Source organism: Erigeron canadensis, chromosome 1, assembly GCF_010389155.1.
Source record: "Erigeron canadensis isolate Cc75 chromosome 1, C_canadensis_v1, whole genome shotgun sequence".
Lineage (NCBI taxonomy): Eukaryota > Viridiplantae > Streptophyta > Magnoliopsida > Asterales > Asteraceae > Erigeron > Erigeron canadensis.
The window spans coordinates 20332090-20403425 of NC_057761.1; the positions used below are offsets into that span (position 1 = coordinate 20332090).

The 71336-nt window shown below is 34.2% G+C and overlaps 10 protein-coding genes and 3 pseudogenes across 12 annotated transcripts; 2 read left to right on the forward strand and 11 right to left on the reverse strand.

Moving 5' to 3' along the window:
- Window positions 1–4964: 4964 nt before the first annotated feature.
- On the reverse strand, window positions 4965–5500 carry LOC122601939 (auxin-responsive protein SAUR21-like). The gene has a single exon (XM_043774670.1). The coding sequence runs from the start codon at window positions 5405–5407 to the stop codon at window positions 5123–5125; it is 285 nt and encodes a 94-aa protein (XP_043630605.1). The 5' UTR covers window positions 5408–5500; the 3' UTR covers window positions 4965–5122.
- Window positions 5501–7761: 2261 nt separating this feature from the next.
- Window positions 7762–9145, forward strand: LOC122601916. Of its 2 annotated transcripts, none has more exons than XR_006324125.1 (2): window positions 7762–8040; window positions 8404–9145. XR_006324125.1 is itself a non-coding variant. In XM_043774650.1 (2 exons), exons 1-2 carry the CDS (start codon window positions 7868–7870, stop codon window positions 8887–8889), a joined length of 675 nt encoding a protein of 224 aa, XP_043630585.1. In that variant the 5' UTR covers window positions 7762–7867; the 3' UTR covers window positions 8890–9145. The 2 variants fall into 2 exon arrangements, 1 of the variants encoding a protein (XP_043630585.1); XM_043774650.1 differs by having other exon boundaries at window positions 8388–9145.
- Window positions 9146–11789: 2644 nt separating this feature from the next.
- Window positions 11790–12424, reverse strand: LOC122601929 (annotated as a pseudogene).
- A 793-nt stretch (window positions 12425–13217) lies between these two features.
- LOC122585397 (auxin-responsive protein SAUR21-like) lies at window positions 13218–13767 on the reverse strand. Its single transcript, XM_043757530.1, has one exon. It carries the CDS (start codon window positions 13663–13665, stop codon window positions 13369–13371), a length of 297 nt encoding a protein of 98 aa, XP_043613465.1. The 5' UTR covers window positions 13666–13767; the 3' UTR covers window positions 13218–13368.
- Window positions 13768–15070: 1303 nt separating this feature from the next.
- On the reverse strand, window positions 15071–15615 carry LOC122585398 (auxin-responsive protein SAUR21-like). The gene has a single exon (XM_043757531.1). It carries the CDS (start codon window positions 15517–15519, stop codon window positions 15232–15234), a length of 288 nt encoding a protein of 95 aa, XP_043613466.1. The 5' UTR covers window positions 15520–15615; the 3' UTR covers window positions 15071–15231.
- A 2429-nt stretch (window positions 15616–18044) lies between these two features.
- LOC122586510 lies at window positions 18045–22990 on the reverse strand (annotated as a pseudogene).
- A 136-nt stretch (window positions 22991–23126) lies between these two features.
- On the reverse strand, window positions 23127–26016 carry LOC122586518. The gene is made up of 4 exons (XM_043758505.1): window positions 25515–26016; window positions 24843–25413; window positions 24065–24462; window positions 23127–23965 (listed from the first exon to the last, which is right to left on the reverse strand). Exons 1-4 carry the CDS (start codon window positions 26014–26016, stop codon window positions 23127–23129), a joined length of 2310 nt encoding a protein of 769 aa, XP_043614440.1.
- Window positions 26017–31971: 5955 nt separating this feature from the next.
- LOC122586527 lies at window positions 31972–34649 on the reverse strand. The gene is made up of 8 exons (XM_043758516.1): window positions 34629–34649; window positions 34254–34527; window positions 34082–34140; window positions 33145–33198; window positions 32835–33052; window positions 32411–32711; window positions 32224–32304; window positions 31972–32121 (listed from the first exon to the last, which is right to left on the reverse strand). The coding sequence occupies exons 1-8, from the start codon at window positions 34647–34649 to the stop codon at window positions 31972–31974; spliced, it is 1158 nt and encodes a 385-aa protein (XP_043614451.1).
- A 1887-nt stretch (window positions 34650–36536) lies between these two features.
- LOC122585395 (bHLH transcription factor RHL1-like) lies at window positions 36537–39708 on the forward strand. Its single transcript, XM_043757529.1, has 6 exons — window positions 36537–36961; window positions 37074–37313; window positions 37465–37530; window positions 38583–38648; window positions 38763–38825; window positions 39212–39708. The coding sequence occupies exons 1-6, from the start codon at window positions 36674–36676 to the stop codon at window positions 39515–39517; spliced, it is 1029 nt and encodes a 342-aa protein (XP_043613464.1). The 5' UTR covers window positions 36537–36673; the 3' UTR covers window positions 39518–39708.
- Window positions 39709–43010: 3302 nt separating this feature from the next.
- Window positions 43011–47658, reverse strand: LOC122585396 (annotated as a pseudogene).
- Window positions 43011–51100, reverse strand: LOC122585394 (nuclear intron maturase 4, mitochondrial). 2 transcript variants are annotated; one of them, XM_043757528.1, is made up of 4 exons: window positions 50900–51100; window positions 48406–50722; window positions 47581–47728; window positions 43011–43497 (listed from the first exon to the last, which is right to left on the reverse strand). In XM_043757528.1, the coding sequence occupies exons 1-2, from the start codon at window positions 50985–50987 to the stop codon at window positions 48423–48425; spliced, it is 2388 nt and encodes a 795-aa protein (XP_043613463.1). In that variant the 5' UTR covers window positions 50988–51100; the 3' UTR covers window positions 43011–43497; window positions 47581–47728; window positions 48406–48422. The 2 variants fall into 2 exon arrangements, with proteins under 2 accessions (XP_043613463.1, XP_043613462.1); XM_043757527.1 differs by having other exon boundaries at window positions 47581–47737.
- LOC122585399 (auxin-responsive protein SAUR21-like) lies at window positions 44853–45439 on the reverse strand. The gene has a single exon (XM_043757532.1). It carries the CDS (start codon window positions 45310–45312, stop codon window positions 45025–45027), a length of 288 nt encoding a protein of 95 aa, XP_043613467.1. The 5' UTR covers window positions 45313–45439; the 3' UTR covers window positions 44853–45024.
- A 3565-nt stretch (window positions 51101–54665) lies between the features above and the next one.
- Window positions 54666–56711, reverse strand: LOC122586545 (alpha-1,3-arabinosyltransferase XAT3-like). Its single transcript, XM_043758536.1, has 2 exons — window positions 56423–56711; window positions 54666–55795 (listed from the first exon to the last, which is right to left on the reverse strand). The coding sequence occupies exons 1-2, from the start codon at window positions 56709–56711 to the stop codon at window positions 54666–54668; spliced, it is 1419 nt and encodes a 472-aa protein (XP_043614471.1).
- Window positions 56712–71336: the final 14625 nt, after the last annotated feature.

Here is a 71336-nt window from a genome sequence, read left to right on the forward strand (position 1 = left end):
CTTTGAAGCTATGGAGACACTACTTATATGGCACTAAGTGTACATTGTACACTGATCATAAAAGTTTGCACTATGTGTTCACTCAAAAGGATATGAATGTAAGACAACGAAGATGGATGGAACTCCTGAAAGATTATGATTGTGAGATAAAGTATCATCCTGGTAAAGCTAATGTGGTGGCAGATGCGTTGAGCCGAAAAGTGAAGAATTTTTCTTGTAGATTGATGAGTATGGTTGTCCAAGCTAAGTCTGGGTTACTTGAACGAATCAAGGAAGCCCAAGCTAAAGCTCTACTGAAAGAAAATGTTGATAAAGAAAGTATCGGCAAGAAGAAGCAACTTGCTATGGAAATGAATAGCCGTGGATTTCAGACCTATAAAGGCCGGATTGGGTACCATTGCTTGATGGTAACCGTGAGTTGATTCTTGAAGAAGCTCATAGGTCAAGATATTCAGTTCATCCCGGTGTTACAAAGATGTATGCAGATTTGAAGCCTCTTTATTGTTGGCCGAATATTAAGGGAGAAGTTGCACATTTTGTTGAAAGATGTTTGACTTGTGCTCGTGTTAAAGCTGATCACAAGAAGCCATATGGAATGTTGCAGCAGTTAGAGATTCCGGAATGGAAATGGGATCATATTACTATGGATTTTGTGACCAAGTTACCTAGAACACCAAAAGGAAATGATATGGTATGGGTTATTGTGGATAGGTTGACGAAGAGTGCTCATTTCTTAGCAACACGGCAAGATGTACCATTGACCAAGATGGCGAAGATGTACATAGATGAAATCGTTTCAAAGCATGGTGTTCCTTTCTCTATAATGTCGGATCGTGACACGAGGTATATATCTAGCTTTTGGAAGAGTCTCCAACGAGAGTTGGGTACTAGAGTTAACTTGAGCACTGCTTATCACCCTCAAACTGAGTACTAGAGTTAACTTGAGCACAGCTTATCACCCTCAAACTGATGGGCAAAGTGAAAGAACTATTCAAACCTTGGAGGATATGTTAAGGGCTTGTGTTTTGGAGTATGGTGGTGCATGGGATGATCATTTGTGTTTGATTGAGTTTACTTATAATAATAGCTATCATGCAAGTATAGGTATGCCACCGTTTGAAATGCTCTATGGAAGAAGATGTCGGACTCCAAGTTGTTGGTTGGAGCCCGGTGAAAAGCAGTTTACCGGACCTGAAATCATTCAAATCACAGCTGAGAAAGTCAATATTGCTAAAGAAGCCCTTCGTGTAGCAAGAGAACGTCAGAAAACTTATGCTGACAAGAAAAGAAGACCGGTTGAGTTTAAAGTTGGTGACATGGTGATGCTGAAAGTTTCTCCATGGAAAGGTGTCATACGTTTTGGAAAGAAAGGAAAGCTAAGTCCACGTTTCATTGGACCATTCAAGATATTGAAGCGTATTAAAGATCTAGCTTATCAGTTGGAATTACCTCCAGAGTTGGATGGAATTCACAACACATTTTATGTTTCTTATTTGAGGAAATGCTTGGCGGAAGAGTCTAGTGTTATTCCTATTGAAGATGTGAGTATTGATCCCAAAAAGAGAATGGTTGATGAACCGATAGCGATACTTGGAAAGAAGCAAAAGAAACTTCGCCGGAAGGTGATTGACCTTGTGTTGATCAAATGGAAGCATAACCATGGTGAAAGTTTAACTTAGGAGACCGAGTCCGTGATGAAGGAGAAATATCCTCATTTTAACATTTCTGATGAGATTCCGGGGACGGAATCCTTTTAAGGGAGAGGTAATTGTAACATCCCAAACTTTTCAAGTTTGACTATTTGACTAGACCGTTAGTTAACGTTAGTTTCCGTCAAGTTTACGATTGGATAATGTGATTAAATGCTTATGTGTGTTAATATGGTATATTTATTTTATTGGTGTTAATTTATAGAATTAAGAAGTCGATTGGATGATAATATGTCAAGTTGTTATATTATTATCTAAGTTGGAGGGGCTGTGTGAAAGTTAGTAAACCTATCCTTATTATATATATTGATCCTAGGCCTAAAATTTCATTCTTCGTATTATAGTCGAAACTTGAAAAGAAGAAAAAAACCTAAATAGTTGTTATCCTCCATTCAGCCGAAAACATATATATATACATATTAATAATAAATAAAGGTAGATTTGTGGTGGGATCTCTGAGTACATCGAAACAAGTCATAGCTATAGGTGATTGATTTTTTTAGCAACAACAGAGGTAAGAGATTCGTCGTCTTTTGTAACTCTTAAATTCGTAATATAATATTATATTATAAGTCTTGTGTTCTTTAAAATTTGTGGTGATAGACTGTTGAAAGACAAAAGTTATTACTAATAGTTTTCATGGTGGAGTCGAACTAAATTTAAGAGATTTAGGTTCTTTATGTAAATCCTAGACACAATAGATATAAACAGTTAAAATAAAAGGATGTTTGTTATTTATTGGGACTAGTCGTCCAATATGACAGAGAAAAAGGTAGGAAATTATTTTTGCAATAGAAAAGTTCATTGTTTGCAAGTTGCAACTATTTTGGTCAAAAGCTATATGTACTTAGTGTCAAGTAAACTAAAAAAAAATAAAAACAAAAGCTTCTTTCCTCCTTTGGTGATGTCGACCAAACCATGGAAACAAACAAATTATTTTGTTTGTTGTAATAAGAAAATTATATATAAAATAACTATTAATATATGTTGAAATTCTTCTAGCTTTTTACTATGGCAGTAAACAAATTATATATTTTAATAGTTAAGATATTTGACATAGTTTTGATTTGGTCGAATTAAAAAAGGGGAGCATAACAATACGTTTTTTTTTTTAATTTAAACAATATGCGTAAACTAGACATGTTAACTAGCGCAAATTATGATAACGTCTTAATATCATGTACACTATATAGGTATTTGGACATTGACGGATTAACGAGTTGTATTACATATTTATCCTACTCGAGGTAAGATAACATCTTTCGTCACCTGATGGCACAACAAAACATAGTTTTTATAAGTTAAACCCCCCAAATATAATTGCATGTTTTTATGATTATGAGATTATATGGGAGGTTCTCATGGGATATGTATAATTACCATTGATGATTAATGGTAAGTTATGTAAATTTTAACGGTATGAAGATATGCATGTGATATGAAATGATTTAATGCTATGATTATATGAATGTTTGCCATGTCACGTGCACGTTTAAGGGCCCTAAAGTAAAGATGATTTTATGTGATTAGTTTAGGTGAAAGTTAGCCTAAACTAATATAATCAATAAGTCTCGAGCATATATAAAGTCTTGTGTTAAGCTTAACCCGTGCAAGTTCCTCGGAGCTAGGGCGTACGTGGTCACGTGGTTTAGGAATCATGATACCTCCTGTGGCATAGTTATGTTTGAGTATTCCAGGTGGAGTAACTAACCACCAATGCGTAAAGGTATAAACGGTTTATTCAGTTGGATAGACATTGTCTTTCCTTAACGACGCCGATGGACCACCTTATGGTTTACCCATCATGTCGGGTGTGAGGACTCCATGTATGGTCTATGACCGCCTACACACAACCCCACATCCCTATGTAAGTGGCATAAGTCACTTAGCCTATGTCTAGGCAAAGATATAAAGTAATGAAAGAAAGATATGAAAGAAAAGTTAGGCACATTAGGTATATGATGATCCTATTGTGTTATATGCTATGTATATGATAATAACTCTTATGACATGTTTTGTTAATATATTATGAAATGGCAAATGTTTTCAAATCATGTTATCTTACTTAGCTAATTTATTAGCTAACACTTGTTCTTTTGAAAATGTTGTGCCTTCAGGATAAGCAAGCTTGAGCTAGGAAAAGATTAGCTCGGTGAGATGGGTAGAAGTAATAAAGAAGATTGGCATTAGATATTGAATGCTTAGACTTCACCTTTTAGCCATTGTTTGGCTACTTTATTTTTGATTTATGATGCATGTAATAATGATGGCATTTATGTTGATGTCATGACTTGGATTTTACTTTTATTGTTTTGATGATGTGCATTAGTAACACCATTTATGAAAGGTACCATCCGTTATGGATGGGGCAATTTTTAAAGTGATCTTTTCCGCTACATTTTAAACGCCGTTTGACAAAGTTTTTTAAAATCCAGGTTTTTAAATGACGGGTGTTACAAAAATATATGAAAAAATAAATAGAACAAAAAAAAAAACAATCTCACATGGCGATGTCACATAACATGGTTTTACCTTAAGGTTGGAGAACATAGTTTTTATTTATAGGGCATTGTGTCTTACCACCTAATAGCATTCTGACCCACTTTCTTGAAATGACCCGCTTTGATCCTTAACTGTTTTGACTCGTTACCCAAACCCGCCCAACCACCCATTTTCCCAGGCCAAATGAAAACAGATGGCTTATGATTCCGCCTTTTTCTGTTAATCTACACATATATAAACGTTAAATTAATGATCTCGAAAAGGGACACTGTTATCCAAGGTACAGTTCCATAATGTCAAACAAGCATGAATTAGATCAAATAAATTAAGCTTAAATGTGGTAAACTAACTTGCAAAATATCACTTGGTTTGGGGAGTTATAATCTTTGGAACTGCAAAACGATGCAGTCTAATTGATTTTTGTTATCCTGGGTTCAGTTCTATCACCAGAAAAGACCCTGGGTCTCACTATGTCGTTACCGGTTACAAATGCAAGTTTCCAATAAGAAATGGAACGGCCGAATCCAATGAAATGTTGTTGATGGATCGACTCAATACTTTGAGGGGCTTAACTAACAGCCCTATATTTTGTTTCATGCATTATTCATCGAAACATCAAAAAATGGTTATCTTTGATTGGCTTTAATTAGTTTATAACTTTATATCCTTCTGCAGATTGACTTATTAAAATATATCTGCTGCAAAATGATCGATTCAGAGTAGACGATAATGATAAGATGTACACTAATAACATTTGTTGAAGGAGAGTGTTTTCATATCATGAATAATTGCTACTTTGCATTTCATATAAAAGACATCTGTGATTTCTATCTACTAATCTACAAAACATACTGGTTTTGGTAACTAAACTAGTGATATACAGACTATGCTACAAAAAAAATGTCAGAAATTTATAAGCGATAAGCAACATCAATGAATATGTCTTCATTACATGGAATTGTGAGGCCACCCATCGGATGCTCGTATCCAAACTCTTCCTCAAATTGGCGTAGTAATTCTTGAAATGAGGGTTGGCTTAACAGTGTAACAGAAACTATAAATCGCTTCTTGTCTTCTACTCCAACGTAAACAGCAAGATAGCCTTTTGGGATATCCGTTAATGTGCTTCTTTCATTTGAAAATGATCTTCGGAGAACTTTTTTCGCTTTAATTAGCCGAGGCATAAGGATGGCCATTCTTCTACCAGTTGATCAAGGAAGAAAAGAGTGTGGTTGGAGTTTTTGATGATAAAAGATGTTGAAGATTTGGTGATTACTCTTATTTGCTTGTTGTATATATAGTCTTCTTGAGGCTACAATTATAAACTAGATTCTAAGAGAGGCATTTAATGACATATGGTGTCACAACTCACAAGTCACAAGATAAAAAAAATTGCAAGCACACATGGTTTGTCATCCAACTTCCAAGAAATAAAAAGCTAAATTGCTAATGTGGGGTGCAGTCTAAACGGGCGAAGACAGAGATGAAAACATTTTTGACAAGAACTGCGAAAGAAAGTACCTGGTGAAGAATAGTATATCACATGGTTTTGTCTTGAGTTTTGAGACCAAACTTTGTGTTTGTGGGACATTTGGGTTACTATGTTAAATCACTATATGCTATAAATGTTAACAGAATATTAAATCCTGGTTAGCTTTTCCCCGAATCGGAGGATAAAGCCAAATAACTCGAATCGACTCGTGTATCGGTGGGCTATCGAGACATTTAGTTTTAAATTGCATTTTCTCTCTAATAAAACGCGGATAATTACTTATTTTGTCAAACACATTTTTTCATTATCTATGATATGTAAACGCAATAATTAGATAATTAACTCAAAACACAACCCCAAACACCTTCTTATTTAAATATGAATTTTATTAATTTTATATGTTAATAAATTTGTTTAGCTTTTATGACGCTTGTTAATTTGTTTAGGTTTTGTTAACAAATTTTATTAATAAATTTGTTAATTTTACTTGTTTGTTAGAGTTTTTTTCTTAACGTGAATTTGGGATCAAAGTTTTAACAATATGTGATTTTAAAAAGATATGTTAATTATTCTTATATTTTTAATGATGAATTATTAGGGGGTTTTTTCGTGTAATTTAGTAATAGAAATAGATTAGTTTGTCATTATAAATTATAAATTTATATTAATAGATAGTTATTTTTATAGCGTTGAATTATTTTGGGTTTTGAGATTCCAGGTTTCATTCCATACTTGCGTCTAATTTAGGACTAAAAGGTCATTTTCTATCATTTAGATTGATAATGCAACCTCTCTACCTTGGTAGATATAAGGCTGTCTACATTTCAAGTTGAGACTCTCAACCCCCTCCACATACCGTCAAAGTATAGAGACTCAAAGCCCATAGAAAACCGAATTAGATGAATACTTACTTTTCTAACATTATTATAATAATAAAGAAAAGAGATATAGTTCTTAAATAAATATGGTAAGAATAGTTGGTACATAGTTGTTAAACTCTTGCGAGTCACGAGTCAACTTTTACGAGTTCAGCCGATTTACACCAAAAACAAGTCGACTCATTGGGTGACTCATTTTTTTCTAAACTGGTACGAGTCTTTGTGTGAACTTGGACGGAGTCACGAGTCGCAAACTTATAATTATTGTAGTTTGATACTATTGGTATATATTGTATTTATTGCTATATTATTTTGTGTATTATCTATGTAGTTTTGATCCTTTTATTGCGAGTACAGAGATAAATTGTAAGTTTATGACTCAAAACTATTGAATATGTACTATCTTGATAAATCTATTAAGATAATGAACTTATAATTTGTTTTTAAAGACGTCACATGTATACAATTATACTATATTATGTCATTATGTGATATTTAAAAATGTCCTTACTCTTACAAGTCAAATCATATTTCAAGTTACAGGTCAAAAAATCATGTTTTCAAGTCGAGTAAAAAATCCACATTATATGAGTTGGTGATACAAAATTAAAGTTCAAAGACATTAGGTGATTAAAAAAAAAACAAGAGAGAGTAAAAACGCATATAACAAACTATATGGGCGCTTTGTAAAAAATTAAATAAGTATATCTATATCTATACTCCTTATATAAACAAACTACCCCTCTTCATATTAAACACTCTACCTTTAAATTCTTTATTTTACCCTTTTAATTTACATTACCACCAAACACTTTAATCCTGAAATATCAAAAATACCCTTAAGAAAACCTTACGCCCAATTTGTCTCCTTTCCCTTCCCTCGAAGCTGCTCACATATTATACAAAAAACACACCCATACATCCCCCAGAACAAAACACACACATACATCCCCTCAGAACGGCCTCCCTTTAAAACAAACATAGTCATCGCCCCCCATAACTGCCGTTGTCTCCGCCATCTAAAACACACATAGCCATAGGTACGGTGATCCGGTAACCGCGCGGGTACCGTTAATTAACCAACGTTTTTTTCTTATGCTCTGCCGCATCGCGCGGGTACTAAGGCTAGTCTAGATATATCCACACCACCTGATTAAAAACATTAGGCTGAAAACCTGGCTTCCAAATTTTACCCCGGGATCCCGATGGACCCGATTCCACCCCCTCTCCCATGTTAAAATTTTTCCAAGAATATATTTTAAAAACCCTAATAAAAGTTAATAAAAATGTCAGATAACATTCCATTTGAATTGCAAGGTGAAATAATCAAATGGGTTGATGTAAAATCATTGCTTAAATTCAGGTCGGTTTCAAAAGAATGGAAGTCACTCATCGACAGCCCCGAGTTCGCCGCTGATTACTGCGTCCACCAATCGCCGCCCCACCGTTTGCTAATAAGGTACATTGATGAAATTCCCAAATACCAGTATGTTTCCGTTTGCTAATAGTTGGTTGCTCACGCGGCTTATTTTGCTTTTATTGTTATAAAGTAGACAGAGACAATGATTTTATGGCTGTTGTTTGGAATCCTTGTATTCGAAAATGTATTGATGTTCCTGTCCCTAATGTTGTGTCCGAAACTATTTTAGGTTTCGGGGTTAGCTCTCAAACTAAGATTGTTAAGATTAATAATTTTAAAAGTTTTGGAATTGACACTTCACTTCCGCGAGTCGAGGTTTTTACTTTAAGCTCGAGGACTCGGAAAAGTGTATCAAGAAATAATCTGCCTTGTCGTGATTCTATTAGGTTTCTTTGGTCTCAGGCTGCTCTTGACGGTGTTATTTATTGGCATGCTTTTGAGATGATTAAGGTAGATAATGGTACATTTCGGCATCACAATCTGATTATGTCGTTTGACTTGAATAGTGAGGGGTTCGAAGAAGTGTGCCTTCCAGATAATTTAGCACGCCTATATAAGGAAAGGTTATCTATCCATAAGCGAATGGAGTCTCTTGTAGTTCTTGAAATCATTAAAACTGGAACATCTTATGGTGTATGGATGATGGAGCAAGGTGTTACTAAATCGTTTACAAAACTGTTCAATGTTACGACATGGGATTCGCATTTTTTTAAAGTACATGGATTTTTGAAGAATGGTGAACCTGTAGTTTCCCATGGATATGGATCTGTTACACTTTTTGCTTATGACCCTTACTCAGAAAAATTCAAGGATCTAGTGATTATTGGACGCTGTGTTAGCTTATCTGTGAACTCCTACATGGAAACTCTTCTTTTGATTGATCAATGAAATTTTTTAGTGTTTATTTGGGCATAAATGTCAGGCCATGCTAGTGGTTGCATTTCAAAGTGTGGAGCTTTGGGGTGGGCGCACAAGGTATGGAAATAGAAGTGGAATTAAACCATAGATTAGTTGAAGTTAATGAAGAGTTTAATGCTTTTCGTAATTTATATGGATAGATTATGTTTGTTAGTAGTGGGATTAATGTGTCTAATCTTTATTTTGTTGAATCTGAAGGATAAAAATAGTAAACTTTTTTTACTTATATATGCTTTGATGGTAATATGTATTACTACTTCCTGGCTGGTTATTGTTATGTGATGCAAAATGGTTTGCTATCTGTTAAGGAGAGTTTAACCTGAAAAGCATAATTAGTCATTAACATAATGAGATAATGTTTGGTAGCAATAAAATGATTTATGTGAACATGCTGGTTATATAAGCTTGTAAAGTGCTTACCACATTATTATTTCATTAAAAAAATAAGGTCTTGAGTCAATTGAGAGTGATTCTCCCTTACAGGTTTTCTAGGACTTCTCCCTTGTAAGGATCCTCGGACTTAGGAAGAATGTTTATAGTGGTATTGGACCTATAATGTGTATATAGGACCGATTATACTTGTTACACATGATTGTAAATCTTGGATGAACCTGCTTATTCCTCTGCAGGTGCTCTTACCTTGGAGGTCGGTCAAGGCGAGTTAGGCAAAATCCAAGTAGGAAAACAATCAGTGAAGTAAACTTAAAAAAGAAAAGCGGTCAAGATCCTTGAAAATTGCTCAAGATTGCTAAAATATTGCTAGATCTCTTACACAAACTACCACTATTTTTTGAAAATATTTCATAATTTTTTTTATGTTTATACATATAATTTCAGATTATATTATTTAATATAGAAAGTTCTAATTTTACTTTAGTACCCCCTACCCCAACCCCCACCCCCACCCCGCCGAGTGTTCCCCGAGTCACCAAGTACCTCTTATCTCGGACCCCGACCGAGGAGAGTCCGAGTTCCCCAACCATGGCTATTCGTATTGAAATTCAACTTTTATTTTCAGATTTTTGGAAAAGGAATATTGGTCTTTGTGATTTGTGATTTGGGAACACATGTAAACATCTCTCTTGCTCGTTTAGTATCCATTGATGGGTCATGCTTCAGGGCTAAAAGATTAAAATTCACTTTATCATGTCTAATGTTGTTCTATGAAAGTATGTTATACACCATATGTCGTATTGCAAATTTGCAATATGTTATAATTGCAATCAGGTCATGTTCTAATTTACATAGTTGGACATGTTTGTAGTACAACTTTGTTTGTGCCTATTATCTCTTTATAGCCTCCATTTATTGATCATGTTGTTTTATATTTACTACATTTATATGCAATGATAACGAGCCATCAAAAAATGGTCTTCAGTTTGTTTCTCCCCTCAAAGTTCCTTAGGACTTTTCCCCGTTCATTAAACTGGATTGGGATATCGGAACGCTCAGTAGCTAACATGTCTTGTTGTGCCTGTACACTTGTAGAGTTTGTTGCATGGTCTGCTCTCCGGAATCCTTGAATTAGGTTGTGCCTGTTTATCAAACTATTCTTGGTCTTGGGTTTTATCGGCCATCTATAACACTAAGCTTGTCTATCGCCAATATCTTAGGAACTGGTGTTTGAAATAGTTTACTAAGCTACTCATCAATAACCTATCAGATTAAGCAGTATGGATGCCTGAATGGTAGTATATAGGAAGTGTGGTGAAAGTACAAGGACAATAGTATTTTATTTTATGGCTATTTGCATTGTGAACTTGTTCATTATGCATCTGATTTCATACACCCAAGGTGGAGACCGAGAATGGGTTGGTTATCCATATCGTGAATCGTGATGCTTATTTTGGACCTGTTTCGCCATGGAACATTCTTGAAATTCATCTTTGCTTTTGAGATTAGTTGAAAGCGAAGATTGGTCTCTCTTATCTGTGAATTCCTATATGGAAACAACGCTTCCACTCGATTGGCCAGTTATTAGTAGTCTTTTGAAAATAATTGAGGATAGGATAGGAAACAAAATAACTTCATGGCTAAAGCAATGTTCAAAAGAGGTCATGAGTTATTCGTACCTAATGTGAATATCATGTATGAGAAGTTGTATCTGCAAATTTTAGATAAAATCATAACAAGTTTTTTATTCTTTGACCGTTGGTGTTTTTAGCAGTGAGAAGATAATTTTTCTGCTTAGGACGCGTTTGGTTCACGGAATGTTTTTGGATGGAATGAAATCTATTGAAGGAATTGGAATCTGATGGAATGGAATTTGTTGAAATGTTTTTTATTTTTTGAAGATTTAAGGGAGAGACGGAATGAGATTCCTTCCCCCATCCTCATGGAATGGAGATTCCATCAAATGAGGGAATGTTGACATTCCAAAGAAATGATATTCCTTCATCATTGAGCAACCAAACACACTAAGGAATGAAATTCAATTCTAATTCCATCAAATTCCATCAGAATCTGCGAACCAAATTCCATAGTCTTGTAAATTCTTTTTTGCGTATTTGGTTGCTCAGGTAGTTTAGCATCATGGCACATTATCCAATCGTAAGTTTAAATGTGTATCCAAACATCCCCAATTGTTTGTTAATAGTATGATTTGGATTATGCAATTAATCATTAATCATGATCCAGGAGTTCCATTGTTTGGATGCAGATCATTTTGGTCTGTGATTGAGTCTCGCGTAAGTTTATTAAGACTCGAGTAGCCGTGTGATCACCTTGACAATAGTTATAATACTAATAATCATACTGAAATGAATTTGTCCAATTACTATTACTATCGTCATATATATTTTTTGATTATACTGAAATGAATTTGATTTAAGTACATGAAAAAATATTAATGTATGCTTATAAACACTAGGTTTTGGATAGTTATTACTTTGCATTTATATAAAAGTCAACAACTGTCCTTTCTATCTACAAACCATGAATGGATTTACTAATTAAACTAATGCTATACAAATTATTCTACGAAAAATACATCACGTATCTATGCTTATAATAAAATGTTAGCAACATTAACGAATGTCTCTTCACCACATGGAATTGTGAGGCCACCCATTGGATGCTCGTACCCAAACTCTTCCTCAAACTGCAATAGTAATTCTTGAAATGAGGGTTGGCTTAACAAAGAAATGGGAACTATATATCACTTCTTGTCTTCCTTTCCAACGTAAACAACAAGATTCCCTTTTGGGGTGTTTGCTAATGTACTTCTTTCATTTGAAATTGTTCTTCGGAGAATTTTCTTTGCTTTGACGAGCCGAGGCATAAGAATGGCCATTCCTTTAGAAGTTGATCAAAGGATAGGAGATCTTGATGATGAAAGATGTTGCGGAGGATTTAGCTAGGTTGTTTTTGTTGCTGCCTTTTAAATTTGATTGTTGTATATGTAGTCTTCTTGAGGCTACAATTTTGAAGTAGTAAGAGAAGCATTTGCAAGAAATAACAACCTTACTGTCATGAACCCAAAAGTCATTAATAATGTGGAGGAGAATCTTAACTGGCAAAGGCAATAGATGAAAATATATGACAAGAATTGTGAAAACAAGTACATGATGAAGGGTAGTAATCTCACATTGTTTTGTCTTGACATTTGAGACCGAACCTTGTGTTTGTGGGACAATAGGTCTAGTATTATTGCTCTCTAATTCTTTGGCTTATTATTAGAGCGGTTCCAAATGGGGATTACCACAATTTTTTTTAACTAAATACGATGATATATAAAAAATAAATTTCTAAGGTTAAAAACATTATTAGTCACAATAATGAATTAAAAAAATCAAAAGAGGAAGCTCTGATAGAATAAGTTACCGATACTCCGTCATGGACTCATGGTTGCAATTTATAAAAGATTGCAACGTGTACGAATTTTATAATCCTTTGGTTTAATCCCGTCAACCTGCATATGTATCTTTAAAAACTTGTCCAATTTTGAATTTAAATCAGAAACACCCATTTCAAAGTATACTCCGGACAATCGATTGCCCATACAAAAAACCAAAGATATTCCGGTCAAAAAAAGGATTGCCAATCAATCGGTTACTCATTGGTTGCCAGCATACCAAAAATCAATAAAAAACCGATAAATCGGTTGTCCACCTGCGGGATCAAACCAATGCACAACCGATGTGGTCATGCTAGTGGCGTTGGGTTTGATGAGTATGATACCCATTGACACTGTTAATGTTTGTATATTTAAAAGTTCGGGTATATTAGAAGCAGCATAACTTTAATTGATCGCAAGACCTTAATTTGAAACAATGATAAACGATTCGTATTCCCACGTATTATAATAAATTCGATCAATTCATCATATTATAAACTAGAGGAAGAATACAATTAGCTCTACCAAACCATATCATAAATGATTTAAACTTTGGATTTTTTACAACTCATACAACTATCTATCTATCTATCTACTTTTTCTAGCAAAAATGATTATAGTACACCCAAACGAGAAGCAACCCCAGTAAACATATCTTGACTACATGGAATTGTGAGGCCGCCCATAGGATGGTCATACCCGAACGCTTCCTCTGATTGGCGTAGTAGTTCTTGAAATGAGGGTTGGCTTAACAACGAAACGGGAACCACAAACCTCTTTCTTTCTTGCTCTCCGACATAAATTGCTAGATAGCCTTTAGGGATGACTGTTGATGTTGTGCTTCTTCCATTTAATAATGATCTTCGGAGAACATGCTTTGCTTGAATGAATCGAGACACAAGGATGGCCATTCTTATAATTGGTGATGCGGGGAAAAAAGATTGTGAATAGATTTCTTCTTAAATCAAAGATATGGTGGAAGACTCTGAAACTTTGTGTTATTGCCTTGCTTGTTGTTTGCTATATATACAGGTTAATATAGGTGATAAAAGGTACATTTAACAATAGATGTTGACAAGAAGACAAAGGAAAACACAACTTCACATGGTTTGGTTATCCAAGTTGGAAAACAGAGAAATCTGGACTAAAATCTTCACTCAAAAACAAACCAAGTACAGATAATATTGCGGAAAGTGTATGGCCAGAAATCTTAATACAAGAAGTGTTGATTGGCGAACAAGAGGACCAAGGTCACATGGTTTTGTCTTAATGATGTTTGTGATCACAATTTTCATTTGTAAGACATCGTGTCTTACCACCTAATAACCTATCCATACTGAGTCACATAAATGTACCTGGGAATGTTTCACAATTTGCCTGATTGAGATCCTCATTATATATCATTCTTTTAACCTGCACATGACAGAGGCAAATGAATCAAACTAAATAAAACCATCGGCTTATAATTCTATCTTCGAGTGCTAATTTACATAACGTTTTACTTAAAGATCAACCCATTATTTCCCATTTTTGACCCATTCAAAGTATCCTGAAACAGTGTACACAAGTTGAATCGAATTGCAAAAGATCATAAATTATAGTTGGGTTAGTGAGAATTTTAAGCAAAATCTGAACAGCCTTTTTCAATGCTGTAATATACCAGCCAAGTAAACTCTTCACAGAAGTAACCACCTGATGGGAATTTTTATACATTAGATTTCTTCCTATTCGACTACGTATTCTAGTAAACATAGAACTCTTGAAATTGATCTGTATATATAGAGGAGGATTACAATAGATATTAATACTACAGCCTACATACATATACATATCAGATTATCAGCCTGTATACCTTTAACACTAAGGTACCAAATATATAGTCCAAATGTACACCAATGATATTACAAATCAAATTTACCAATTATATTAACAGGGTTATTCTATGTTTTTAAATTGCTAAACCGTACTCTATTGGCATTTTCTAGTTATCTGAGTACAGTTGATCACCAGAGGAAGTTTACCTTTGACTATATCATTGTTATAGTACATTACCGCATATTACATGATGTATGTGAACTGGTCAGATCCAATCAAGTAAAAGGCTAAAGGAAATCAGGTGGATAGGCTTTTCGCTTGTATCCTTGCTCTATTGAGTATTGACATATCAGGTGCAGTTACAAGCCTCGGGTGATGCTGCCCGTTAAAATGGAATCTTAAAGGGTTATTCAACTTTCTCTTGTTCGCAACATATCAGTTCTGAAATGAATTGATTTAAGTACACGAAATAATATTTATGGTACCCTTCTAAACACAAGGTTTTGGATAGTGAGCTTCAATATTATTACCAGTTATTACTTTGCATTTCATACAAAAGACAACAACTATTGTTTCTATCTACAAGCCATGACTGGTTTAGTATTTCAACTAGTACTATACAAACTATGCTACAAAAAATTGTCACATATCTATGGCTATGCTCATAATAAACGGTGAGCAACTTCAATGAATATATCTTCATTACAAGGAATGGTGAGACCACCCATCGGATGCTCGTATCCAAACTCTTCCTCACATTGGCGTAGTAATTCTTGAAATGAGGGTTGGCTTAACAGCGAAACAGGAACTATAAATCGTTTCTTGTCTTCTACTCCAACGTAAACAGCAAGATAGCCTTTTGGGATGTCCGTTGATGTGCTTCTTTCATTTGAAAATGATCTTCGAAGAATTTTTTTTGCATGAATGAGCCTGGGCATAAGAATGGCCATTCTTCTAGAGGTTAATCAAGGAAAAAAAACAGTCTGAAAGGAGTTCTTGATGATAAAAGATTTTGTGGAGGATTTAGGTGATTTGTGTTGTTGCCTTATTTGTTTCCTTTATATATAGTCTGAACTCAGAAGAGAGGCATTCAATGACGATGGTGCACAAGATAAAAAAAACATGCAAGCTCACATGGTTGGTAATCTAGCTTGCAAGAAATGACAAGCTTGATAGCCACAAACAAAAACTCATTGATTATACGAAGTACAAACTTAGCTGCCAAAGAAAAACCGATGGAAATTTATGACAAGAATTATCAAAAGAAGTACTTGGTGAAGAATAGTAATGCCACATGGTTTTGTCTTGACATTTGAGACCAAACCTTGTGTTTGTGGGACACTTAGTCATAAGTTATAATTTATAATTTACAAATCAATATATCATTAGTTAAAAAAAAGTAATTAATAAATAAATTTAGGGTATTTTTATACATAAAAATAAGTTGATAATTCTTAATTCATACTAAAATCATGAAAACTAACTCGCGAGCTCTCTTTAAATTTCATCTAATTTCTAAATTAGGCAGTTTCATGATATACCTATGGAAAACTTGTTCTTACTCGGAATCATTTATATTACAAAACTTGTGTTAATGTGAGTGGTTTTTGGCGTGTTTACTGTTCCAATTGCTAATGAATAAGTTATTGGGACACGAACAGGAAAGGCCTAACAGAATGTGTCAAAGAGGGAACGCCTAAGACAGAAGTCTGTAGATTAAAATTTCCGATTTCAACTATGTGGACCTGATAGCTTGAGTAAGAAAAATACTTCAGAAAGAAATTGATGACGAAGATACTAATACTTGAATACGTGTAGAAGAGAAAATAAGAAGCCCAAAGAGGCTATAGCCTATAGCTATGCATGAAGATGAGAGATGTTTTCTAATCTGAGGATTGAGGAGCGGAGTAGCGGACTATGTTAAACGTTGGAATGATGAAGTGATACCAATCATCCTATCGAATTATGTTTTCTAATTAGGTTTCCAAGGGGGTATAGCTATGCATGAAGATGAGACATGTTTTCTAAAAGAATAGTCATAGTGCTAACAATGAACTGAAAAGAGCATGTAACTGGAAAATTGTCAAAAATAAATGATTTATGGTTAAAATTCTGACTACACCTATGAGCCTTAATTAGCGTGGGGGGTTCAGGTTACCGAGATGTTACCTAGGGAGGTGGTTACCAAGAATAGAGAGAATGGTATCCAGAAATAAGACATGCAGCGGTGGAAGGTTGTTGCCTAAAAAGGATACACGGCAAGAAACTTCTATTGCTCTGATATAGGATATCATATGAACCTGGAAATGGTTTTTTCAGGTTACCAAGATGTTACCTAGGGAGGTGGTTACCTTGGGGGTTCTCCCAATAACTAAAAATTTAACGTGTGCCAGAATCTAACTGGGGTTCGCAGTAGTGGTGGAGGGACAGGAACGTGAGACCTCCTGAACTAGGCCACCTACACCAAATCTCATACGAAGGTTCAAAGAGAATTGTATCGAACCAATTTCAATGATACAATGATACAAGTATGTATAAACAAAATGACGAATCTTACGGTTCATTATACATATTGGGCCAGCCTACTATAGTTTTCTATAAAATAGCTTCCGCAAGTTTTCTTCAGTCATAGTATTCTATAGCAATACATGAAAGTCTGTAACTTTTCATTTATGTACTTCGCCGTTAATATGAAAATCTATCTTCTGGCAAATCTTGACAAGGCTGTTGGGGAAATTCGATATAACAAACAAAAACAACCGGATATAATCAATCTTTAAAGGCACGTGATCGCTTTCAGATTGAATCAATTTGGCGGCTCACCCAAACTATTCAATCGGATACAATCAAAGATAAAGAATTTTATGTGTGGATTTGTTTGAGAGAAAAAGAACCAGAGAAAAGAAAGAAGGAAGAAGAATGATCAGATCATTCATGTTACGGGATGTTAATTAGGCCCAATAACCGCCTTTTAGGCAGTTAATTATCATATTTCGGATTTGGCAAATTTAGTCCCTCGAATTCCGAAAATAAAATTTTCAGAAGGAGTTTTACCATAATAATTCAATGGAAATAAAAAAAATTTAGCTCCTTGGACCCCGCTCCCAGGGGCACTGCCCCCGGACTCCCGTACCTTAGGGGCGAAGCCCCTAAGGTCATAATAAATTCAAATAGGCGTGCACTCCGCACCACCAATCCTATATGATGTATTATTATGACGTTATTGATCAAACAAGTTAACCCAATTACACTAAAATATCCAACAAAGGCATGGGGCATATGCTACATTATGTAATGTATTAGTAGCAACATGAACCCTTGCAATAATAAATTAGTTGATTAGAGTAATGTTTCACCTCTAGTTTGGAAAAAGGATCAAAATTCACCTAAGATGAACTTTAACGCACGCAACCGCCTAAAACATAATCAATATTGTAACGGTACCGTGTTTGTAATCCTTTTTTGCACTAATTAATGATCAACAAAATATATTTATAGAAGGATAAAGAAGTGTGTGTGGGACAACCCAACCAGAACAGTACTAAAAATATGTATCTAGCTAAACACTAATCATTTTTACCCATGGCCCAACTTGTGAGACCCAGTCAATTTACTACCTCTATTCTAAAGACTTCCATTTAGCAATAATGTAAGTTAAGGGATGACCATACGTGCTTGAGATCTAATAATCCAAAATAGAGGGTACCATCCAAGTAGATCAGTGCAGGAAGAATTCATTCGTGGCTATTCTAGCAGCCCTCCTACCATCCAAGTAGATCACTGTAGCACACACTCAGTAAGGGAACAATGTATTCCTCTTGTCCTTGGCAGCCCTCCAATGGAGGTTGTAGTCATAAACGCACAGTTGGTCAATCCCTGTCAAAGAGATGTACCTTGTCTTTGAAGTTGCTTGTTCTTTACCTATCATAATCCCCCAACATGAAGTTCTCTTGACCGGATACAAACACTTACAACATAAGCCTACATATATATTGACTGGCATGGTCAAGAAACAGATAATTTAAATCTAAGTACATGTTAAAAGCATTTAAATCATCAAGCAGGAAAAAGCACATTAATATACTCGTAAGTAGGACACTGATCCAGCATACGTCATTAGGTTGTAAAAATGTTCATGTTGGAAAAAGGTTCAAAAGTCATAACCACGTAGGATCAGTAAGAAAAAATCTTTAATCAAAATGGGTTGGCTGCACTTGGACTTGGGTTGACCCAAAACACTTTTCGTCCAAAATACTAAATGGTATGTACAACTATATAAATAGTTTATCAAAATCTTTATATTACTAGCATTTAAAATTAATTATTTATGTAAAACGCTGAAGGTGGTTTATACATTATAGATGAACTTCAAGGGAGTGAGGGACTATAGCACTATTCACCTATTTTTAAAACCATTTGAACCATTATACAAGAGAACATAACCCCAAGCAACCGACACATAAGTTAATGGGCCAAAATTAGCACATCAGATGATTATTGTTAAAAAGAAACAGAGGAGAGTGGTTAAAAGCATGCTTACCGTTACAGAATGATATTTCATTTCCATGAACCAAATGAAATATCTGACACAAAAACAGATCCTTCAAATGCTGCTTACATAACCCAATCCTCGTCCCATGTAAACTTGCATGAATACTGCTCGAAAATCCCGTTTTCCAAACAGGAAACTGTTGTCTTTGCATAACATGAACAGTATAAACAAATGGTGCAGCAGCTCTACGCACAATTACAAAGCAAGTAGAAGGTCGAGATTTACTTACTGCTCTTGCCAACGATAGTACACACAAACCGCTATATGGAATCCCATACAGTAATCCTTTATCATAAGAAACATCCTGATTTTCCAAAATCGCATTGACAAAATCATTTTCAAAATCTTCAGTTAATGGGAGTCTGTGCAAATCCGAGTCAAATTTCCACTCTATCTCACACTCTTATTATTTGGGAAATAAAATATGAGGTAAATGAAAAGACTATCTCACACTCATGTAATCTATACTTTGTTGCTAGTGTACGAATACAAGATTTCCTAACTTTTTAAGTAGCTATACTTCAACAAAGTTATCACATATCGTTGGAGACACATTCATATAGTCTTCAATGGGGCAATAACTTCTGTGATGGAATATGACTCAGAAGAGTTGCTAGATTGAGGCAAAAGGGTAACAGTAGATTTAGTCTCAGAAGAAACATAATTTTTGGCATGGTTTTGAAATGTATAAAACGAATCTTTTAGGTCGTCAGGTAATGCTTCTTCAGCGATAAACTTGGATATAATACTTTCTACAGTCTCAGTAGATTTCACATCTATGTCCCGCATCCATACTTTTAGTAAGAATTTATACCAATGATCAGTTTCCATTCCTTACTACGAAAACACTTGGCTCAGAACCGAACTACTGTCAGCAAGATATTTGATTTCTGATTCCTTAACTCTTTTGAATCCATGACCCAACACTTTTTTACCAATTCTGATTGTCCCCTCATCCCATGGCTCTTGTTTTTGTAACGCAAATAACTCACCTTTTTCCTTCAACTGCAGGACTATTTTTCACAGTCCTCTTGATAATCTTGCCAATAAATTGAACACCTCGAGAATCATTACAATGCAGGATAGCTGTCTTACTATCACAATCCAAATAAAGAGATTCCAGAATGTAGGTTTCTATCTCAGACTTTAAAGTCAAAATCACTTCTTTGGAACCCTTCATGACTACAAGAATTAACCGACAGCAATGTACCCTGACTCCCGACAAAACTTCTTCTTTTCTATGACCAGGGCCAATCGGTCTCCTAAACCAGCTGCGCATGCAGCTTTGAATTAGACTCTCACCCATCACATTGACTATCATCTGCAGCGTCAATAACTTCATGTTTCATTGACAAATTACGGATTTCACTATCAAACATATCAAGATACATATTCATCAAGACTGGAGACAATATGCCCGCTTGTGGTAAACCGTGTGGCATTTAGCAAATCCTCTAAACTCCATGTTTATAACACCAGCTTCAAACAAGCTATGAATTATACCATATAATCTGGGATCTTCGATCTTAGTCTCCATTGTCGAGATAAGCTTAGAAAGAATCCAAGTGTCAAGCTATTTGTTAAGTACAAACGTGAACCACCAGTCTGCATTCGAGATTTTTTTACGAATGTACTTCAAAGCTGAGGAATGACCCCTTCCACTTCGACACCCGTCTAATTACTCCTTATTCACTCCCCTCGTTGAAATAGAATAAACATTAGAGCTGATATCAAAATCCCCAGAAGATAATTCTTTTGCAAACGAGTCAAAGTAAATATCGTCGCACTCGGATGCTAAGTCAACATTAGAGTTAACCCGAATACTATTATCATAAGCATCTTGAAGAGTATAACGATTAGCAATGACCTTTTCAAACAAATTATGAAACTTTCCGTCCCTGTATTGATCTTTTACACGTCTCTTTATACGAAGCTCGAGAAACCTCTTTAAATCTAATCGGGTCAAAGGTTTCTTTTCGTCATCGATTGTAGAAGATTCTTGAACCAATGATGCTAAGTTGGTTGCTAATGACAATTTTCCAAGCTAAGTTAATTCAATTAACCGAATGACCAATATATCGTTTTCCTCCTGCAAGGACAGGCATTTTATCACTAATATATAATCTATTTAGCATAAATATATGGTACCTGTGTAAAGGGGTGAGATAATGAAAGAGTGAAGATGTTTGATCCTACTGTTTATAAGTTTTATTCTGCTGCTGCTGCTGCAAATCATTGAATTATTGTAAATTTTTGACTCCCTATTTATAAGTGTCATACAGCCTACTGTTTATAAGTTTACAACGGTCGACACCTTATATTCACTTTTCCTTTATAATAAGTAGACTCTCTATTTTGAAAAATATTTAAAAAGTTGTTAAATGCAAAAGTATTAGATTACCTTTAATAAATACTCATTATGGAAAAAAATTTTATAAACTACCAAATTTACTCTTGATGAATTAATTTACACTCCAAACCTTTATTTTAATAATTAACACTTTAAGCTCTTATCTTTTAAATTATTCCACTGTCACCTTTATATCAACCTATACAAATTGACACCGCCACCACCAATAATACCGTCACCAACACCACTAGACCGTCGTCTCCGCCACCGCTGCCGCATTGCACGGATACTATGCTAGTAATTACTAATAATTACCATCTCATCTTAGGAAACAACTAAACTCGTACCACACAAATTGGCTATTTAGAAAATGTGAATGTTAACTTAATTTTGATACATAAATTATGAAAAAAAATAAAAAATAAAAAACTTTAGCATTTGACATCAAGAAATACGTCATTATATAATGCTGAAGTCCTGAGAACATGAGCCGTCAAAATTGATTTTAAAACCACGTAGACATAACATAAAATGTCCCTCACGAAGTGATATGAGACGGTAGCAAAATAGCATAAAGTTTAGATATTGTTCATCAAGCATATCTCTTTTAACACTAAAACTAGATTTTTATCCCGCGGGAAACCGCGGATCGATTTTAAAAAAACGAAAATTTACACTAAATATATTAGCTATATATAATGGGAAAGTAATGAAATAACATTAGATATAAACATAGAAAAGTAGGAATTGTAGATTAGATATTACAAATAATAGGAGTATTTGTAGCAAAACATGTTTACTGCTTGAATGTAATAAGACATGAGCAGCATCTTCACAAGCATTATAGCACTTCTTTGTAGACCACATTTGTGGTTGTGTTCTTCACTTCAAAGTTTTCATCTTGTATTAGAATTTTCAATCCTTTTTTGCTTTTGACTCTCGAGACTGCTACATACAATTGGCCATGACTAAAAACTGGCCGTGGAAGATACAAACCAACACGATCGAGTGATTGTCCTTGGCTCTTGTTTATCGTCATAGCAAAGCATGCTGAAATAGGGAATTGCTTTCGACAAATCTTAACTGGAATCCTTTTATCCGATGGAGTCATCTTTAACCTTGAAATTAAAGTGTGAGTGCCAATGTTTGTTCCTGTGATGATTTTAGCTTCTATCACATGTTTTCCCAATCTCATCACTTGTAAACGCGTGCCATTACACAAGCCATTTTGTTGATCAAGGTTTCGCAATAACATAACAGGGACTCCAACCTTCATCACCAACTTATGATTCGGTAATCCGGCCAATCTAAGTCCATTTATTACTTCTGATGAGAACAAAGCTGCATCAGTTGCGTTGGTATCTTCAGATTCACATAAGTTGTCGGAATTGAGATATGTCATCTCCTCACCGGGCATCATTTCTAACAGCTTCTCATTTATGGTTCCCACCACATCATGAGTTGGTGCAAGAATAGCACGTTGTTGAAAAAACATTGGATCCTGCAAACTATTTAGCATATCTGGATATGTAAAGTTAATCAACTCTGAAAGGGGATCATTTGATTCAGCCACTAACAGATCCTTTGGTATTTGAATTTCTGCTTCCCCATCGTTTTCATCACCTAGAACCCCATCTCCCACTTTTAAAATCCATTCAGCAAATTTCTTGAACCTCTTGTAAATCTTGTTGTTGTGTTCCAACTTTTAGCCTCATATTGACAGTCAATTTAAGCACTATACAATGATGCCATATATATGAGGAATTTAGACTTGCATTTACAATCATGCTTCTGGTTCTTTTTGTTATGACAGGCAAGATTTGTTTAAAGTCACCGCCAAAGACCACTACTTTGCCTCTAAAAACTTTGTCTTTGCTGTTTGGTTGGGTTGATCTTAGAATATCCCTCATTGTTCTATCATGAGCTTCAAAACAATGTTTGTGTATCATGGGAGCTTCATCCCAAATGATCAATTTACTGATCTTGATTAATGCTGCCAATTCACTGCATGGATCTATGGAACAAATAGAGTTTTTAGTGATGTTAATTGGGATAACAAACCTTGAATGTGCAGTCCTTCCACCACTTAGTAAAAGTGATGCTATTCCACTTGAGGCTACATTTAGCACAATTTGTCCTTGGGATCGTAATGCAGCTGTTAGAGTCTTCCAAAGATAAGTTTTCCCTGTACCTCCATATCCATAAACGAAGAAAACTCCTTCATCGTTTTTAGCAACAGAACTAATAACGGTATCATACAACTGTTTCTGTTCAACAGTTAAGCAGGCTAACAACTGTTGATGTTCAATACTTAGTGCCCTTTTATCATAAAGCAGTTCATTGGCAATTAAGCGGTTATTGAGTGATGCAATATAATTTGTAGTGTGGAAAGGCATGTCGGGAAAGTTTCTGAGGGTACTACCATTGTTAAGTAACAATTGCTCGATATATGATAGGCAGAGATTGTGAATATCTTCTTCTTGAAGCTGCAAACCTTTAATATATAAAAATGGGATTACAAACATAGTGTTTTCTGTTTAATTTTACTTAATCATTCAACTGAAAAATGTATATAAAGAGTAAATGAAATTACCTGGGCAGTTTAAGATTCTTCTTTGCATATGTAACATATCTTCACTTAAAACTTTACATGTTTTCTTCCATAAAACATCTGGCCGTGCTACAGAAGTTGAAAGTAACAATTGGACAAAGAAGGTTCTGAGATATGATGTTGTTGCCCAATGAGATGCTTCCAAAATTGCATCAACATATTCTTTATCATCATCTAAAAGTCGTAACTCGAAACATGCTTCTTTGTAACTATCACATTTACGTCCATTGACTGTTATGATTTCCTCGTAACATTTTGGTCCAACAACATGATTGAGCAGGATTCTTAAATAATATACTTTACCAAGAGATGGTGGGACATAGCATATCCTCCCTATAGAACCACGTCCTTCAACAGTTCTTCGTTGCCATATCCTTTTGCTACGTATCCAAACATCAAAATTGTGGGATTTCGACATACTTCAAGGTTCTTGCAAATTTATCTTCTGCATTTAATTTCATCCATTGAAGGAACTTTGAATGATTGACAGTTGGATTTGAAACAACATCACATAACTGGGCTTCATCATCATATACTATGCTCTGTTCATTTTCACAGTGAAATGGCAAGATTTCAATAGGAGGGTATCTATAATGAATATCAAAGCCGAATATTCGCCAAGCTGCTTCAGAAGCGGAAACGTGCCTTAATTTAATTGTTGTAAAACAAATGTTAGATATATATATATTTTTGTTATTCAATTATTTGACCTATGTAAAATACAAAGTGCAAGGGTTTAATTAGAATTATGTAAAATTACCTGCAATCCAGGTAATTCTCCACCTCATCTTTGGGTTTGTTGTTCTGAGTTGTTGTACCATCTACATTGGTTTGATACACAGTTGCCGTAACTCTATCGGGTCCTTTGTTTATATATTTGAACAAATACTTGATTGAGCCTGATTGGTTGCACCATTCTACGTTAATGTGACATTGGTATCTTCGGAGAAGTGTAGCATTGTAAGGTACCACCATGCTGTTATCAAGAGGAATACCATTTTTTTCTATGGTAATTCCTGAATTACGACGTCTATATACAGGATAACCTTCAGAATCGACAACCGTTTCATCCTTCCATTTCTTGGGAAAATTCTTTGTACATTTTCCTTTAACCATACAAGGACAGTTGGGATTTTCAGCTCTACAAGGTCCATGCATCATGAACTGTTTGACAAGTTCATACAACTCTGGATCTTCTTTTGGGTCTGGTATTTCGGCACTAATGTATTTATCGACATCTGTTGCACGTGGAAACTTGTTTGCGGGAGCCAAAAACAAACAAATATGAGCATGAGGTAGGCCTCTTTTTTGAAACTCCACTGTATAAATAACTGCAAGTTTTACCAAATTATGATAGTAAATATATAATTTCAATGTTAAAAAATAGACATACAATATATGTATAGGATACATAGGAGATCCACATTAATACCTGCTTGCACCGGACCAAAGAATTCCTCTTCCACGAAATCGTTTATAATTTCATCCAATTTAATCTTGAACATTCTAGATATTATACCCGGCCTGTCTTCGGGGGTTAGATTTTTGTCAATCAAACAGCGGTAAATCTCGGGCCAATTGGGGTTGCAAGTAATAGTAATAAACAAATCTGGATATCCGACTGACTTGCATATAGCCATTGCATCCAAGTACTTTTGCATCATGTACCTGCTCCCACCGGTAAACGATGAAGGAATTAATATACGCTTACCAGTCTCTGATGCATCAATGGTGCCATTTTCGATATTTGTTGTCAAATTTTGGAAGGTATCGGTTCTGAGTTTTTTCTGGTTACATTTAACATATGACAATCGGTCAGCTTCTACCATTGTGTAACCATCAACAGAGAACTGATGGTACAATTTCCCTACATGAAGTAACAGTGAATACTCATTCGGTCTGTCTTGCATTCTGTAGCAAAAGAATTCCCTCATAGTCAGTTTTGTTCTCCTTTTGGTTGAATCTTCTGCTATGCCTCTGTGTTTGATACCTAGATGGAAACCATCTTCTACAAATGGAAAGATGAGTGGATATTGAAGAGCCAGATAAGAAGGATGCAACTCACTAATCCTTTAAAGACCACCTGACTGTTTTCTCAGTATAATGTCTCTAGGTTCAAGTGAATCTATGTCTCCAATTATTAATCCAGCTACTTCTGAAGTTGTTGGCAAATTGTAAAGTCGACCATCTTTATTTCTGTTGGCAATAAGTTTGAGACTTACATCTTGCCAATCATTATCTTTAACACAATCTCTTACCATCCTAAATGATTTCACAAGAGGGTTGCAAGAATCTAACAACATCTTTAATATGTTGATGGTATCACATTTGAGATCACTTTTTTTCGTTCTTGACTTATGAGTGCCAGAACTGTCACAATAGCACATGTTGTTTAAAATGAAGTTAATGTTGCATATTTTAAAAAGTAAAGACATAAGGATGGTCAGGCGTATTTACCTCACAACTTTTTCTCTATTTTCCGCTTCGTTTTCCGAATCAAATATATAAAGTTGCGAGAATTTTGGTTGATCACCTTGGGCAGGTAGCAGACTACCCATTCAGTGATAATTTTTTCCTTGTAATCTAAAGACATAGGGTCCTTTACCTTTCAAATTCCCTTGATTGATCTTACCTCCCATAGATGTGAATGAAAACATCATGTTATATGCTCGTATATGTTTCATGAAATTGTTGGACATGGAATTGTTCCTTGAAAACAAATTTTGTAAGACAGGTGGAGGTTTGGAAACTGGTGGTAGCTGGACATCACCACCTTTGCAACAGAAGCTAAACGCAGTTTTCTTTCCATTCGGATTACCCCTTAACATTTCTGCTTCCCATAGCAATGCATTACACTTGGAGCATTGGTATATTTGATCTCCATGATCTTTATACGCTGAAATCATTTGCAAAATTAATCAGAGTGTTGTATGAAATTTAGATGAAAACACACCAAATCAACATATGGTTACAATGATCCTTACCTAATGACAGACCTTTCCTTTTGACATAAGAATCTTCCAACATCTCATCATTAATCTCCGAATCTATTCTTGGAATGTCAAAAGAATTTGTAACTTGTGATTTTTGTTTGTTCATGTTCTTTAAATTTGGTGGATTAAATCTGGTACGTTTATTTGATTGTTCAAACTTCTGCTTTCCTTTCTTGTTAGATTTTTTTGCTGGAGCTGACGTTTTCGTCTTTTCTCTTGAATTTACTTTAATGTCCAATATTTCAAATGGTTAAAACCAACTGACTAATCTCTCTACTCACATATATAAAGTAGTAGTTAATCAAATGTAATATGTGTACCTTGAGAAGAAAAGTTGCCTGTAAGAGTACTTTTGCCTGACCCAAATGTAATTGGACTGATGAATACATTGTTACCATAATGTTCATTCCTTTGTATACCTTGTTATACATTTGTAAAGTTATGTTTATAGGAATTATAATTACAGCATATGTGAATACTCATAAAGAACATTCTAAAAAAAAGTTAAAGGAATTATATTACCATTATTTATCATTGAGAAGGGATTGGTAGTAGCGTTGTATTGTACATAATTCGGTGTTTGATTGGTATTGCTTGAACTTGCGGTAGTAAATGTTGAACTGATTCCTGAAGCTATCAAATTATATGGGTTAGTCATGGCCACATTTGGTAGAAAACATGTTAATATGTCAATCCACATTTAAGAATGCTAAAACTACATTACCATTGTTTAAAGCTTTGGTTGCATTCTCGAATGCAAGATACTTATTTCTGGTATTGCTTGAACTTGCGGTAGGAAATGTTGAATTGATTCCTAAACCTATCAAATTATTTGGGCTAGTCATGGCCAATTTTGGAAGAAAACATGTTAATAGGTCAATCCACATTTAAGAATGGTAAAACTACATTACCATTGTTTAGAGCTTTAGTTGCATTCTCGAAGATTAGGTACTTATTCCTGGTTGAACATACATTCCTGGTTTGAACTTGATATAGAGAATAACAAATTTCGGTCAAAATTGGGTGTCATATAATTGGACAAGAGTAATAATTAAACGCATTTTCCATAAATTTGTAGATTAGGACAACATACCATTGGTAATATTTGATAAAGGAGTTGTTGTTAATGGCGTGTTCTGTGTGGGAGAAGCATGTCTAACCACCTTGTTTTTACGTTAAGCCAAGAAATCCTTCCTTTTCTTCCGGTTAACTGAAGCTTGAGATTCAAACATTGGAAGTAATATATGTGTGCGAATCTTGGAGCAAGATTGTAATATATTTAGTATTACTTTGATGGACAAGTATAAATCTAAAATGAAAGTTATTTGGGTTCTAGTACTTTTCAAAAAAACTTCAGCTTCCAACTTCCCTCCATCATTTTTTGGAAAATTTGAATTGGTTTAGTGAATATATGATAATGGTTTTTACTGTTTTACTTTTAAGTTGTCTTATTTTCATTGGTTTATATGATGAAGGGTAGTTAGTGTTGGTTGTTAATTAATATTTTAAGTCAAACTACATTAAATGACGCCTTGACGTGGTAAAAATCATTTTGTCAACTCATTTTTACACCACAAACTTATTTCACCTTTTCCATTTCTCTCTAATCCGAAACAGTAACATGGCGGATCAGGTTTCTCTCTAATCTAATTTGTGTTTACATTCAATCGATTGCCATTGATTGTATATATTTTTTTTAGTTCAACGTATATACAACACTGGTTTAACACTGTCGTGTATAGGAGGTTGTGTTTTTTAGGTTTATACATCACTTTTTTCTTTGTTTTTATTAAGTATTTGATTTAGTGCATGTGTGATTTGAATATATATATATATATATATATATATATATATATATATATATATATATATATATTGATATGATTAAATATATAAATTTAGTATAAACTCTTATCATTTAGGGTTTCAGATTTTTTAATTCATTGAATTTTGTTTTTTTTGGGTTTAACAGCCATATGATAGAATCAGTATGAAAGATCTTTTGTTGATTATATAATACAGATTTGTCCCCCGCATAGTTTCATATATGTTTTTTGTATAGTTGATGATAGCAATAACTCACATTTTTTGTATATAGGACCACAAGTGGGGTTGGAATATAGTAAAGTTACTAACATGAATTTTCTTTTATTCTTTGAACCCACCACCAATATTTGTGGATAGATTACTTTCCAATTTCTGGTTGACCTTTTGAAGAAAGAGACTTTGTCAGAATGTTTGGTGAGTTTTGAGATAGACTTTGTTTTTTTCACCATTTTTTTTGGAAAATTTTATAATTTTGGGTGAAAAATACTAAAGGTATATAAATATCATTTGTTATCTTAGGTACTGCCAAGAGTGGTTAAGAACAAAGTGACACCAGGCCTGCGGGCGGTTACACTGTTTGATCATGACAGGCGTGCGTACAATGTTCGTTTGGTATCGCTTGCTGATGGTAGACTAATGCTGACTGGTGCTGGCTGGCAACAATTTGTTACTGTATATATATCCAACCAGATACCAGCCAGCTTTGTTTCAGACTTAGGAGGAACATGAATCTGGATGTTATTGCTTTTGATTGTGCGGCCAAGCAAGTGTTGGTGAATGCTAATGCAGAACCATATGTGAACAGATGTTTAATTGAAGTGACTGGTGAAACAATACATACTGAGGTTTATACATCACTTTGTTCTTTGTTTTTAATTAAGTATTTCATTGTGTGCAGGTGTGATTTTCATATATATATATATATATATATTTATATGATTAAATATATAAATGTAGTGTAGAGTCATAAATGAGTTAGAGTTTCTGATATGATTAAACACCACATACTGAGGTATATAAACGTTTGTATTCATTCTTGTAATCCTTAATGCTGTACTCCTAAAAAAATATGGTTGATTAGTAACTACTGGAATGTTTGACTCATCTCGGTATCCACCATTGTTCTTTCTTGATGACCTGAATGTGGAATATCATCGTAAAACCGACAAGACTGCTACCATTTTTGGACCACATCAGATTGAAGATGTGGAGGTAATATATGAGGAGGAAGATGGTTCTTCCTGCAGATGGTTCTTCTGTTGATCATACTGATGATGATGTCAAAAGCGAAAAAGATCAAGTTGTTCCAACTGTTTGGCGCGCTGTGGGTATCACTGGTAGTAAGTGGACTAATCTGTGCACTGAGGAGGAGGTTGAAGAGGGTGGTAAAATCATGTTAACAAATCTTGGGCGAGGATTTTACTTGTTTGATTACTTTAATGAGCGTGGAATTGGATTGGCTGCAGCTGTTCCAGTATGTAAGTAATTGTCACACGTACAACTTGTATTACAGTTTTAATTTGCACAGATTTTACTTTTAATTACACTAACCTTGTGACCATCTTATACTTACAGCTAGAGAAACACCAAGAAGTGTAAGGCCAACAGTGTCTGAGGAGTATCTTACCGAGAGTGATGGAGAAGACGTACAAAATAACAGTCATATCTGCAATATTGCTGGACATGATTATTCTCTTGACAGACCATCCTTCTTCAAAAGATTGACAGAACACTCATTCACCGCCAATGGATTGGTATGACTAATTCAATTACTCAAGAATGTTGAAAATTGTTTTCATGTTCTCTATGTTGTATTAGTGTTAATCATTTTTAACATTGTAATTTGAAGACGGTGCCAAATCATTTTGTTCGTGATAATCACCTTGATACCTTTACCAAAGCATGTGTGTATGTGGGGAGTTTGAAGTTCAAGGCCAAGCTGGAAATTATGTATGATGCTCGCAAAGATGATGACCAGACACATGTCGTTCTCATGACGGATTGGTATAAGGTTTCATCGAAATGTGGTGTTGAAAGGGGTAAGGAACTACGCTTTGAACTCAATGTGGTGCAGCTTGTTGATGGATCTCTTGTGGAATTTCATGTGTGTTGAACAATTTCATTTGTGTTGAACTAAATGTGGTTTTATCTCTGTTGTCTTTTCAAAACTTCTTGGTATCAAGCCTAATGGTATGGATAGTAGTCATGCTCATTTTGGATTTGTAATATATGTAGCATGTGTATAATGATGGAACAACTTATGTCTTAACTGGGTCTGTAATATTACACTACTTATGTTTATGGTGTTGACATTCCCCTTGTAGTATGTAACTTGTGCCTATTTTATGTTTGTTCATATTCTGTCATGTTTGGTTACACTAAGTGATTGACAATTTGTGGGTTATTTTGTATAAGACAATAGATATAGATATGTGCTATTTGTTTATTCACACATGATATAATGTTACATTACATAAGTTTCAACCTCTCTTCCAATGGAACTATAAACCATTAAAGTAACCACAACCTAAATTGATCTAATACATTGGTAATAATATTATACATCATAAGTGAAATTGAATGAAAATCTCTTTTTAATATCTGTCTTCCATAATATCTTTGACCTAAAAACCACAAACTACATTCACTTTTTATACATTTGGTTCACTGTTTATTCTATAATATCTTGTTCTCCAGTTTTTTAAACTTTCCTTAACATTCCACAAGATCTCTCTCTGTGTGTGTGTTTAACTAACTAAGTTAAAGATGAAACCAAAACAACTGCCATGAGAAAAGATCTGTGTGTGTGTGTGTGTTTAACTAATTGAATTAGAGATTCCTTATCCAAAACAACCACCATGAAACATGATACAAACCTAGTACAAAACATAAGTTTAGCACACCACATTACAAACCCGACATTTAGTCTGAATATGTTCGGAGATTGATAGTCAACACAGTTTGAAAAGACAGTTTAAAACACACATCATAGTAGATTGATATACGTTCATCACATCTACACACTTTCAAAAGACAATTACCTTCAACCAGAATGATGAGTGTTGGGTTTTAGTATATTTTCGCCTTGCGAACCCTTTTTCCAGACTTACTTGTTGATTCAACACCTGGAGTGTCATTAGATCGCTTTTGCAAAGGGCTGGTCTCACAATCTTTTTCAATCTCGGCAGCTAAAGAATCGCTAGTAACAGAGAAAGCATCCTGCAAATATACCACATAACACCTATGCCAACATTAGGCGAGAATTATTTTATTTTTTTTACAATTGTCAATCATAATCAAGTATTGATCTATTACAAATACCTTTGAATCTGGTCCACCTTGCGACTCCTCAGCAAGCTTAACAGCTGACACAATTTCTGGCATGGCTTCCTGTTGCTGAACCTAGTCATCAATAAAATACATGTTAGCATATTGTCATATTCATTATAGCCAATATAATTAACTAATTACCATCATTACAATTTCTAATAGCAAATTAATTGACTACCTCATTGTCATTTTCTTCATCTTCTAACTCCGCAATGATATCAGGATCGTCACACATCTTGTTGACAGTATAAGCACTGCCCTTGTGTTTCACATTGTATTTGTCTATTTTTATCTTAAATGCAACTTTCACATTTAGCAACCCTTCAAGTTCATGTGGGTAAGTCTCATCATCATCATTATTCAGTTGTCTTTGACGGATATCATGGGCAGACAAACCAAGTAGCTTCTGGACATCTCTATCCCACATTACAAAAGAGGCACTGCCTGTGTTGTCTTGGACTCTCATGGTGACTCTGAACCTGAAGTTAAAATGTAAATGTATAAGACTATTGCAAAAAAATGCTACATATATTATCAACCTGTAAATATATCTCTATATTTTTAGTATAAACTGAAAATGTATAAGACTATTGCAGTATTACTTGGGTCCAACTTCTGTTGCTATCTTTTTTTCTTTTCGACACCAGATACTGTCACCGGGAGCATTGATAAGCTCATCAGTGAGCTCTTCTTCATCGGCAATTTCCAAGTACTCCATTTTGCTTATGACTTTCTTTTGACATTTTTTGCAAGCAATAAAGAACCATCCAAACTCCGGTTCAAGCATAGCTATTGTGGCCACAACTACAACATCTCCAGGCTGCAAATAAATTCAATATGACGATGAAAATATGCATAAGTACTTAAACTGTAATATGGTCATAAGTTAGTATGAGGTGACCTTAAATTTACCTGTTCAGCTTCTCTAACCTCGTCCAATTGTTTCTTATCACTGCTTAGGATGAACTATAACCGATTTGGGTAAACAGTTTGTGTTGTGAAAGTTGTATGTGATCCTTGAGCAGCTCCTTCCTTTAGTATCAACCTAATAATAAGATTTGTAGAGAAATAAGTTTAAAAAAACAAATCATTATGATCTAACTTAATATTTGGTATATATCCATACCTCCTCCTAAAGTCATTTGCTTCTTGTATATCCTCATTTATTGAAATCCTTGTACCAAACTTATCACTTTGGACGGTCAAATTTTCTGGGTAAAGAAAAGTGAATCCAAATTAAACATAACAGTGATAACATGGGACAAGAAAATTCAATCCAAATCCTTGCACTTACCATTCCATTCGTTTATGATGGCATGTTGCATGATAGTGCTGACATGCTCTTCAGATTTGTTATTCTCCACAAAGTCATTAAATTGAACAACATAATCATTCCACAAAGTACAACGTTGGGTTACACCACTACATATATATATCAAATACCGATTTCATTAAATGTTACCAATGATTTGATATTAACTCATTTCGTTCAATTTCTCTATTAAATAGGACAGTTAAACTGGTGCAAGTGTGCTATGAGACCCTCATCAATATGTTTTTAACTGTATTCTTTTTTTATTTACTTCAACTGACAAATACTTTCACTTACAAAACACATACATGCACTTATATAGTAGTCTACATGCTGTCAGGTTGTGAGACACAAAACTTAATATAGATACATAGATGCACAGATATAGTATACCCCAGGTTGTCAGAACATAAACAACTTTTTAGTACATCAAATCTAAGAAAGAAAACTGAAACATTAAACAGAATATCATGTACTTTTTACTACATAGATGCACTTATATAGTATACTTTCAAAGAGAGATATTTGAAAACTTACTCCAGATCTTTCAATTCCAAGTTGAACCTCTTTGAGGTATTTGTTGCTGACTTGAACACCTCCAGATTCGCACACCAAATTATACAACCAATGACATCTGTTCCCACCAAAAAATATAAATCTTTCAGTGTTTAACCAAAACAAAAACACAAAACACTTTAATCATACTAACCAATATTGAGGGTATCTTTATCTCTAGCTTTGGTCACAGTTATTTCATTGAAAGGTGTGAATGAGAATCCATAAGCAGGACCAGTAAAAGTTACACCATGTTGCACCTCTGTACTTTTGTAAAAGCTTAACTTTAGCTTATGTTTAACCACAGGGAAAGGGTCATCATTCACACCAACACCAAACCTCTTGACGATAACCGCAGTATCCTCTTTGATCAGATTATCAAAGATAGGAACCAAGTCTTTCTTTACCATACACTGGATTTTTGCACCCTATAAAATAACATAAAAAAACTTAAAACAGAAATTAAAAGATTGTGTTTTTTTCTTATATTTATGAATTGGCTACCATACAAGGAAACATATAGGGTTACCTTCTCATCAACCAACACCATCTCAAGCCTCTGTCAGGGATTAATCCAACGACAGATTATCCTCACCTTCATGTTGATGAAATCTTTTGAAGCATCTAATTGTTCCACAAGCAAAGTTTGGTTGGTAGCCATGAAATTTGATTGTAATATCCGGTGAGAGAGTTGTGTGTGAAAAACTTGGGATGGTGTGTTTGTGATAAGGTTTGATCACACAATATACATGTTTCTCTTTCTACCAACCAATCAATTGTAGATCTCAAGACTCATAAACAGTGGTGTCAAATCCTTTAGTTGAAGCAGTTGAAGATCGATCGTATGGGGAACACAATTAGCATTAAATGCTTAGTGTAACCTTACAAATATGTCCGTACGTACCACCCATATCTACTTCAACTAATTTAAGTTTTAGTATATTATATTCAAATTAAAGCATGCATATCTCTCCCAGACATACATACATAGATATATATTTATTATCTATATTGCCGCCAAAACCGAATTTTGAAATAAAGCAACACACCACCTTCACAACTATCAACCACCTTCACACCTAGGTCCTGCAACATATCACCACACCACCATAACACGTCCCCAAAGCCCTACTCCCGCCAAAGCCCGTTTTTGAAGTATGCCTTATTCCCCCGCCCAAATCACGTCCCCACACACACCAAAAACACCTTGAAATACCTACACATTTACGTCATACATCCAATGTGGCTTTCCTCTCGGCTTGACAACAACACATTATGATGTCACTTTACATTCCTCCTTTAGTATGAAAGGGGGGATTTTGATTTACTAGCTTATTGTACCAAAAAGGTTGGAATGAAGTTGACTAATTATTTTGGGACGAAGTTTGTTTGCGTGATGTGGCATTGAAACGTATATTTATTGAAGAGTTTATGTTTTGGATACAAATAAGTTAAAATCAGTAGTAAAAACACTGGAAGAAAAAAAAGATGCGGTAGCTTTTTGTTGAGACGTTAACCAACGTGATCAAGAAATCGAGTTATCTTATAGAATTACTTTTACTTCTATCTTAGATGATTTTTACACTTAGAATTTTAAACTTAAAAGTTTATGTAAGTTTCTTTGTTATTTTATGTGAATAACTATAGATCTACGATAAACAGTAAATACTATCCAACAGATCTAACATTAAGTAAGATAAATAAAAGTTTATATGATCACATAAATACAAACTAGTATTCAGTTGGCTAGCCAAACATTATTAAAAGATTAACAAAATTTGAACGATGTAAAATTTACACCATTGCTGTTGGAAGTATTTTAAAAATTCATCCATATAGTAAATATATATAATATAAATTACACCAAAATGTGGTAACTTACACATATCAATAGTGGATACAGTATTAATATTTCATTTTTCCTTTAACAATGTTAGTTAACACTAAACTTATATTTTAGTTTTAACCATATCCCATTAAATATGTTACAAAATATAAAACTTGGATAAATTTCTAAAAAAAATACAGTCGGATTAAATTGCATTGATGAGTTATTGTTTATGTATTTATATACGACATATTGATAAGTTATTTTTTACGCTAATACCCCTATGGTAATTGGAAAAATATACCATTTGAATAAAAATCCATATATATATTGATTAATTAATAAAAAAAGGAAATGCTAAATATAGCTCTAAAGGGTGTATTTAATATATAAAAAAAACTTGTATCTTTCATATTAAAAACTCACTCCTAATATTTATGGTAAATATACAAATAATTTATAGCAAACCCTATAAAAAAAAAATATTAGTCATCGATGTGGTAAGCCTGTCAATAGATCCATTAACTTAAAAAACTGTCTAAAATGTTTAAATTATTATTTAACCAGATAAATTAAAAAAAACTTCCAAATGTCAATGCATGATTAGATCCATTAAAAAGTACTAGTTCAGAAACAGAGGGAGAAGAGGGGTGGTGGAGCAAGTGTAACATACCAAACCCAGAAAGAAAAGAAAAGAAAACCCCCCATTAAATAGTTTTTATTATTTTGTAAAAAAACAAAACAAAATGCAGGAATCACAAATGTCTCTCCAAAATGACAACAACAACGATGACGACTTTGACCCAGCAGTTACCCACGACGATTTCCTTGATCAAATGCTTTCCGGCCTCCAAACCACCGTCACCTGGCCGGACATCAACGGTCAAACTAAACCATGGGATGTTGACCATTTTGATGATCAGTCTGCAGCCTTTCTTTCTTCCAAACTTCTTCAGCACCAGATCACCACCACTGCCGCCGCCGCCCGTACGCCGGCAAAACCCCTCCAGCTGACACGTGGCTTAACTTCACCGGTAACTATATCTTAGTCCAATTATTATTATTTTTATTTATTTATTTTTGTTAAAATATTATATATATATATATATATATATTAATGTATTGATGATTTTATATATTGTGGAGATTGGAGATAACAACGCGATACAAAATTTGTTTCATGGATTTACTGCTGGATCCTTGTCAACAAACCAAACCCAACAATTTCCGGGTCAGAATTTTGGATCTCCTGGAGCAGCAGCGGTAACAAGTGCAACGGTGGCTAGCGGCGGCGGCGGCGGCGGCGGTGGTACACCGTCACAGCCACGCCAAAGAGTTAGAGCTAGAAGAGGACAAGCAACTGACCCACATAGCATTGCGGAAAGAGTAAAATACACCCACCCACCCATCCTGATGTTTTTTGTTTTTTAATTAATATATAATAAAAAAGTTGTCATTAATTGTATTTTGGTTCTTTTCAAAATCTTAATTTAATCTAATTTTAATGTCTTAAGAATTGTGTTGTTAATTTTGGCAGTTACGTCGGGAGAGGATTGCTGAGAGGATGAAAGCATTGCAGGAACTTGTGCCAAATGCTAACAAAGTAAGGGCTTCACTTCACTAATTTGTTTTTTTATTGTTTTTAATTCGGACTATATTTGCCAATGACCCTTAACTCAATTTTCATACAAAATAAAGATAACGATTTGAGATTATAGGCCTCAAGTTTAAACCCGATCTAAACCGGGTCTAATAGTGAGGTTTTGGGTGGGATTTGTTTTTTTTGGTTGCTAAATACAGTCTTAGGGCTGTGTTTAAGGTACATAAATTGTTTGTACATTTATCATGAAAATTAGGAACATGCTTTTAATATGAATGTTATAAATTTTTTTTATGTATGTTAAATACACCTTAGGATTATCCCTTTTTTTATATGTTGTTTACGGACGTCTAACGTTAGAAAATAAAAAAAAATTTGGGAAAGTGTTGTGGGGCGTGGTATTGATAGCGCGTGGGGTTGGGTAATTATGGAATTCCGTGTTTAACTGAAATGGAAGCTAGAAAAGCAGATTTTGTGGGGGGAGGTTCAATAATGATAGTGAGACCAATTTTAGTATATTATCCTTAATTAATCACTTTTATTTAACTTAATTTTATTCTAACTTATCGATTATAGATATGATTATTTCAGACCCGATTGTTATTATTTTGAATTTTTGATACTTCTATACACATGCTTCAAGATCTGAATTATTCAGTTTCAATGTATAGGAATCTTGTATGGTTTTGTAAAAAATAAATACACCTTATAAAAAGTCAATAGTTTTAATTATTTTATTTTATTTCATATATATACATATATATATTTATAGAAGATAAGATAAAAGAATACGAGTAACATATTGGTATGTTGACAATTAGTTATAATAAAATTTCGTAAATAGAGACGTCTTGGATTATATTAGGTAAAAGTTTTACCATGGGTAACTACTTAACTTGATTTTTTTTTTTTTCAATTTTATAAACCCCTCAATAATCCACACCTATATATAGTTAATATATATATAGAGAGAGATTGAAATTTTAAACTAAAAAGGTGAATCTTGATTTGGAGAATATATTGATGTTTGCTGATGGGGGGATATGGAATGACAGACGGACAAGGCTTCAATGCTAGATGAGATCATAGACTATGTCAGATTCCTACAGCTCCAAGTCAAGGTAGGATTTTTAATTTACAAAATGTCAAGATGTCTCGATTTGTTTTCTGTTATTTAAAATGATAATCTATACTAGCTGCAACAAACGGACTGTGAATTTTGTTATAAATTGTAGGTGTTGAGCATGAGCAGATTGGGAGGTGCCGCTTCAAATGTCACCAATCCGGTCGTTGCTGAGGTACAAAAAAACATTTGAAATATATATACAACTATGGTAGTTTTACTCCTATATATACAATAGATTTGACAAATAGTTGCATTGTGCACATCATGCTGGTAATTATTTCTTCTTTTCAAATGTTGCAATTTTGGTGAAAATGACTTGTCCCAAGACAAAACAAAAAAAAAAGGAAGAAAAAAAAAGAAAGAAAGAAAAAAGACAACTTAAAAGTAAAAAGCAACCGAAGAAAAAGCATCACTTTCCACTTCCTACACCAGAAAATGTTTACAAATGACAAATACAAAAAAAAAAAGCAGTAGTTTTCGAGATTCCATTTTTTCTGATATTACATGTACACCCTGATACAGTTGTTTACACTACTTTTATGTCCTTTATTTTTGCAGGGTGGTGCCCGTAGTAGTAACGGAACCACATCGTCTACCAACAATGAGACCATGACTGTAACTGAAAACCAAGTAGTGAAATTAATGGAAGAAGATATGGGTTCCGCCATGCAATATCTACAAGGAAAGGGTCTTTGTCTTATGCCAATTTCACTCGCAACAGCTATTTCAAATGCTACTTGTCATCCCACCGGCTCTAGAAACAACCTCCCGTTAGGAGGAGAAGGTGGAGGCCCATCGTCTCCTAATATCTCTGTGTTAACTGTTCAGTCTGCTAATGGGGTTTTGGTTAAGGACTCACCGTAGTCCGTTGACTGACCGTCTTTCGTTTGGCTTTTGTAAATGGAGGGGAAAAAAGAGACCTTTCTTAATTGGTCGTTTTTTATTATATATTATCGCATTTTGTGTCAAGTCTAACAAACATGAGGGGGTGCTTTGAAAGATAGTTTAACCATACTTCAAATCCTTAATGCAATATCGTTTCCTTATATGCTTAATTTATGTGTTATATAAATACGTTGGTATTAATATGGGTACATCACATTGATATCGATATGCGTAGGATATACTGATTGACTATATAAACCGAAGTTCTCACGGATTTACAACTTCCCAGTCCAATTATCAGTTGTTACTGGAAGAAAGCCTTCCGCTCTATACTGTTAGTACATGGATTCATTTTGTTATATGATTGATTTTTTTATTAAAAAAAAAATAAAGTTTGAACATGTAACATGACTAACATCCCATTGCTGAAATAGCGAGTTTCATGACGAGTCATGAAAGATGCCACTCTAATTTTAGCAGGGAGGGATGATGTACAAGATAGTGTTATTAAGATTGATGATGAGAATGGTTTTGAAAATATAGAGAAGGCTGAATATAATGAAGATTTGTTGGAAACTTTTACTAATCATAAGGACCAAATGGTCACGTTGCGAAAATAAATATAAAATGTATCATCTTCTTGTAAGTTTTCAAGATCTTATATGCTATGCATTGTACTTAATGCTCTGCATCTTCGTCCATATCTTGTGTATGTGTTCATGTTTCGCCTATCTTTCTTAATTTATCATGTTATTTTGTTCTTCCTTCTGAATCTTTGCTGGAATTAGGGGTGAGTTTAGGTCGATTTTTGTCTAAAACCGACAACCGAACCAAACCTTTCGGTTTTTGAAAATTAGAAACTATTGGATTCGGTACTAGCTTGGTTCGGTTTTTCGTTTTCCCGATTCGGTTTCGGTTTGATCTGTTTTTTTTTTTTCTTTTCTTTTTTATCACTTTCTGTATTGCTCATCTTTTTTCACCTTTTTTCGCATAAAACTTTAACTAAGTGCCCCAAAATAATTTTAACTTGTGTTGCATGACATACGCACTATAACACCATCTAATGTTCAGTGATACTTTTTTCATTTTAGTTACATTTGTCGTAGCTTATTATATAGAGTATATTCCATTAACAATAGCAAAGGGAGAATGAATCTATATGAAATAAAGACCGTTAATTATTAAAATTGAGAAAAGTATTATACTACAGCAGCACATGAGTAAAGAATCATGTAGGAGCACACATCAACATTATAAATATAATGTGCCTAGACTTTCTTAAATCGATTATATATTCAAATAAAAATTTCATCATGTTAAAGCACATGAACATTAACCATATGGTGTCAAGGTATTGGGGTTCAAAATCCGCAGAAGGCTGTACTGAACAGTTACTTACTTTTTACTTTCTGTATGATAAAGTATAGAAATAAATTATTGAGTAATATATTTGGTATTCAGTTCAGTTCGTTTTTGGTGATCGCTTTTATATATGAAACCGAAATCCGAACCAACTCATTCGGTCTTTAAAAAACCAAAACCAAACGGATAGGTATTGCTCGGTTTTCGGTTTTTTATGGTTCGGTTTTTGCTCACCTCTAACTGATTATGATAAATTTCTTCACTTTCAAGTTTCTTTTTTAACAAAAGGTGGGGATATTGTTAATATTTCACACATGACATATCCCACGTTTTATTAGGTTTAACAAAAAACCCGCCCATGTTAAACTGGTAGATGTTATTGAGGTAGAAGTATTGTGTCTTTACGAATAGTTTATGGTAGATATGTAACAATTTATACAGTTGCTTTACATATGCCAAAACCTTTACAGATCTGCAAATTATGGACATTAAAATTTTGGTGAAGTTAGGGCATAAATGGTCTAAGCGAAAGAAGACTTTATGTATGTTTATGTGACGACCTACCAATGAAATCTCTACCCCTTTGACCTGTCAGCCCAAAATTCGACCTACCAATAACCAATTTGTCAACCCGAATTTTTTGGGTTGGTGGCCTGAGTTTGGGTTGATGGGTTATGGGTTGGCATGCTCGGGTTGAGATTTCCAACCCGACTTTGATATCATGTCGGGTTTGAGTTGGGTATTCTTAACCTGTCAACCTAAACCCATTGACACCCAAAATTATGTCATTGTGCATGTTACTAAAGTAGTTGATTTTTATTTATTTTTTCTTTTTGTCCTTGTGCAGGTTACTAATGCACTGAAATGAATTTAATTCGAGTATACCATAAAATATTAATGTAAACATATAAACACAAGTTTTGGATAGTGAGCTTCCATATCGCTTCTTGTCCTCCTCTCCAAGGTAAACAGCAAGATAGCCTTTTGTGATGTCCCTTAATGTGTTTTTTTCATTTGAAAATGATCTTCGGAGAATTTTTTTTGCTTTAACGAACTGAGGCATAAGAAATTAAGAATGGCCATTCTAGCTTCTAGAAGTTGATCAAGGAATAAAAGAAGTTCTTGATGAGCGGAACTTGAACACTTATTATGGAGGGGCGGAACTCAATGACACATAAAATTTAATTTTGTTAGAGGGGTTAATATGTATCATGAAAATTATTTTTGAAAAATATATAAGTAAATTAGTATTAAAGATAAATACCTTTAGAGGGGCTGGAACCCCTTTTGGCCCCTTGAAAGTTTCATCCTTGATAAAAGATGTTGCGGAGGATTTAGGTTATTTAGGTTGTTTTTTAAGGTTGCAATGTGTCCAAACTTTAACATCTCTAATTTTGCCCCATCAAGATACGGATCTATCTTTTAAAACTGGTCTCATTTCGAATTTGGATTTGACATATATTCCGGAAAATAACCAAACATATTCCGTCCAGAATTGGGTCAAGAAACCGATCAAAATCTATCATCGCCTCTATCAGTTACCTGTAATAAAAAACCAAACATATTCCGATTAGAAAAGGATCAAAATTCAAACATATTAATGAGAAATGAATTAAGAAAAAACCGATCAATTGATTGCTCATCAGTTGCCAGCATACCATGTGTAGAAAGACCAATTGATTGCCCATCACCCATCTATTACCTGAACACCGCAAATCAAGGAAAAAAATAGATCAATCGGAACCAAGAATATTACTCAAAAAGATGAGGAAAAAATGTTGTAAAAAGGAAGAAAAAATTCAAACGCCCAAAACTCATCACAAACTAGTCGCTTAACCAGGGGGATCAAACTGATGCACAACCGATGTGGGCGTACTAGTGGCGTCGGTTTTGATGGGAACTGATGAGACTCATCAAGACTTTGGACTATCCGGACACATACCTCGACACTGCTCTTACACTTATGTTTGTTATTAGCAGCAGCATATCATTGTTTCTATCAAGTTATAAAGTTTAAACGCAAATATAACTTTAATTAATCATAAGAACTTAAATTTGAAACTATATAAACAATTCGCATTCCCCACCGTATTATAATAAACATTCATCATATCATAAACTAGATGAAGAATATAATTAACTCTATTAATCCATAACATAGATGATTTGAACTTTGAATTTCCTACAACTCATACAAGTATCTATTTACCAATTTACCTACCAATGGTCCTAGTGGTTCATTATACATTTACTATTTCTAGCAAAAATGATTTATTATCCAATTCATAGTACACCCAAACGAGCAGCAACGTCAATGAACATATCTTGACTACATGGGATTGTGAGGCCACCCATCGGATGTTCATACCCGAATGCTTCCTCTGACTGGCGGAGTAGCTCTTGAAATGGGGGTTGGCTTAACAATGAAACTGGAACCACAAACCTCTTTCTTTATTGCTCCCCAACATAAACTGCTAGATAGCCTTTAGGGATGACTGTTGATATTGTGCTTCTTCCTTTCGATAATGATCTTCGAAGAACTTGCTTTGCTTGAATGAATCGAGACCCAAGGAAGGCCATTTTTATAAATGTTGATGCTGGGAAAAAAAGATTTCTTCTTAATCAAAAATATGGTACAAGTCTCAGAAAATTGGTGGTGTTGCCTTGCTTGTTGTTTGCTATATATACAGTTCAATATAGGTGATAAAAGGAACATTTAATAATAGATCTTGACAGGAAAAATAAAAAGGAAAACACAATTTCACATGGTTTTGTTATCCAAGTTGGAAACAGAAATCTGGACTAAAATCTTCACTCGAAAACAAAGTACAGATCATATTGCAGAAAGTGTATGGCCAGAAATCGTAATACAACAAGTGTTGATTGGCAAAGAAGAGGACCAAGGTCACATGGTTTTGTCTTAATAATGTTTGTGATCACAATTTTCATTTGTAGGACATTGTGTCTACCACCTAATAACCTATCCACAATGAGTCACATAAATGTACCTGGGCATGTTTCAAAATTTGCCTGATTGAGATCCTCATTATATATCATTCTTTTAACCAGCATAGGACAGAGGCAAAACCCATCAGTCAAACCAGATAAAACGATTGGCTTATAATTCTATCTTCTAGTGCTAATTTACATGAACGTTTACTTAAAAGATCAACCAATTATTTCCCATTTTTGACCCATCTAAAGTATCCTAAAACAGTGCAAACTTGGGTTTCTACACAAGTTGAATTGAATTGCAAAAGATCATTATTTATAGTTGGGTTTGTGAGAATTTTAAGCAAATTCTGAACAGCCTTTTTCAATGTTGTAATATACCAGCCAAGTAAACTCTTTGCAGAAGTAACCACCTGATGGGAATTCTTATACATTAGATACGCATTCTAGTACAGATAGAACCCTTGGAATCGATTTGTACATATATAGGAGGATTACAATTAATGTTAATACTACAGCCTACATAATACATATCAGCCTATATAACTCTAAATCTTTGCTACCAAATATATAATCCAAATGTAAACCAATAATATTACAGCTCAAATTACTAATTATATTAACAGGGTTATTTTATGTTTTTAAATTGCTAAACCATAGTCTATTGGCATTTCTTGTTATCTTGCATACAGTTGACCGTTTACCTTTGATTATATCCTTATTATAGTGCATTACCGCATGTTACATAAAATCAGTGAACTGGTCAGATCCAATTAAGTAATTTGTCTACATACCCTAAATGAAATCAGTGATTCAGTGGATTGGCTTTTCATTTATATCCTTTACTTTTATTGACATATCAGGTGCAGTTACAAGCTTCACATGATGTTGCCCGTTAAAATAGAATCTTAAAGGGTCATTCAACTTTTCTCTTGTTCACATCATATCAGTTATAAAATGAATTGATTTAAGTACACGGAATAATATTAATGTACCGATATAAACACAAGGTTTGGGATAGTGAGCTTTCATATCATTAACAGTTATGACTTTGCATTTCATACAAAAGACAACAACTATTGTTTCTATCTACAAGACATGAATGGTTTAGTATTTCAACTAGTACTATACAAACTAAGCTACGAAAAATTGTCACATATCTATGGCTAAGCTCATAATAAAAGGTGAGCAACCTCAATGAATATGTCTTCATTACATGGGATTGTGAGACCACCCATCGGATGCTCGTACCCAAACTCTTCCTCACACTGGCGTAGTAATTCTTGAAATGAGGGTTGGCTTAACAGTGTAACAGGAACTATAAATCGCTTCTTGTCTTCTACTCCAACATAAACAGCAAGATAGCCTTTCGGGATGTCTGTAAATGTGCTTCTTTCATTTGAAAATGATCTTCGGAGAATTCTTTTTGCGTGAATGAGCCTGGGCATCAGAAAGGCCATTCTTCTAGAAGTTGATCAGGGAAAAATATAGTCTGAAAGAAGTTCTAGATGATAAAAGATGTTGTGGAGGATTTAGGTGATTTGTGTTGTTGCCTTATTTGTTTGCTTTATATATAGTCTGAACTCTAAAGAGAGGCATTCAATGACGATGGTGACACAAGAAAAAAAAAATGCAAGCTCACATGGTTGGTCATGTAACTTGCAAAAAATGACAATCTTAATAGCCACAAACTAGAACTCATTGATTAGAAAAATCGATAGCGACATGGATGGAATTCTATGACAAAAACAATGAAAAGAAGTACTTGGTGAAGAATAGTAATGTCACGTGGTTTTGTCTTGACATTTGAAACCAAACCTTGTGTTTCTGGGACACTGAGCAAAAGTTATAATTTATAATTTACAAATCAATATATCATTAGTAAAAAACTGTAATAAATAAATTTAGGGTATTTATATTATAAAAATGAGAAGTTGATAATTCTTAATTCATACTAAAATCATGAAAACTGACTCGGGAACTCTCTTTAAATTTCATCAAAATTTTAAATTAGGCAGTTTCATGATATACTTATGGAAAACTTGTTCTTACTCGGAATCATTAATAATGCAAAACTTGTGTCAATGTGATTGGTTTTGGCGTGTTTACTGTTCCAATTGCTAATGAAAAAGTTATTGGGACGCAAACATGAAAGGCCTAACAGAATGTGTCAAAGAGGGAACACCTAAGACAAAAGTTTGTAGTTTAGAATTTCTGATTTCAACTGTGGACCCGATAGCTTGAGTAAGAAAAATACTTCAGAAAGAAATTGATGACGAAGATGCTAATACTTGAATATGTGTATAAGAGAAAATAAGAAGCCCAAAAAGGCTATAGCCTATAACTATGCATGAAGATGAGAGATGTTTTCTAAAATCAGGAGCGGAGTAACGGACTATGTTAAACGTTGGAATGATAAAGTGATACCAATCATCCTATCTAATTATGTTTTCTAATTAGGTTATCAAGAGACTATAGCTATGCATGAAGATGATAATATGTGTATAAGAGAAAATAAGAAGCCCAAAAAGGCTATAGCCTATAACTATGCATGAAGATGAGAGATGTTTTCTAAAATCAGGAGCGGAGTAACGGACTATGTTAAACGTTGGAATGATAAAGTGATACCAATCTTATCAAGATTAGGTTTTCCAGAAGAATATTCATAGTGCTAACAATGAACTGAAAAGAGCATGTAGCTGGAAAAATGCCAAAAATAAATGATTTATGGTTGAAATTCTGACCACACCTGTGAGCCTTAGTGAGTGGGGCTTCAAGAATAGAAAGAATGGCATCCGGAAATAAGACATGCAGTGGTGGAAGGTTGGTGTCTAAAAAGGATACATGGCAAGAAACTTCTATTGCTCTGATATAGGATATCATATGAACCTGGAGATGGTTTTTTCAGGTTACCGAGGGGTTCTCTCAATAACGAAAAAGTTTAATGTGTGCCAGAATCTAACTGGGGTTCGCGGTAAAGGTGGAGGGGCAGGAACGTGAGACCTCCTGAGCTAGGCCACCCCATCTCATATGAAGACTCAAAGAGAATTAATGAAACAATGATACAAGTATGTATAAACAAAATGACAATTCCCACGTTCATTATACATATTGGGCCAGCCTCCTATAGTTTAACTTTTCTTCCGACATAGTATTCTATAGCAATACATGTAAGTCTGTAACTTTTCATTTATGTACTTCGCCATTATATGGAATTCTATCTTTTGGCTAATCTTGACAAGGCATGGGGCATACGCTACATTACGTAATGTATTAGTAGCAACTTGAACCCTTGCAATAATAAATTAGTTGATTGGAGTAATGTTTTACCTCTTGTTTAGAAAAATGATCAAAATTCACCTAAGATGAACTTTAACGCACGCAACCTCCTAAAACATAATCAATATTGTAACAATACCATCTTTGTCATCATTTTTTTTGCACTAGTAATTAGTAATTACTAATTACTAGTACGCCAGAACTTTATTTTTTTGGTTTATAAATCTAAGCAGGGGTGACGGCCTTTTACCGAACAAAATATATATTTATAAAAGGATAAAGAAGAATATGTGGGACAACGCAACCAGAACCGTACTAAAGATAAATATCCAGCTAGACACTAATCAATTTTACCCATTACTCAAACCGTGAGACCCACCCAATTTACTACCTCTAGTGTAAAGACTTCCAATTAGCAATCATATATTTTAAGGGATAAGCATACGTACTTGAGATATAAAAATACAGTGTATAGGGTACCATCCAAGTAGATCAGTGCAGGAAGAATTCATTCGTGGCTATTCTAGCAGCCCTCCTACCATCCAAGTAGATCACTGTAGCACACACTCAGTAGGGAAACAATGTATTCCTCTTGTCCTACGCAGCCTCCAATGGAGGTTGTAATCATAAAAGCACAGTTGGTCAGGATACAAACACTATCATAATCTCTTGGCATGATAATAGGATACTAACACTTACAAACATAAGCCTACATATATAGTGACTGGCATGGTCAAGAAACAAATAATTTAAATCTATGTATATGTTAAAAGCATTTGAATCATTAAGCAGAAAAAAAGATTTTTAACTAAAAAACTTATCACATTAATATAAGCAAGACACTGCTCCAGTATATGTCATTCAGTGGTAAAATGTTCATGATGAATAAAGGTTCAAAAGTCATAATCACATATGGTCAGTATGAAAAAATCTTTAATCGAAATGGGTTGAGTTACAGCCTTGAGTTGACCCAAAACACATTTCGTCCAAAATACCAAATGGTATGTACACGTATATAAATAGTTTATCAAAATCTTTATACTACTTCCATTTAAAATTTATTGTATATAGAACGCTGAAGAAGGTTTATACAGTATAAATAAACTTCAAGGGAGTGAGGGACTATAACACTATTCAGCGATTTTTGAAACCATTTGAACCATTATACAAAAGAAAATAACCCCAGGCAACCGACAGATAAGTTAATGGGCCAATATTAGCACATCGGATGATTTTTGTTACAAAGAAACAGGGATGATTAAAGGCATGCTTACCTTTACAGAATGATATTTCATTTCCATGAACCAAATGAGATAGATTGAAGAGATATCTGACACAAAAACAGATCCTTCAAATGCTGCTTACATAACCCAATCCTCCTCCCATGTAAACTTGGATGAATACTGCTCGAAAATCCCGTTTTCCAAACAGGAAACTTTTGTCTTTGCATAACATGAACAGTATAAACAAATGGTGCAGCAGCCCTACACCCAATTACAAAGCAAGTACAAGGTCGAGATTTACTTACTGCTCTTGCCAACGATAGTACACACAAACCGCTATAGGGAATCCCATACAGTAATCCTTCATCATAAGAAACATCCTGTTTTTCCAAAATATCATTGACAAAATCATTTTCAAAATCTTCAGTTAATGGGATTCTGTTCAAATCCGAGTCAAATTTCCGCTCTATCTCAGACTCATGTAATCTATACTTTGTTGCTAGTGTACGAATACAAGATTTCCTAACTTTTTCAGTAATAATTAGCTTTACTTCAACAAAGTTATCACATAAACTATACCATCTAAGCCACCGATAAACTAAACCCGAGAACCAATCGATAATATGATCATGATCTAGTAAAAGAAGCATTTGACAAGCACGTGGGTACCCTTCAGAGTTGATTATTCCGTATCGTTGGAGACACATTCGTATAGGCTTCAATGGGGCAATAACTTCTGTGATGGAATATGACTCAGAAGAGTTGCTAGATTCAGGCAAAAGGCTAAGAGTAGATTTAGTCTCGGAAGAAACATAATTTTTGGCATGGTTTTGAAACGTATAAAACGAATCTTTTAGGTCATTAGGTAATGCTTCTTCAGCGATAAACTTGGATATAATACTTTCTTCGGTCTCGGTAGATTTCACATCTATGTGTTGCATCCATACTTTTAGTAAGACTTTATACCAATGATCGGTTTCCATTCCTTGTTTACGAAAATGCGACACCTGGCTCAGAACTGAACCACTGTCAGCAAGATGTTTGATTTCTGATTCTTTAACTCTCTTGAATCCATGACCCAACACTTTTTTACCAATTCTGACTGTCCCCTCATCCCATGCCTCTTGTTTTTGTAACGCAAATAACTCAACTTTTTCCTTCAACTTGTGAACCGCTCTGACTGCAGGACTATCTTTCACATTCCTCTTGATAATCTTGCCAATAAATTGAACACCTCGAGAATCATTACAATGTAGGATAGCTGTCTTACTATCAAAATCCAGATAAAGAGATTCCCGAATGTAGGTTTCTATCTCAGACTTTAAAGTCAAACTCACTTCTTTGGAACCCTTCATGACTACAAGAATTTCATCCATTAACCGACAGCAATGTACCCTAACCCCCGACAAAACTTCTTCATTTCTATGACCATGGTCAATTTGTCTCCTAAACCAGCTGCGCAGCTTTGACTTTGACTCTGACCCATCACATTGACTATCATCTGCAGGGTCAATAACTTCATGTTTCATTGACAAATTACGGATTTCAGTATCAAACATATCAAGATATATATTCATCAAGACCGGAGACAGTATGCCCTCTTGTGGTAAACCATGGCTTTTTGCAAACCCTCCAAATTCCATGTTCAAAACACCAGCTTCAAACATGCTATGAATTATACCAAATAATCTGGGATCTTCGATCTTGGTCTCCATTGTCGAGATAAGCTTAGAAAGAATACAAGTGTCAAGTCTTTTGTTAAGTACAAGCGTGAACCACCAATTGGCATTTGAGATTTCTTTACGAATGTACTTCAAAGCCGATGAATGACCCCTTCCACTTCGACACCCGTGTGAGATTTTAGAATAATGAGGCTTATAAACAACTTCCAAAGCTATTCTAACAGCTTCTTGAACTATATTCAAACTAAGATTCGGAAGCACTAACGTCTCCTTATTCACTCCCCTCGTTGAAATAGAATAAACGTTAGAGCTGATATCAAAATCCCCTAAAGATAATTCTTTTGCTAACGAATCAAAGTTAATATCGTCACACTCTGATGCTAAGTCAACGTTAGAGTTAACCCGAATACTATTATAGGCGTCTTGAAGAGTATAAGGATTAGCAATGACTTTTTCAAACAAACTATGAAACTTTCCGTTCCTATATTGATCCTTTACCCTTTTCTTTATACGAAACTCGAGAAACCTCTTTAAATCTAATCGGGTCAAAGGTTTCTTTTCATCGTCAATTAAAGAGGCCTCTTGAACCAAGGATGCTAAGTTGGTTGCTAATGACGATTTTTCAATGCTAATTTTACTGCATTTTAAAGATGAATTGACCGAATGACCAATATATCGTTTTCCTCCTGCAGCAAAACACATTTTATCATTATTATATATCAACAAAAGAACAACAATATTCGCAGAATGGGGAAGTACGACTGTATCTAAGGGTAGAGAGACTGCTTTCAGAAACACTTCCAACTTACAAAAAAATAAATAAATAAATAGAAAAGAAAGATATTTGAGAGAGTGGGAGGTACCTGTGTAAAGGGGTGAGAAAATGAAACATTGAAGATGTCTGATCCTACTGTTTACAAGTTTTATTCTGCTGCTGCTGCTGCAAATCATTGAATGAAATTATTAGGGTTTAGAAGCAATTTCAGTAATTTTTTTTTTATGGGTTTTGTTCAGTGGTGAGGTGCGGTGCGTTTTCAGCGGCTTTGATTTCAGATGGTTTTTGTTTTTTCTTGTCGTCACTAGTGACACTGACACACCTTTTCCGCTACTAATTACCATCTCTTTAAGGGTGCTCGGAGCGTATAGGTGACCGGGCTGAGGCGAAGCCAAAAATTTAAGTTGGAAGGGGCTCGATTGTTCAAGACTGGATAGGAAGCCAAACGGGTCTCCTTACGACCTTACCGGATTAAACAAAACTTTATAAAGTATTAAAAGTGTGTAATTGTGATGAGTCGATTATATCTGTATATTAAGAGAGATTGAAACATGAAAGTGTTGTTTTTACTTACAAAAGTTTACTTACACATGTGTAAGTCTCGCCAGAGATGATCGCCATCGCCGGAGGATCATGGTGGTGGTCGGAGATGGAAGGAAGAAGAAGAAGGAAATACCTTGTATTTTTGTACTTTTTCAAACCCTTGTACTACAAATAACCCTATATATATAATATAATATATATATATATACAAACTCTTGTACTACAAATAACCCTATATATATATATATGGACCTTTAATTTGAGAACCTATTTTTTGGTAAGAACCTTGAGAACTCTTAAATTATGTATTGGATCACATGTTTTTGTTCATTCACATGTGAAACATTATAAAAGTATATGTTGCAAAAGAAAGTTTTTTTCAAAACCTTATAAATACCCATTTGTTAACATGTAAACGAAAACGTGAGCATATTCGTTCACAAGTTCAAAAAAGGCTATTTTAAAGATTTTTTTAAAAAATTTCTTCTACAATATACTTTTTTATATCATTTCACATGTGAATGAACTTAAAAAACATGTGATCCAATACATAATTTGAGAGTTCTCATTGTTCTTATAAAAATAATGGTTCTCAAAATACGGAAAGTCTATATATATATATATATATATATAGATGTTTTACCTTTTCTAAAACACAAAAAAAAAAAATACAAAAAACACACACACTTTCACATACACTCTACAAAAAAAATGTCTACTTCATCTTCACCCGACGAACTCATTATCCCACCTATGCTTCCCGACTTATTCACGGGTAGTTTGTTTTTATTTTTATTTATTTAAGAAAGAAATTTTTTTTTTGGGGAGGGCTAAGAATTTATAGAATGTCAGTAAAAATGGTTAGAAGAGTTAATTAAAAAGGTTAAAAGTGTAAAATGAGATCAAAGAATATTATTGGTTGACTTTGAAAATGTTTGATTTTTTTTTTTTTTTTTTTTTTTAAAGTTTACTGTTATTCACAATACCTTTACCACCAATTAGTGGTAAGGCCTAAACATATACAATCACCAATTACCTTAAATTGAAACTACACCAATCGTTCCAAGTAATCGATCCGTGCTTACCTCTATTTCTATACCATAAGAAACCAATTGATCTAATGTCGTTAAAAATCCTATCAACGTTTATAGTGATATTGGCAAACCATAGGTCATTGCGGGCTTTCCAAATGCACCAACAAGTGGTGAAAACGATCCCCTTCATAACGATTCTCTCTTTTGAACCGAGTCCATCAACTTTGTGAGCTTTGAACAGATCGATGGTCGAGAAGAAGAACAGAGGTGGTACCTTGCACCATGCTCCAATCTTTTGCCAAATTACCATAGCCACTTCGCATTCAAGCAGCAGATGAGCAGTTGATTCTTCATGATGTTCGCATATTCCGCATAACAGGGAGCCGAATCGACATTTCCTGGTATTGAGGGCAGCTAGAGTCGGAATCCTATCTAACCCAACACGCCACATAAAGATATTACACTTCCTCGGGATCCACTTGCACCATTTAAAAACCTGTCTATTGTTGTAGTCTTTATCGCTATTCAGCCATTCCTTAACCAGCTTGACGGCGAAAGTCGTGTCTTTGCTTGTGCTCCATATCCATCTATCTTTGTTCTCATTTAGTTGTTTCCCATCCAACAATTGAATCAAAGCGGTACCCTCTCCATTTGTGTCATCTCTAAGCCAAGAGGCAAAATTGATGTCGCCTCCCAAAAACTTATTGGATTCCCAGCAGAATCTATCAGCAACATTAATCTTTTTATCCTTATCTTTTTGAAACAAAACAGGAAACCTTTCCTTTAGTATGTCGTTGCAAGCCCAAGGATCTAACCAAAAACGAATATCCATTCCGTTGCCTACCTCCCCTTTGAACAGAGAAACCAGGTTTGTTCCCGCGACTTTGACTTTTGAAATATATTTCACAATAGACACCCATACGCCTGATATCGCCGTGTTCATAGGAAGAGTATTCCATCCCCTTTTAATTTCGTGGATCGCCTTAATGACCCTTCTCCATAGGCTGTTTGGTTCCCGTTTATATCTCCAGAACCATTTAGTCAGCAGAGCGATATTGGAATCTACAAGTTTGCTGAGTCCGAGACCGCCTTTATCTATTGGTGAAGCGACAGTGTCCCATCCAACCCAATGAATCTTTTTGACCTCGTCGTTCCCTCCCCACAAGAATCTTCTTATTAAACCTTCAAGACCCTCGATGACTTTAACGGGTGCTTTAAATAAGGAGAAATAATATGTTGGTAAGCTTTCCATGACGGCCTTGATGAGTGTGACCCTTCCAGCGATCGAAAGACTTAGTATCTTTTAAATCGACTATATGGGCCTCAGAGGTGCGTTTTCCCCAAGGTCTCGTGTTCGAGTATTGGGTTTCTCATCTCAAGATATTTTCCATGAAGAAGGGTTTGGGGTCGTCTAGCAAATCGATAATTAAATTTACCTGCAAAACATCTGAATCGAAACTAACTTTACAAAAAAAAAGTTAATATTCGTAGAAGAGAAACGAAATCAAAATATCGCTTAACTTTTTGTTGACACATGAAGCGAGGGAAGTTGCTTAGCGTGATCAAAGAAATTGAGTTAATGAAGATGGCGGGTCATTTGACTGACTTTCTATTTTAGATAATCTTAGATGTGAAGGTTAATGTAAAGCTTTTTTTTCCCAACATTTAATCGGTATACGACAAAGAAAACGTTACTATGCAATGTTGAAGCCTTGCATCTAACATAAGTTAAGTTAATGTAAACTTATTTTATCCAAATTAATCCGTATGCTTCTTCATTTCGGGAAACACGATCCGAACTTCAAAACATTCCGCGTGCATAAAAATTGGCCCATTAAAGGTGGCTAACTGGGCCCATTTAAGCAGACCCTTTTATTGAAAACCCAGTCCTCGCATCAGGATACTTGGTCCAAGCTATAACATGTTTACAGCAAATTAATGTTAACGTTTACTTGATCTTGTTTGTTTTCAATAATCAAAGATTAAAAAGTATACTTTCTAACATTTCACCTAACACGTTTTCTTAGATAATAATAATCCATACTCAAATATTTCTTAAATAATAACAGAAGATGAAATGTTATTATGGCATATATAATTGCATCATACTTACACAAAATCCAAAAGTTAAAAGAAGAGAATCGAATAATGAATTTTTATTCATAAGTTGAACAAATAATAAATACAGATACATAATCACAGGGTTACATGATTTAGTTGGCGGTGGAACTGATCGATTGAGATAAATTGTTTTTACATAATGTACAATTACAAGAATTAAAATGTCTGTAAAAGCTTTAAAGCTTTTAATAAAGTGGATCTAAACCTTCGAACATCAAGCTTTACATTTTGTTGAACCAAATAAGTATTCCTAAGTACATCCCACCCTTGTTTATGTATCACAATTGGATCTCTTAAAACGACATCATCAGCTGCGTATTGTGTCGACAATGAACTTTCTTTCACCCTTATACTATACTTCAAATACCTCAACTTCATGTCTTTTGATGGTTCCTCAAAATCCATTCTAGCAATCCCCTCGATCCCACCGAGTGGGACCACTTGTATTACCACAGCGTGATCCGGTAAGAACACCATGTTCGTTAGCCCGGCTCCATGCACTCCCATGAACACATCACAAGAATTCACAATTTGAGAAAATTTTGAAAGATTAGTAATTAGAGTTTCATTTGCTATAATTACTTCATACCCTAACTTTTGAGCCATTCTCACAATTTTCGCCTCGTTGGTTATTCTTCTTGTACTTTTTCTTGATATTATCATTAAACGTGGCCTTTGGTTATTGTTAGATTTTAGGTTGATCACTTCTCGTCTTTCTAAAGAGTAAGTGGACCTTAAGAAATCACGAAAATTGTTCATGGAGTAGTTGTTGATTGATCTAGATGAGTCGATGGCTAGCTCTTTATACGATTTTAGGCCAATGATTGTGTTTGGGTAGCAATGTATTTGGTTTTCAATGTCAATATTGACAACTTGATAATTAGAAAGATGGTTTAGTAGTGTTTGGAACTTATAAATCCACCAACTTTTGTTATTTGTCACCAAAAGATGCACTTTTCGATTGAAAGCTTGTGTATTTGTGACCAAAGGAATTATGATATCAGAGAAATCATGAAAAAGATTTCCTGAATAACCACCTATTGAGAAAATGATGGCGGGATCAGTGTGAATCGTTGCGCAACTTGGCATATCTTGATCTTCTTCAGGCTTTATCTTCCATTCTCGAATAGATTTCATCGCACCGCTTCCCTTTCTAGGGTAAGGTTTTATGACCCATGACTTATTTCCATCCAAATTACTAGTGAAAATGGTGGAGGTAGGCCCATGAACTCTTGTCATCCCTTTGATGTTGCAATAATCTGATAAAGCTTCTGATAAGGTGCAATCTGCAAATTAAAAATAAAAGAGTTTAGCCTGATTTGAAAAATGATGTATTGATACTATAAGCAAGCCTTTCAAAGGAAACTCAAACCAATTTATCAAAATTCAGTGGTTTTGGGGCATATAATGATTATAGAATGACGCAGACCCTATACATCATATTGTGTGAATTTTGTTTTTAAGAAACACTTAAAATTGGTTCGAAGGCAGTCATGACTACATTGTCTTATTCAAAAAGTCTATCATTATTTTTAAACATGCAAGTAGGTCATCAACCTAACCATATTTTAAAAAGTTTTCCCCGTTATGACGTTATCATAACATATCAATATACGACAACGTGGAATTAGCCCACTTAGTAAAAATGTATGCTTCTTAGGGAGAATTAAGTGTTCAATCCTTAGCATGGGTTATTTTAAAGTTAAGAGTAGAATTATTGCAACGTTTAGCGATTCAAAGAAAAAGAAATTAGGATAACATATTTTAGCTTAATTATTATTTACCTTATCAATGTTTTTAATTAGCTATAACTATTTATCTAACCACATATATATGATATATACTAGCCAAATTTCATTTAGTTCAATAATCCAATGGAGTAAGGGTATCAATTTGATCGCTGAAATAAATACCTACTGAGTTGACAAATTCATGAAAATCTTCGAAACTATCATTTTTGCTTTGAGAAGGAAGAATACGTGGTGTTGGTTTAACACTAGATTGGGAGCCAGAACTTATACTTTTGGTGTGATTGACATATGATGGAACACTAAATTGTTGTTTATCCAATTGATCACCCTTGCCCGAAATGCTACTTTTGGTGTGATTGTCACGCGAAGGGGGATTTAGCGGCTCGAGAATAACTTTTCCATCTTTTTCACCTATTTGTTGCTCGACTTGAGACGTACTTAAGAAAACCATGTCTAGATTGCTACTTGTAGACATCTCCAAGTTCACTACAACAGAAAATAAGGGGTTAAGTAAGTTCATCACATATATAATACATTACCTTAAGAAAATGAGTTGAGAAATGACTTACAAATTGATAGGTGGAAGTTAGGCCTAAGAATGGTACAGAGAGTAAAAGCAATGAAAATGCATATCACAAATGCACAATTTCCAAACCTTTTCTGCTCATTCTTGCTAAAACTTCTAGAAAATATATGATCATACATATTGTACTACTCTTGTCAAGTGATTATAGAGGTGCTTCTACTTGAATGACGTATATTTAAGGAGTGTAGTCAAGGAGCAAATATTATGTTGGTATCTAAGGGAGGTGACAGTTAGTTAAGGAGACAGTGATAGCAATTTGACTTTTTTGAATTAAAAAGACAGGATATATAAATTACTAAGAAAGCTCATACACTTTGCTATTATTAATTAATTAAAAAGTGACATCAGCGTAGAGACTACACTAATTTTTACAATTTTATATGTTACAACTTTTTTTTAAACGGCTATTTGAATGACGGACGACTGAAGTATCATCGTGCTACCATGGTACCATCCGATCATATCCTTACGAGACAATATAATGTCAATACACCAATTCAAGAAAAAACTCATTAAATATGAGAAAACCCCTTTGTGGGTTTTGAACCCATAACCTTATGATCACAAGACCTTATCTCACCACCAAAATGTCACTAGGCTATTAAGCCATAGACTATGTTAGTTTAATCTGAAAAATAATTACTTTGTTTAATTTGTCGAAATTAATTATCTTTTTTGTTTAATTTGTCCAAATTAATTATCTAACAACCTATTGCGTCAAGATTATATTTTTATATTTGTCAACTTAATTAGAACTCAATGAAAAGAGTAGTAGCTATTTACTCTTCATTATTATTTTATTCTAATTGTACTATAATAATATTTCAAAGTCTAAGTATAGTTGTTCAAAAAACTCAAAGAAATAAGTTATATATTGCTACGTTAGGTCGATCTTAGCTTTGTGTAGCAATTATGAGTGATTGAAATTGAAATAAAAAAATAAAAAAAGTTAGCATGAAAGGAACGAATCACCTAATAGTTGTTAGCAAATGCAATGATATGACCATTACAGGAAAAAGCCTCAGTAGTAACTTCATGAGGTGACCATATATGATCATTAATTCGTTTCTACCTTATACAGTTAAACCGGAAATATAAGTTGATCAATTATAAAAGATAATTAAGAGCGCTGCGGGCATAGGATATGAAATCTTAGTGAAGAAGTCCACTACTTGAAAAAAGGCAGTTGGTCACAAAACTTAATTACATCGACGACTAGCTACATATTGTCACCTAAAGTCGAAGGAATTTGGTTTTTGACTATGAAAGTAAAAGAAAACATTCAGCAACGACAATATAGTCGCCGAATCATTCCCATAGCATTTTTCATTTTCTTTTTGGTTTAAATTTTAGGGGTGAAAAGAAATTTTTCGATGAAGCATTCCAATGAAACTTATTTTTTAAGTTCTCCCTCCATCATAAAAATTTCCAGCCTTCTATTTAACTAAATAAATTATGCTTGTTTAGAGTATATGTATTTGAGTAGACTATCTTTCGTTATATGCTTGTCATCATTCGAAAACTAATTTTTTTTGAAAATATAAAACTATCCAAAACATACTGTGATCTGAATTTAACACTAGCCGTGGGCATTTTCGGTTTTGGGCTCGACCCGAACCCGACCGGGTCCAAACCGGTTTGGAGGGGTGTTGACCCAAATCGGTTTGAGGTCAAACCCGAACCTGTTTGGAACCGATTTGGAGGTTTGAAAACCCGACCCATTTCGAACCGATAGGGTAGGTTTGGGACCGGTCTGGGTGAAAACCGAACCTATTAGTTTTAACTCCGTAAATCGCTTTTTGGCCACGTGATTGCTAATGACTCGAGGCTATGACCCAAGATACCTTCCAAATGATAATTTCTAGTGAATTAACACAAAAAACTCTAAGTTATTTCACAAAAAACACTTAAAGTTAAGTGAAAACTCACTAAAAATCACTAAAAAGGCTAAAAGGTCGCTTTTTAACTACGTAAATTGTTTTTCGGCCACGTGAATGCTAATGACTCGAGACTAGGACCCAAGATATCTTCCAATGAATAATATCTAGTGAATTAACACAAAAAACTCCAAGTTATTTCACAAAAAACACTTGAAATTAAGCGAAAACGGTATCTCGGACCGAATAGGTTTGAAACGGATTTCTCAAACCGGTTTGGCGAAACCGGTTTGGTGAATCCGGTATTGAAACCGATTTGACCCAAGAAATCCTGAACCGGTTTTGAACCACCGGTTTGGCTTTGAAACCGAACCGATTTGGTCAAAATCGGTTTTGAACAAACTCGATTTCGGTTTTGGTCGAACCGGGTCGGTCCAAACCGGTTTGGATGGGCACGGCTATTTAACACAATGTGTTGTTAATTTTAAAATTAGAACAAGCTTGAAAAGAAAACAAGAAATTTTGCTATCCATTGCCGGGAAAATCGTTGGAGTTATTAAGCATGTCTAGCGAAGTTATTCATGTAGTTAACTAGGGAAATACACGTCAAAGTCCGACAAGAAAACTTAAAAATAATTGGGACCTCTGCTCGGATTAATGTTGTTAGTAAAAAACCTTTTTAAACTTTAGTTTGTTTTGGAAGACAGAATAGTCTTGCCCATTAATCTTTTAAGGAAAAATGTTAGGTCGAAACAACCAAATATAATTTGTTTAGAAATAGTTAAAGATCAGTGAAAAAAATACTTATACAGAATTATGAAATATTTCAGTTTCAGAATATTCATTGAGCTTCATGTAACATCCCGAACTTTTATTTAACGGTTGACTTGAGTCGTTAAGTCAACAATTTGTGTCCGTTAAGTCCTTAAATGATTTAATGATTATATACGTTAAATGTGTATATGTGTAAGGCTTTAATGCCTTAATGAGTGATATTTAAATGTGTTTAATTGTATATTTTAATGTCTATAGAGGTATTTAAAGTACTTAATGTGTTGTAAGTATTCTCGGTAGGTGATTTAAGCTTAATATGAGCTATATGGAAGTTCAGGGACTAATCACCCAAAGATCTATGAATTAGCCCATGCTTCACTAGCCAAGCAGACATACGAGCCTCCTTTAGAAGATGAAAGAAGATTCACAAGAAATCACAAAGAGGAGTGCCTATGAGTCGCCTGCTTATTCTTCAACAGGCACGCGGTCATAGCCCTATAATTGTCAAGACCACTCCAACTCTGAATGGAATCCAATGCGGTTCCAAATATTTTTTTCTTGCTAATTGAGAAAACCCAAAAACGTGATTAAGGGTTAGGGGCTGATCAATTCCTTGTTCAATTCCATCGATTTCGGGTTGATTCGGAGAGATCTAGGGCTTATATTTCGATCTTCTAATCATCTTCAAGGTATAGATTGCAATCATTAATGATTTTTGGTCATTTACATCTATAATCTATTCAATTTGTTCATACCTGGTATTGATCGATTATATGCTTTTTGTTGCTAGAATCGTTGATTTCGGGTTACCCGGTAACCGTTATTGCAATCTATTGGTGTGTTGGGGATTCTGAAAGGTATAATCTTGTTGTTACTGATATTATTATGATATAATGGAGTCATTATAAGTGTCATATCAGATCTGGACCATAGGGTGTGTTAATCGATCAAAAAATCGTCCGTTTTGTCGAGTCGGTAACCTAAAACATTTATTATTGTGATGCAAATCAAGTAGGGATTAATCAATGATTTCATTGCATCATTATGGTCTTAAAATGATGAATTTTGAGGTACAAAAGTCGTTCATAAGGTTTGGGGTCGTTTGGGATGTGTTTGGTTAGGTTTTGGAAGTTAAATGGTTGTTTTTCACGTATGGTCGTCGTAACTCCCGTTACGGTTGTGTAACTCCTGTTAGCTTGGTAACTTGTGATAACACCTACACTGTAACTCTCGTTACAATTTTTGTAACTCCTGTTTCCGTTTTTGACAAATAATCCACGGAATCGTGAGAGAGTCTATTTTCTAATGGTAATGCTTTTAAAAAATGACTATGATGTCAAGTTTCCAGATTGTTTAATTTAGTGAGTGAATGCCGAGTTCTGTCGAGTTATGTAAGCTCTAAAGTATTAAACTAACTCCCGATGCATCAAGCATTGTTGTGAGTCATATATATATATATATATATATATATATATATATATATATAGGTATTTTGACACGATTCATGACCATGAGTAAGTGGGTTTTTGGTTAGCTCATTTATTGGTCATTTAATGATTATAGGTAGTCGGGAATACTTACAAAGCTCGATAACTTACGTTATCATTTGTTTTGCTCTTCAACGAGGTAATATACACTACGTTGACACGCTGAGGGTTCAACAAAAGCATGGTTTTCATATATTAACTTCCCTAATGATAACTTGTTTGCTTATAGGTACTCGAGGTTATACGAGAGGTGATATGGGCTATGTACATGACTATTGAGGCCTGAAATGCAATCCGTATGATATAAAATGTCATGATGTGCTATGAAATGCTATGTATCTTGAGATAAACTGAAATGTGATTATATGTTGATGGTACGTGAAATGTGCATGATTGTATGGCTTGTTCATCTAGTTTACTGGACTTATTAAGTTGCCATAACACGTGCACGTTGAAGGACCCAAGCGTTAAGATGTATATGTGATAATGTTTAGGTAATAAGAACACCTAAACTATATGAGATGTGAAAGTGTTATCCTTAATCTGTACTTGCCCTTGCGCGGCAGGTGCGTAGATGTGGTTTCTTGAGTGGCTCCTTGCAACATGGTCAAGGATGTGAAGAGTAATACGGGAGGTCTGACCCGCCCCACTTGTCTTGAACATACAGATTACTCCGGGATTGGCTTGCCATTCCTTAAGGGTTATTTACTGAAATGGTACCTGGACTATCCACCATATTACTGATTTCATACTTATAACTTTAAAATTACTCTCATCATACCCCAACTTATCAATTCTCCACACAGACGATACCTGACCTGACGGACGTCAGTTTGACCGTTAAGTTGGGGTATGACTACCGTAAATTTTAAAGTTTTAGGTATAAAACCAGTAATACAGTGGATAGTCCATGTGTCATTTATGTTATTATTATTATTATTATTATTATTATTATTATTATTATTATTATTATTACTACTACTACTACCATAATTTCTTGTAAATCCTATTAATTTCTAATGGAAGTGATGTTTTTACTATTATCATTATTGTTATTATTATTATCATGGTTGTTGTTTTTTTTTAATTACACAAAGTATTATTTAGAAATAAATAATTTTAAAAAGTACATTGATATTTTTTTGTAAATATTTACTTTTATTTTATAAAAGAATACTTTAGTTTTATAAAAAAACTATTGTAAATATTTATTTTTTATTAAAAACTATTAATCTATCAAATTATAAATCCATGATGATTTTATTTATTTCATATTTATTTATTTTTTATATATAAAAAAAAGTAAATCGGAAGCAGTACATTAATTTCATGTAAAGCATTGATAAATGTACTTTAAGTCTTGAATGGATACCATCACATGGAGTTTGTTAAATCTGTTTTGAGCTGATTCAAACCTTACATAGTAGTTGTACCAGTACTAATGCAATACAAGAAATTATGATATTTTTTCCGGTTTACCCCTTTAAAAAAAAATTGAAATTTGTTTTTATAAAAATAAAAACTTTGTACTAAAAATGATCTTTATAAAATAAAATATTATTTTATTAAAGTTTTTTTTATAAATAATAGTATTTGATATATTAATAGTTTTTAATAAAGTAAATAAATATTTACAATAATTTTTTTTATAAAAATAAATTTTTTTTTATAAAATAAATATAAATATTTACAAAAAATATACCAATGTACTTTGTGTAATTAAAAAAAACAACAACAACAACCATAATAATAATAATAATAATAATAATAATAATAATAATAATAATAATAATAATAATAATAATAATAATAATAATAATAATAATAATAATAATAATAATAATAATAATAATGGTTAATTACATAAATGATATCTTGACTATCCACAATATTACTGGTTTCATACCTAAAACTTTAAAATTTACGGTAGTCATACCCCAATTTAACGGCCAAACAGACGCCCGTCAAGTCAGGTATCATCCGAGTGGAAAATTGATAAGTTGGGGTATGATGAGAGTAATTTTAAAGTTATAGGTATGAAATCAGTAATATGGTGGATAGTCCAGGTACCATTTCAGTAAATAACTCATTCCTTAATGACATTGATGTACAGTTGTAAGGTTTCTCCATCCGGTCGGGTGTTACTTATGTCACACTTAATGAGATGTATATGTTATATGATATGCGTGACTTATGTCACAATATGATATGTGAAAAAGATATGAAATATGAATAGGCACATTTAAGGTGGTTCATCTTAATATGAAAGATGTTGATGCTATGATATGTATGTGAGATGATATAATTGATGATATGTGCATTAATGATCTTAATGATTTTTATATAATGTTTTAAATGGATTAATGTTTTATTAATGATGTGTTATCTTACTTAGTTAATTCGTTAGATAACACTTGCTCTTTTAAAATGTGTCATGATATTTATGTTATATAATGACTTTGTGGTCGATTGTTTAATGTTGGGCAACCGATGGGTTTCTATTTGAATCTATTTTAATGATATGGCTAGTAACACCAAGTAATAAATGAACCTAACAAATTTTGTTGGTTTGGACTTTTAAAGTGTAATTCCGCTTTCTTTTAATGACGTTAAGCGAAAGTTTTTGGAATTAAACGACAGGTGTTACAAGCTGGTATCAGAGAAATGGTTTAAGGGAACCAATAACTATAGGTTTGCTATAGGAATTGGACTTAAACCGATAGAGATCAATTTAGGCTTAAGTAGGTATGCTCAGCCTTTAAAATGAAATGCCTTAGGACGGGTTTTGGATGAGTGAGAGTGTAGGATTAAGTGTATACGATATTTGTTTTGTTGATATGTGAATATGTCTTTTAGCCTTTATTCTCATGTTTCTCGCTTCTCCGTCGTTAGATTATTCAATTGTTATGATAGACGGTCCTCGAGGTGATGTGCTATCTCCCTACCTGAATTTGATGAATGTGCGCTGTAATTTATGTGTGAAGTGGTTTAAGTGAAATGAAATTTGTTGGATTAGGTGAAATGGTGTCCCGTGAATGGTGTACAACCCACGAGGTTAGTGACAATGACCACAACGGAAATGGGATGTCGTATGGATGCTAAGGATTGTGTGAATGGAATTGGTGAAAGAGTGTGATACATAAATGTGGTAATTGACATGCATGTGAAGTGATATAATTACATTTATGGTCCGGAACATAATTGCAAGCGTATCACGACGCGAGCGTATTTGTATAGCCATGCTTGTGTTGACCGGTGTAGAAAATAACGAAGTTGGTAAGATTTCTATGAAGTGATGTATTATGTTGTTGAGCCCATGGGCTTAAAGGACTTGGATTTGAAGTTTGATAAGTAGAGTTGATGTTGGATACTGGAAGGGTTATAAGTAGGTGATGCATAGAAGGGTTACCGGGCACAATTCCGGTCGTGAACGTAATTGTAAAAGTATCACGACCTGTGTGTGTTTGTGAGACTATGTATGTGCTGATCCGAATGAAGTAAATATGAGAATGATGGAATCACTGGATGATAGCATATTCAACTACGTGAAGAGTAGTCAAGTATCTATGGATTAAAGAATGATGAAGATGAAGCAAGTAAAGAAGTTAACACTAAAGTGGATTGAACTCTAAACCATGAAACTCCTCCATTCTATGAACACTATGTTATGATGTGAGGCTACATTCGAGCTGCGATGTGTTAAAATTGTGCTTGGGATTAAGGTTTGAGTTTGAAAAAGAATTCATTTAATGGTTTAATTCATGGGGTTGGTCGAACTGGACGACATGCGATGCATATTTTGGTCTGTTTTGGATTTCCGACTCGTTTAGTTTTGATTTCGCTACGGGATGATATGCAACGATTGGAACGAGTATGTACAGGGGGAGATTTTTCCTTATATTGCATGAGTGTAAAGGTGATGTTGATATCTTCCATTTGTACAAATCTTTATGTATGACTACTTCTCAAGATAAAGAGTTTTCCCTTAAGAAAAGTTAAGAGATAAGATGACGAGGGTATTTATAGTTTCTTAAAGCATATGAAGTAAAAGTGATTCAAGAGCATTTGATGCTGAATTGATCATGTTTCTTGCCTGTGTGATTACTCATGTTAGGCAAAGACTATATTTCTAAGTGAGACCACTCGTAGTTCTGAGATGTTCTGTTAATATTCCCGGTTTCGTTACAATCGTGAGGTCGAGTCTTCAAGTGATGTGTATCTAGTGCTATTTCCATGCAAACGCGCCTTCCGTTTTGTTCTCCATTATAGGAAGTTAATGTTTTAGACCGTGGGTTGTATTTCTTTTATAAGATAGATTTATGATGTTGCTACCATTTGTGGATGATGAAAGTCTTTGATGTGTATGAATTTAAGGAATCAAGCCTAAAGTTTTCTCTAGATCGTTAGTCAATACATCTAACAAGGAAAATCTTGCCTATTCCAAGTATGATGAAGAACATTATGTTTGCGTAAAGAGAATTATTACGATTTTCAACTCAAAGAGGCTTAGTTTTGAAATTTGTCAAAAGTAAGTAAAAGTTAAGGGAGCAGCTGACGCTTAATGTTGAAAGGAACGAAGTTCTAATTATTAGCTAAGTCCGTGGTTGCGAGGTTATGGTGAGTGATTGACTATGGCAAATCAGCTCAAGGTAATGTTCTTTAAGACAAAGAATGTAGTAGAACTGGAGTATAGACATAAAAGATGAGATAAATAATCATGAAGCAATACGTATAAAAGTAAGATTTCGGAGTCCGAGAACGAAATGACCAAAAGTTGTACTTGGGGAGGCTTATAAACCATGGTGACATGCTTATTTGGATGTCTCCTGAATTGTGATACGACCTATTATGATACGAGGTGTAGTAAATTTTATATGTTGACGTGTTATAGGGTTAAAAGCCAAGACTAGACATTGAAAGTTTTGTTACAAAATGATTATTTAATGATCTTTAACGGAAGTGAGGAGTCACGTTATCATGGACTAAGAGACAATGTTGTGTAGGAAGCTAAAGGTATTGATATGATATGAGCCCTTAGTAGGCAGGTTGTCCGTGAATGTTTATTCTTGGTGAACAACCGCAATGTTAAATTGGTCATGAAGGAAAAGATGTATGAAAAAGAAGTTATGTGAAGCTCCTGTTTTATTCTTACCCGAGGTCATAAATGTTTTTGGGTTGTGATCATATGCATTGAGACAAATTCGTTGCTTACGCGTTACGTCAGATGAAGCCTTATGAAAAGAATTAACTCATTCATGATATAGAGTTTACTGAAGTTGTCTTTGCATTGAATTTGTAGGGACACTACTTATATGGCACAAAGTGCACTCAATTCACTGATCATAAGAGCTTACAATATGTGTTTTCTTAGATGTATATGAATGTAAGATTAAAGAAGATGGATGGAATTACTTCGAGATTATGAATGTGAAATCAAGCACCATGCAGGTAAAGCTAATGTCGTGGCAGATGCTTTGAGTCGAAAAGGCGAGCTATTAGTAAGATATGTTATGCATCGAAAGTTATGGTAAGTCATGGTAGCAAGTTAATAAGGACATGCGTCGGAAGGTCTTATCCGCCAAATGAATAGACTTCACTGAATGTAATGTGTGCACTACTGATGAAGGTTGAATAAATGAGACGATTACTTGTTTTGATTTAAATAATGAACCAAAGAAATGACGAATCGGGTGAAAGGTAAAGTGAAAGTAGAAAAGACTATTTAAGAAGTTCAATGAGTTCGGCTATGCAAAGCTGAAGAGACCCATAGGTCCTGATATTATATCCATCTAGGTAGTACAAGGGTATATACTGATTTGAAACCCATTTAATGATGGCCAACTATCAAGAGTGACGTGATAGTGTGTGTACAAAATGTGTGGCTTGTACTCAAGTCAAATCTGAGCACTGAATGCAATATGGAAAGATGCAACAATAGGTTATTCCAAAGCAGAAATGTACATATGATGACTATGGATTATGTGACGAATATGTTTAACCCCTAAGGGCAATGATGTGATATGAGTCGTTGTAGACTAGTTGATAAAAATGCTCATTCTTCTCGTTACTCATGAGTATGTGTGCGTAGTGAAGCTTGCCACTTGTGTATCACCGAGTTCCGTTAAGTCTTGTGTTTGATCTTCATAAAAAACGCTAAACTCTAGAAGATATATGATATGTGTTTGTGTATTGCTTTTAGAGGACATCCATAAGTGTTTAGAACATATGTCCTGATGATGAAACCAATGTGACTCCATTGGAAGATGGGAGCATTGGTGCTAAGAAAGTGATTGTAGGTGAGCCGTTTAAGATTCTTGGCTTAAGTGAATAAGCTTCGTATGAAGCAAATGGACCTTGTGTTTGCAAAATGATCTTAATGATTTTTATATAATGTTTTAAATGGATTAATGTTTTATTAATGATGTGTTATCTTACTTAGTTAATTCGTTAGCTAACACTTGCTCTTTTAAATTGTTTTGTGCCCTTAGGTCCAACGTAGTGAGCAGGTAGATGTGGGAAACTGTGAGGCATGGGTAGATGGTCTTGAAGCTGACTTTAGTTTACACATAGTGGCTGCTCAATTTAGCATTTGAATTATGTCATGATATTTCTGTTATGTAATGACTTTGTGGTCGGTTGTTTAATGATGTGGTCGGTTGACCCAAACCCGACCCGATACCCACCGGGGACCTTATCGGGGACCCCATCGGGGATAAAATCATGCCCAAAACCTGAAACCCGGCCCGATAAGGATATTTATTTTTCAAAAATATTTACTAAAACTTATATGATTTGAGAAATGTACTACTTATTCTTGATGTGTTGAGAAATGGATGTGTAAGTTATTGAACATAGATACAAATTTTGTTGATATTAGTGTGGAATATATATTCAAAACTAATTACTTATAAATATATAGACATATGTATTAATATCGGGTCGGGTAGGGTCGCGGTAGACATGCCCCAGTCCCTGCCTCGAACGGGTTCGGGTATCGGGTTTCTCCGCCAGGTCGGGTTTTTTTTGCCATTCCCAACTCTAACATCAAAGTGAGTTTCACACCCATACTTTATTTCTTACGAGTATTTCCAAGTTTATTAGATCACTTGTATTTCAAGGTTGTTTAGATATTACACTTTGATGTTTATCTTTGTTCGGCAACAATTTTTGTATTTTGTTTAACATACTTAATAAAGTACATTGAAAAGTACACCGTGTTCCAATGCTACACACTTGATATATATATATATATATATATATATGGGTTCAGTCATTTAGTTTCTTGCATTTACTTTTATTACTTGTTCAACCCATATCTAGATCGTCACATCTGAACTGGTTACCTTATTAGATCAGTGTTGCTTGCCTGTCATTGTTATTGATATTGAAGTTTATTTGGGTAATCCATCAAGTTGGAACTTACATTTGGTATCAGAACAAAAGGGTTGAATATTATACTCTATATAACCTAGATCTCCTGTGATGTCGTAATTTCAATATATAACAGAAATTATTATTGTAGTTTTTTTTTTTGAAAGACATACGAGTAATTATTAATGATGCGGATAACTAGCAAGACGCTATCAACAAATATTACAAATCCAATGATTAAAGTACAATAAAGACAAGCAAAAACTATACTAGAAATACAATAGTATCATAAACTAAAACTTCTTGGTAGTTGAATTACGAACACTATAAAATCAATAAATAAACTTATGTCAACTACGTTAAACAAGACAGAGGAAAAATCCTATCGACAGAGATATGTCGTCCCACCGATTTCAATCTGTGATATTTTTGATATATATATAGTTCCTAACAAGTCTCAAGGAAAAATACAACAGAACCCGAAGCTACACAACTTGTTAGAAACACTAGCAACAACAACACACCTCCAAAAGAAACCCAAGACGATGCGCAACCATAGAACTTAGTCATCTAAACTGCAGGGGGGTTCTTTTGGTTTGTCGTGCCTTGGTATTAGTAACGTGGGGTTTTCACTCTATTGTTACCCATTATGAGTAGGGGTGTAATCGAGCCGAGTCGAGTCGACACAGTGCCAGACTCGAGCTCGACTCGATTGTAAAACTCGAAGCTCGAAACTCGATTCGAGCTCGACCGAGCCTTTATTTTCAAGTTCGAGCTCGAGCTCGCCTTACGTGTCAACATTTTCGAGCTCGACTCGGCTCGGCTCGATTAAGAATTAAAATTAACTTTTAATTCAAATTAGTCTTATAGGCTCGACAATTTCAAGCTCGACTCGATTAAGCTCGGCTCGATAGAATAGTAATTATGTAAAAATATATAATATTCAAGGGTAAAAATGTAAATAAGCACAAACTCGATTAAGCTCGCGAGCTTTTCGAATAGGCTATATAAGGCTCGAGCTCGACTCGAAAGTCTACTCGAGTAGCTCGAGCTTGGCTCAACTAAAACCGAGTCGATTTCGAGTAATTTGCGAGTCGATTTCGGATAGTTCGCGAACTGTCTCGTCTTATTTACACCCCTGAGGATAAGTTGTTACCCATTGGTGAACCACACAAGTTCCAAGTTTTTGTTAATAGGTTATTTCACGAGAAAATGACAAAAGATGATAACACAAACTTTTAAATAAAATTGGTACAAAAATTGTGCATCATTACTAATTAGTATTATTAAATTGTGGTGACTAGCTTCAATTATGTAAAACTTCAGAAAAATTAGAATTTATATTATATTTTAAAAAGAATAATCTTATGTTGAAAGCTACGTTGATGAAAAATGTCAAAAATTTTCTTAATATCTCTATTACACCATCAGTCATTTATTTTTTAAAATACTTTCATTAAACATTTACATCAATTACTTTTACATCAATTATCTAAACCACTCGACGTCACCTCTACAACAAACAATCGTCCCCCATCACCACACTGTCGCCACCACAAATACCGTCGCATTGCGCGGGTACTGTGTTAGTAATCCACAAGATATTTACGTAAGGACAAAATTGTGTTTTCTACTTATCAATTTTATTTCTTTTCCACACCTAATTCATTTATCCACCCGCTCTCATACGAGAAAAAATAGCTTGTTTGGTGGAAATGGATTGGACACCCGAACAAAGTTTTGTCTCGTCTTACTTTCTCAAAAAGATTACATTTCTTGTAAATGTCAAATGAGGGTGTGATAAAGCCTTGTTTACCATAAAAGTTATATTGGCCAAAAAGGAATTTGTTATGTGCTGTTATAAACTTATAATAAGAAAACTGGATATATGTAATTACGTACTTATACAACATATGAGAGAATTATTAAAAAATAATAATAATAATTGGATGGAACCACCTGACCACATGTACCATTTGATACATTAATCTCCTAGCCAGACTACTATTCAGGTGAACCTCAACCACTTAATAATCCCCTTATTATGTAAAGTTTGTTATTAGCAAGACTCGAATTCAGAGTTATAGTACAATGCATTATGTCCATATCTTTTCAAAATCCGGATTTGGGGTCAATACATTTTTAAAACTGTTTTATATGTAGTTCTATGTAAATGACAAGTATGTGATTCCTCGTAAGCTGTATGGTGCGAGAGAATGAAAAGTGACCATTCATGTGAGCAAAATGTTGTATGTGAAATTATATTGCATGTTAAATAAGTTAAAGGGTATATATACAAGAAATTAAATAACAAGTTACATATTTATTCCTTGCACCTTGAAAAAAACCTTTCTCCAAATCCTAAATTAGTGCGAGCTAGTTATAAACTTATGCTTGGCCCTCTTCGACTAACATAATTTGGTATGTAAATTTTTATTTAAAAGGTTAGATAGAAAAAAAACTCTCTTATTTGGCTCCTCCAATCAAGCAAGCATGATTGATATCACGTTCTAGCGAAGCCTTTTGTCGATCTCGACCCAGTCTTTGTACCGTAAAGTGGTACTAAAACTCTAAAAGTACCGCTACCAGCATCCATTTGATGGTTTTCTGGACAAAATATATGATTATTAAGTAAAATCTCATGTTTTTGAAATCCAAAATTCGTTAATGATTTCCAAACTCATCTTAAGCTTTTTAACTTGCAAAACTATTTTAATCCAAGTAAATAACTTGCTAATTAAGTTTTGTCCTCGTAATCTCATTTATATTTTTAAATACACCATAAAAGCATAGAACTTGTAAAAATTGATGCATTTATTGGTGAAGTTTAAAAACCTTTAATTAATTCATGTCTCTAAAAGTCACATCATATCTTTACTACTATATAAAAATTATGCACCTCTGGTTGAAAAGTTAGAAAGAAAAGAGATGCAAAATGACTATTATATCCGTAATAAAATAATTTACACCATTAGTTTTTT

Excerpts from the sequence above, each read along its gene's own strand:
- LOC122601939 (XM_043774670.1), bottom strand. The coding sequence starts at position 5,407 with ATGGCCATCCTTATGCCTCGGCTAATTAAAGCGAAAAAAGTTCTCCGA.
- LOC122601916 (XM_043774650.1), top strand. The coding sequence starts at position 7,868 with ATGTCAGATAACATTCCATTTGAATTGCAAGGTGAAATAATCAAATGG. Across the intron at positions 8,041-8,387 it reads CCCCACCGTTTGCTAATAAG|GTTTCTTTGGTCTCAGGCTG; the intron begins GTACATTGATGA and ends TGATTCTATTAG.
- LOC122585397 (XM_043757530.1), bottom strand. The coding sequence starts at position 13,665 with ATGGCCATCCTTGTGTCTCGATTCATTCAAGCAAAGCATGTTCTCCGA.
- LOC122585398 (XM_043757531.1), bottom strand. The coding sequence starts at position 15,519 with ATGGCCATTCTTATGCCCAGGCTCATTCATGCAAAAAAAATTCTTCGA.
- LOC122586518 (XM_043758505.1), bottom strand. The coding sequence starts at position 26,016 with ATGAGGGAATTCTTTTGCTACAGAATGCAAGACAGACCGAATGAGTAT. Across the intron at positions 24,463-24,842 it reads GAGAATTACCTGGATTGCAG|CAAAAGGATATGGCAACGAA; the intron begins GTAATTTTACAT and ends TTGGATACGTAG. Across the intron at positions 23,966-24,064 it reads AAGAATCTTAAACTGCCCAG|GTTTGCAGCTTCAAGAAGAA; the intron begins GTAATTTCATTT and ends TATATATTAAAG.
- LOC122586527 (XM_043758516.1), bottom strand. The coding sequence starts at position 34,649 with ATGGTGTTGGTTGATGAGAAG. Across the intron at positions 32,712-32,834 it reads GCAACAGAAGTTGGACCCAA|GTTCAGAGTCACCATGAGAG; the intron begins GTAATACTGCAA and ends TTTTAACTTCAG. Across the intron at positions 32,305-32,410 it reads ATGAAGAAAATGACAATGAG|GTTCAGCAACAGGAAGCCAT; the intron begins GTAGTCAATTAA and ends ATTGATGACTAG.
- LOC122585395 (XM_043757529.1), top strand. The coding sequence starts at position 36,674 with ATGCAGGAATCACAAATGTCTCTCCAAAATGACAACAACAACGATGAC. Across the intron at positions 36,962-37,073 it reads CACGTGGCTTAACTTCACCG|ATTGGAGATAACAACGCGAT; the intron begins GTAACTATATCT and ends TATATTGTGGAG. Across the intron at positions 38,826-39,211 it reads CCAATCCGGTCGTTGCTGAG|GGTGGTGCCCGTAGTAGTAA; the intron begins GTACAAAAAAAC and ends TTATTTTTGCAG.
- LOC122585399 (XM_043757532.1), bottom strand. The coding sequence starts at position 45,312 with ATGGCCTTTCTGATGCCCAGGCTCATTCACGCAAAAAGAATTCTCCGA.
- LOC122585394 (XM_043757528.1), bottom strand. The coding sequence starts at position 50,987 with ATGATTTGCAGCAGCAGCAGCAGAATAAAACTTGTAAACAGTAGGATC. Across the intron at positions 50,723-50,899 it reads TTTCTCACCCCTTTACACAG|GAGGAAAACGATATATTGGT; the intron begins GTACCTCCCACT and ends GTTTTGCTGCAG.
- LOC122586545 (XM_043758536.1), bottom strand. The coding sequence starts at position 56,711 with ATGGTTTTCTTAAGTACGTCTCAAGTCGAGCAACAAATAGGTGAAAAA. Across the intron at positions 55,796-56,422 it reads TGAATTTGTCAACTCAGTAG|ATTGCACCTTATCAGAAGCT; the intron begins GTATTTATTTCA and ends TTTAATTTGCAG.